This window comes from Oreochromis aureus, linkage group 13 (genome assembly GCF_013358895.1).
Source record: "Oreochromis aureus strain Israel breed Guangdong linkage group 13, ZZ_aureus, whole genome shotgun sequence".
NCBI classification, from domain to species: Eukaryota; Metazoa; Chordata; class Actinopteri; order Cichliformes; family Cichlidae; genus Oreochromis; species Oreochromis aureus.
Genome location: NC_052954.1, coordinates 33,412,259 through 33,484,347, shown reverse-complemented (window position 1 = coordinate 33,484,347; position 72,089 = coordinate 33,412,259). Strand labels below are relative to the sequence as shown.

At 42.7% G+C, this 72,089-nt stretch overlaps 1 protein-coding gene across 1 annotated transcript; it reads left to right on the top strand.

Annotated features, from left to right (window-relative positions):
- Positions 1-60,061: 60,061 nt before the first annotated feature.
- Positions 60,062-68,367, top strand: LOC116332596 (cytochrome P450 26B1). Its single transcript, XM_031755608.2, has 7 exons — positions 60,062-60,206; positions 60,959-61,320; positions 62,784-63,008; positions 63,156-63,431; positions 63,556-63,714; positions 64,414-64,821; positions 66,671-68,367. Exons 2-7 carry the CDS (start codon positions 61,114-61,116, stop codon positions 67,013-67,015), a joined length of 1,620 nt encoding a protein of 539 aa, XP_031611468.2. The 5' UTR covers positions 60,062-60,206; positions 60,959-61,113; the 3' UTR covers positions 67,016-68,367.
- The last annotated feature ends 3,722 nt before the right edge of the window (positions 68,368-72,089 follow it).

Below are 72,089 nucleotides of genomic sequence, written 5' to 3'. Positions count from 1 at the left end.
ATGGAGACAAAGACCTGTCAGGTGTGGCACAAGAAGAGAGATAAAGTAGATATGGTGACAACATCCGTCAGTTGAGTTTACGACTCCTACACAATCAACATTGTTTTATCTTTCCAGCCTGTCAATCATCCTAATGCATCACACAATAACTCGTTTCCAGGAAGTCCAACGCCTGGAAACACCAACACATAATCTGATCTCCAACTTCCTGTTCACCTATTCCACTTAATATCTTTCCATGTGACCGCCCGCTGACTTTACAGAGCAGGCTGCCGTTAATCCTCCGTACACGCTTCTCTTCACGCCGGCTTTTATCGTGGAAACAAGTTTTGCATGAGGCTCAGTCACGTCTGCGCTGGCTTCCCCGTTCCCCCCCCTGAGCCATACACCTCGGCGTCCTCCTACACAAACATTCGCAGCATTAATTAAAATCCTCTCTGTCAAAGTGTGACTGACATGTATTTGCTGAGCGTGACACAAAGCTGGGAGGAAGTCATGTAAAGGTTACATTTTCCATATATACCTGAGGCACTTTCAGCTGACGGGCTTATGTTAACAGCAGGATTATTTCTGTCTGTGATCACCACACAAAACAAATGAAGTCATTAGTTTCCTTCCTGTTTATTTTGGCAAACTAAAAACAGTTTGAAAACATCCACATTAAAAAAAAAAACACACAATCAGCTGATTTTCACTGTACACTAACCTTAGTAGGTTTAATGAAGCCATGCAAAATGTTACCTTCATACCACAAATATTTTCAGTTACATGCACTCGCAGCTGTCAGTCAAATGTGGTATTTAAAATGTAATCTGACTGAATCAACACTGCGTGTGAAACAAACACCTGTTTGATCAGGTAATGGACCAGAAACCGAATTTGTACACACGTGTACAAAAAAAGGAAAATTAAATTAAATCCCAAATCACAGCAACTGTTGCCTCAGGTGCTTTATATTGTAAAGGCAAAGACACGACAATAATACAGAGAAAAACCCAACAATCATGAGACCCCGTATGAGCAAACGCTTTGGCGACAGTGGGAAGGAAAAACTCCCTTTTAACAGGAAGAACCCTCCAGCAGAACCAGGCTCAGGGAGGGGCGGCCACCAAGGAGTGATGTGCACTAAGTTGCACATTTACCAATTTTTTCTTGTAAATTTGCCGCAGCCGCCGTACAGCAGTCACACACTCTTGTGTGAAGGACTTTTATTGTGAAAGGAAGAAACAGGCGATTGCACAGGAGAGTTTTAGAAGGGTTTCCAGTAGAGATCGGTTAACCATGTTGGATAGATTGTTAAAAAAAGATTATCTTGAATAAATCATTAAATTTAAATGTAATTTAAATGAATTCTTTTATAGAATAAAAATCCAGCCTGGAGAGGCGTCACGTTAACAGTCCCTGGACATCACAGCCATCGCGAATGCCAGAGCACGAGATTCACACCGTCGGAGTCTCGGGGGTGCCGACCTCCTGCCAAGACGCTTCAGGACGAAGATGAGGAGAATTGTTGGAACCAAACTGAGCCACCTGCAGCCACCATGCTGCAGGGCTCGACGTGTTCAGGTCTCGCACCCGAAGGTTTTAATGTTTAAAAGCTTCGGGGGTCGTCACCCTGAGCGCCCCACCTGCAGAAAGCCTCGAGCCTCCAACAGCGTCACAGACTAAAGCTCGAGCCGGTTTCCCATTAGGTCAGTGCTCGCCCCCAGAGGGCAATTGTCTTTAGCTTCCCTTTCCCTCCTTTCACACCAAATACCGCCGGGTCGAACGGAGGGAAAGCTGCTAGGCGCCGAGCTGCAATTAGACACTCCATTATATAAAGGCATATTCAGATAACAGGGGCACCAATGAGGTCAGTACGTGCCCTTTGTTGTGGGAGTAATGAGTTTTTTAATAAAACAAAAAAATGCCCACTTCTTTATTGTCATGACCTAATGAGTGTGCCGGTGGCGCCAGGCCATGTTGGTGGGAAAGTGCCGCGGTTGTACCCATCTCTCCGTCCTTTCCCTGCACCTGCATCCACCCCCTTCTCCCAGCGCCGGCCCGTGCTTTCCGGACCCCTCCTCCAGTGTTTGTATTCAAAGCTAGGAGCCAAACAAATGTTTAATTACCATAAAATGCTATCGGCATTTCGCCCTCTGACTCAATGAATGGCAACATAGAGCTCATTGAGGTTATCAACAAGGGGACCAGTGGTCAATTGGGTCATTGATTTGGATTGTTTGACAGACCCGGAGCCAAGGCCGCAGGAGAAAGCAAAGTTCAAAAATCCCCCTCAGTTGAATCGAGAAGTTTGTCACAGAATCTGTTGGAAGGGGCTGTCAGGAGCGATTAGGGGGCATGAAAGGGCTCAGCGATCAAACGGGGCCTGTTCCAACGCTGCGCATTTAATTAGAATTTGCATGCCTTTGTTCCTGACCCTTCAGCGGGCATGATCTGATTACAAGGGTGAACAGTTACCGCCGGGGGAACGGGGAGCTTGCAACGTGCGCCCGCGCTTTTTCGCCCGGCAAAACACGGCAGGTATTCTACGCAGGTGGAAACTGGTTGTGGGTGATGGCGACGCACGGCCGGACACAAACTCAGAGCAGCTGGAGGGATGGAGCTGTGTGGGGGGGCAGCTGGAAAATATCTGACCCCCAAATGCTTCTGCTTCATTTCTGCCTCCTGCTGAATTGTGGGAGTTTGGGGAGGGGAGGGGCCGACTGAGGCGCTCCGTGGCCCATTAATTGGGAGGCGCAGCGCCCTTTGACCCCTGTGATGATGCAGGGTGACAGGGCAAACGGCGAGAGGTGATTGGCTAGCAGCTACAGCAGTTGAATGTGCCACCAGTGGTGTTTGAGGGTGGAAAAGGGCAGCGTGGATCCAAACTTTGCCCCGCCCCCCAATTCTTTGTTCCTCCGTCCAGTTTTATTCTTTTTTTCTGGCAGATATTCTTCTCTGTCATTTTTGCAAAACTTTTCTATTAATTGATTAAATATAGATATTTTGCACTAATAGCATAGCACAAAACAATCATCCTTCAAGTCAAATTTGCATATTTATTTCCCTACTTTACTGTAACTCCTCGTAGCCTTTAATGACAATCATGATTCATATTCATGTCTCATTTTAATAATAATTAATAATACCTGAAATTCATTTGTGTTCCAGGCTGGTTGCTGTTGTGATTGTTTAAATAATCTGGAACTGTGATGTGAAATGCTGATATTTGTTATATCAGTAATAATAAAAGTACACATTCATAATTTATACATTTATATTGTTAAGTTACTAAATTATTCCTAAAAAACCTTAATAACTGCCTTTAAGAGCCAGTGATTATTATTATTAGTAGTAATATTAATGTATGTCCCTAAATTACAGTAACAAAGGAACTTGAATACTCAGAGTATTTATATAGATTACGTTGTGTTAAATATTACAGAAACAGCTTTTTATTTCATGCTGTGAATGTTTTCCCAGTTCATACATTTAAAGCATTTCTAGGTGTATAAAATTGATTGGTTGCGGTTTTTAATCTGCTGTACTTATGAAGTTATGGAGGTTAAAAAGTGTTGCAAAAAATATTTTAAAAGCATCAGATTCATGCACTGTAGACGCCTGTAACTGGGAAAATATTCCTACTATGAGGGTAAAAAGTTTGCATTTGTTGTTCTCCAAACACCCGTGCGTGCTCCTCTCGTCTCTGTCCCCCACACACATTTGGGAATTGAGACGTCCTCCGACATGCCGTACTCAGATTTCCGGGTCACACTCAGGAAGCACAAATTAGAGAAATGAGGAAAGCCAGTGGAGTCCAGGTGGAGTGACGGCTGTCAGCACAGACAGCAAAGTGCAGAGTGATGCTGTGCTCAGCAAAATGACTCCTGATCTTTTTATAGCTGTGTGTGTGTGTGTGTGTGTGTGTGTGTGTGTTCATTTTTAAGCAACTTTAATTCAATAAATTTTTCTTTTCGTATGTAAATCTGATAAAATAGTAAAACTTAAAACAGCTCATGTGTTCATTTAACCATTTATCAGATCTGATGTTTAGTTTAATATTCAGTGCTTTTTACTGGAAAACACTTTTATTTCAATAATAAAGCCAAAAATGTGTTTCAATAAAATTAAAACTCACTTGAAATTATTATTGCTTTGATTCACTTCACAAACCCACCACCTACTGACCAGTCAGACCTCTGGAAACACCACCATCCAGGAAGATCCTCCAGGCCCTCATGTGAGGACAGTAAGAGGGTTACGGTTACAAGCTCCGCCCCTTTTATCGATGAGCAGCTTCAGGTGACCTGAACCTGATTGCTGATAAGAAACGATATCGTGGAGCTGTAGGACCTGTGAAAAGATGATTTAATAATCTCTTTGATTCAAAGCATCAACAGTTATCGATAACACCACATTTTAGGACACGGCAGGATAAACAAGAACACATTCTTCACAGCTTTTGTTATTTTGTGAGTCTTAAATGCTTTGGTGCATTACTCTGGAATAAATATGTTATTGCTTTGATTTTGTTTGAAGCTTTTTCAGCTGTTTCCATGATTTTTGTTTTCATGATAATTTTTTCACACTGATGTTTGTGATTTTTTGTATCCCTGCCAGGACTGAAGGATGTGAGTAAATACAGCTGGAGCTCTTCTGTATCAGGGAAACGTGATGTGATGTGATCTGAAGGACTGGTGTGTTTTTGTGTGATGGAGGTCATGAGCGTGTTATGTTTCTTTGTTAAAGTGTCTCCAGTGTGTCTGGGAGGACGGCACGCACCCCATCCTCCTCCCACGTCTCTGCACCTCCACCCAGCTCTTTCTTGTTATTTATGGTATTCTTGTGTTTCTTTATGGAACAGCTGCGCTGAATGAGAAGACTGACAACATGACAATAAAAGCTCCTTATCCATTTTTCTCCTTAACAGATGTTTTGGTTGAAACATTTACTAAGGAAAAGATACTTTGTTGCACAAAAAGGCCGACAGGTTTTGGCCTGTGTGATGTGCAGATGTTGGTTCCTGCTGCAGATCACGCTACTGTGCCACACGGACCAGCAAAAAGCTGTTGCTTTAAATATTTGTTTTTCGTTCATTGTGTGCATTTTTGTCAGGACATCTGATGGAGCAGGGACTCAAACTTGTGACCAATCTGTTACTGGGTTGGAGACAGGTGAGCACAGGTGAGTCTGTCTCTTAAAGCCAGAGCTCAGAGATTCGCAGCAGCGATATGCGATACTGCAAAGCTTGGTATCCATCCAGTACCAAGTAAACACTGGGCCAGTACTGATACAGATACTGTGAACTTCTGTAGGATGGAGCAGTGTGTCAAACACATCTTTGAACTCGGGCACCGATGCAGTTGACGGCAGTGATTCGGGCGTGGCATCAGTATGGACAGTTACAGTTACAGGGCTGTGATGATGTCACAACCCATGCAGGGCGCCTGCCGCAGCCTAGAAACGACCCTGCTGCAACGTGAAACAGCAGGACTGTCAACCAGGAGACCGCAGATCACTGCGTCTGCACCGTGTCTCGCACTCAAAGCTGGTTTGATTCTGGTTATTGTCCTATATAAAAGCAATGATGCTGTGCGCTGTACATCACCAGGAGCTCTTTCTCTTTCAGACCTGGCTGGACTCGGAGTATTTAAAATGACTGTCTGTAATTCAAAGGCAACGACTTCACTGAACATGATCGGTGTAATTTTGGAAGAGCTGCAGCCTCCAGCTGCTGTTTGTCCCAGTGTGAGTGTAGCACAAGATTTAGGAAACATTGTGTTTTGTTGTCACATCTTGTTTAGATTACTGTCATTCTCTCATAAATCTCTCCATAAACTGCAGTTAGTTCAAAACACACCTGCTTGTAGTTTATCCAGAATTAGATCCACTGAACATACAACAGCTGTTCTTAAACAGCTCCACTGGTTCACCTCCGTGTCAATTTCAAGATCCTGCTTCTTATTTTCAAAGCGCTTCATAACCTCGCTCCTCCACATTTCCCTGATCTCCTCCTACGTACTCACCCCCTGGTACACTCCGCTCTTCTTCAGCTTCCCTTCTGTCTGTTCCACCTGCTCACCTGACTCCCACAGGACTCAGAGCCTGTAGTTGTTCTGCTCCGAGACTTTGGAATCCACTTCCACCAGATCTCCGGACCACAAACTCGCTCTACTTTTAAAGCACATCTTCAAACCATTTATTCAGAACTGCATCATCAAGACTCTGTCTTAGTCTAGTTTTACCTTGTTTAGCTTTTATACTTTCATACTTGTTTACCTTATGTTTTTATTTTGTTGCACTACTGTACTCTGACCTTGACGTTCTTTAAAGGCGCCTATAAATAAAATATATTATTATCATTATTGTTATTATTATCCACAACTTTAACCAGGACACTGAAAAAGGTGCTTAATGTTACTCAGTGTGTTAAACTGTGACACCCACAGGTCCAGATGTTACTGCTGAATTACAGCTGCAGTGTTGGAGCTGCTACTCACAAAAGTAATGCATTACAGTGGCCTGTCAGAAGTAATCCAGTACACTGCTCATTACTTTATTCCTTCGTTAGTCTTTAACATGGCCCAAGAAAAAATATAAAGCTGACATCCTTCATCCACGTGAGCTAAAAACGATGAAAATAATTACTTTTATAACTTTACAAACTTTTCTAAACTTGCCTTCTGTCAACAAAATCAAGAGGAAATGAATCTGTGGAAGGATCAGACCGACGTCGCCTGCTTCACAGACAAAATGTGCTGAATCCAAATATGACTATTAGAATAGCTGATTTCTGAATCTGTACGGTTTCCAGCACATTTCATGATTTTTTAATCATAACTTGTAAGTTTCTACATTCTAATGTGTTTATGTTCACTTCATATATGATAATATTTAACATTTAGTTACTGTGTAAACATAAAAAAAAGAAAAATGATATCAAAAAACATCACAGTTTTTTCCCCCCTCAGTTCACATTTAGAGCTCAGCCTGGCAGGTCAGGGTGGGAGGAGGATGATGATGATGATGATGGAGAAATGTGGATTTCAGTCAGAGACATGAATGTGTTTCTTTCATCACATTGTGTCTCAACAAAACAAAATGATTGATTTAACAGAGCAGCAGTACAGCACAGTACTGTCAACTGCTTATTGGGAAAGAAAATGAAAAATATGACCCATTACTGAATGTGCACGATTACTTTTTGATACTTGGATGGTCCGAGATCAGAGTAGATGTCAAAAGATCAAATAGAGATAACATAAAATGTACATTTTCCTTTTAAATGTAACAGTTGCAGTGGAAGGATCATTTAGGCAAAGTGAACAACTTCACAAAGAGACAAAGTTTGACTGCATTTGTTTCAGGTTGCTGCAGAGTCCTGGAGTCGTCTTTGGATCGCTCGGCTCACATTCAGCCGTCAGCTCTGACCGTCGCTGCCATGAGGAGAGTCAGGCTGGTTCTCAGTGCAAGACGAGGTTTACGGCTAAAATCATCCGCAGTCTGTTCATGTACACGTCTTTCTTCATTCGAATTATAAATAAAGAGAAGGAAAATCAACTTTTACAAAGATGCTTTAAACTACATTAAATGCATGACGTTCACAAAGTTCACGTGCAGTGAAGAGCCATCATGGCCTGCTCCATAATAAAATGAACGTAATGTTTCTGTCCTTAAACTTTCCTCCTCCCTGTACACGGACCAAAATCCGTCAGTAATGCTTCAATGAGAGCGTACAGAGCGTACAGCCAACGCGGCACACCTGCGTCACATCGCGCTCTGCGCTCGTGTTGTTCTGCTTCAGGTCAGCGTTCCTCTCTGGGGGAATCGTGGGGGAATCGTGGGGGGGATCATGGGATTTCACGTGATTTTCGTTAACTGTAACATGCTTATGTATTTACGTAAACACTGCACGCTTGCGTCTTTGAGAGGCCTTTCTTCGTCACTGCCCGCCATCTGTTGGAGCTGGCAGTACAACCTGCTGTTGTGCTCAAAAGGTCACGGTTCACTGTTCGGCTTTCGATTCCGCCGTGTGATTTATTGATGATTCGCCAGCGGGACAGACGGAGAGTCCTGGGAATCACTTTATCGCAGGTCATTTTCCAAATGACAAGGACTGACGTTGGAATGACGAAAGTTGAAATGATATGATTTTGGTTGGCGAGCTGGAAGCACCGAGGCGGAAAACGGGCTTCTTGTGCTTGGCCGCGGTTTCTGTACTCCCTGAACCCTGAAATAATGACCCTTCCTTGTTCATTAATGTCTACTTGGTCAATCATAACACATCAGAAATGAGTTTAGCATTCAGGCGCAGGACAATTGACCTTGTGTGTGCCCTTCCTCACCAGCGAGCTGTCACAGGACTTCATCCAAATTGAGGCAATTAGCTCCGATGTGTCTCCCCATTAAGCTGAGTATCTCCACTGTGTTCTAATGACAGCAGAAAAACATGGCCTAATCATGCCCGGCGTTTCCCCCAGAGTTCACATCCACTGCTAGCCCGAACACCCATGGTGAGCTGAGAGCCAGGGTTACGAGCCCGAAACCATCTGCAACGAGGAAAATGTTCAGGAACAGCAGCAGCAGGAGGGCGACGCTCGTGAGAGGACCACAAAACAGCTCTGCAGAAGCAGAAGCAGAAGCAGGCCAGTTCGTGGGAGCGAAATCGATGCATGATGTTCGGGAGGAAAGTTTTCCCTCGGGTGTTAGTACGAGAATCTGGAGCTGCAAGTCCCAAAAATCAAACACTGAGGCTTGACTGGGAGTTAAAAAACTGCCTAAATGATTTCAGCTCCAATAAACTGAGCAGTACATCAGGCTGTTCTTCCAGCTGTTACAGTAACATTTGATATCCTGATGTCCACGAAGAAGAAGATTTATGAGGGTTAGTGACGCTGGGCTAGCTTACAGTGGTGACCATCTACAGCACTATGATGAAGCTAATATGAAGACATCACAACCAGTGCTGGTTACTTGAAAATAGTAATTAGTTACTGATTACTTCACCAGTTACTTTACTGATTACTTATTTTCAAAAATAATTAGTTACTTTATTTCTTAGTTACTTTTAAAAAACATGATACACAACCTGAATACGTAATAAAGCCAAAGAGCTTTCGAGCCCAATTCTACTTTTTCTGCATCATATAAAACTGAATCAAATGAAAAGGTGTTTTTTTAAAACTTGTTTTATGAGTTTTAATCTTTGAACTTTAGGCACATTGCATCAAGCAAAAAATAAAGTATATGCAAGAAGAAATGTGTTTAACATTTAAACCTGTTCTGCATATTCCAGCTTATAAAATAAATCATGTTTTGTGTTTACACTCTTTCAAATAGATGCAAGTAAAACACAGCAGAAATAAATCGAAGACTCAGCAGCTCTTAAATCTATTGTCAGCTGTTTAGCAGGAGTGGGGCGGGTGGAGGTTTGCCCACAGCGGTCACGTCAGTGTGTGAACGTCACATTCCCGTGGCGGCGTGCTCGCTGCTCGCTCAGATTTGAAGTTTAATTTTTCGCTGTAGAAAGAAGTTTTCTCCCCACGCAGAGTGAACAGCGGACGCTGATGTTTGTGTCACTTTTTACAGAATCAAACTCAAAGTAATGTGATTACTTCCACACTTTAAACGCTGCACAGTCGTACTCTCTCCATCACTCCATATTATCTGTTGTTGATCTGCACACGTCTGTTGCTGCCGCGGACGTCACAGCACGTCACTGTCATGAGACACTCTCACAAACAAAATCACGGTTTAGTAACGCGGCGTGCTTACGAGACAGTAACAGTAATCTAATTACTTTTTTTGCAATAGTAATGCCTTACTTTACTCGTTAATTGAAAAAGGTAATCGAATTACAGTAACGCTCCCATCTCTGATCACAACAGGGTCACAGTCAAAGTCTGTGTGGAGGGTCTCAGACAAACGCCGTCGTAGGACAAGAAGAAAACAAACCGAAGCTCAGCTGAACGCGGGTGCTAACATGCTGCTGTGTGCTTTGGATTACACACTGGGAGCTTTCAGAGTCAAGGGTTCAAATTTCAACATGTGGATTAAAAAAAAAATCCATCTTTATTTTCTATTAAGTTTTGATTGATGACGCTAAAGTGTGTCAGTTTTTTAAATTATTGTGGTTTATTTGCAAAACTATACAGCATCGAGCTTTAAGACATGCTGAGTACATGACGCACATGAATGGCGCTGATAAAAAAACGTGAGAAGAAGAGAATGACAATAATAACAATAATAATAATAATGATAATAATTCACCAAATTATATAAAATGTGGTGACCCTGCAGAGCAAGTCTAACAATAATAGAGCAGTAAAGCTGCCCAGCGTTCTGGTTTCCCTCAAAGACAAACAGGAGGTTGAAGTCTGAACTGGACGCTCTCCAGCCATAACCCCGCTGCTGTAAGCTCACCATCCACCATCTGAGCGCCTAAATTGGATCTGCACTGATGAGATTCTTGTCCAGTTGACCTCCTCGTGTCCTCACCGTCCCATAATACACCTCGTTTTGTTCTCAAACTGTCTGAGGTGGTCGGGTTATGTAAGCTCTCTCTTTGGACTGTAGTTACACAGATTGTTGTTGTTGAGAGAGCAATCTTTGTTTTCTCCCGCTGGTTAAACTTGTGCATTGCTAGTTTGGGGTTTATTTCTGCAGCTTCAGTTCACAGATGTCCCGAAAAACTCATCACAGGCATTTGGATGGTGTTTATTGTCCCCATCAAAGTTCTGCAGAACCGCGATCTGTGGGTCTGCAGTCACAGTAGTGGTGGCGTCATGTAAAACCATTGATCCAGTAAAATTAGAATCTGTTTAACCTGCTAGTATTTCTGATGTGGGCTGGAAACAGCAGCAAACAGCTGTAACAGGCGACTCCCTCACTCACCACAGTCAGAGCTCCTCGTCTGCATTAAGTAAACTTACACTTCATTGGTTACTCTTTAATGTAGTTACAATCAACCATTCGCTCTCACATTCACACCTGTGGGCAATTTAGGAGATGGTACCTAACCCACCTCATAAATTTAGGTGGTTCTCAGGAGGGACTAGAGAGAGCTCAGACTCCCCTCAGAGGAGCTCAGTTCACAGCTTGTGTGCTCGATCTCCTTCCTTTGGTTGTATGAAGCTCTTTGAGTGCTCAAAGAGAGCAGAAAAGCAGTATACATGTGAAGGTACTGCAGAAAAATATTTAATGCAGGTACTTACAGTGATGAAGTCTTGATTTGTTGCCGAGTGGAAATCCTATCCCAGGACTCTTCTTCTATTCTACAAATCAGGTGAAGATGAAAACCTCCATTAAACTTTAGCATAAAAATAAACACAATAAAAAATCCAGTCAGACCTCAAACAAACAAAAAGGTGTGTGTGTGAGGTTTTGTGTGGGGAAGGAGAAGAAGCAGCTGTTTCATAAGAAACAGTAATTCACAACTACAGATGAAGTTTAAAAGGTACGATCAGTAAGATCAGCTGCTCTGACCACAGTTGAGATCAAATACAAGCAAATTCTGGCACCAAAATACACCTGGACAGGTGATCAGGCAACTAAAAACCACAGGGTGGTTGAAGTGAACCACAAGTTAATCAGAGGTTTAAGCTAACACTGGCTACCGAAGCTAAGTTAATGCTAAATGAGTAATGTAAGCAGCGCCTTGTTCAGCAAATCAATCTACCTGCCAGGCCTGCGTACACGCTGCAGGATCCTCAGCCACCTCCAACTTTCCCTTCCAGGTCACAGAGACCCCCTCTTAGACAATGCCATCAAAGCTATCACCTAAAAGCTGGACATGGAGACCTCCTGGCAGGGCCTCCTCACAGCTAGCCTCATGCTAATTACCTGTCTGTCTGCAGGAAACACCTGGAAAAAAAGCAAAAGAAGCAAAACACGACCCAAACATTAAGAGCTGCACTCCAGAAGTAACACTAGCATTATTACAAATAATTTTTAATAACTTGTGTAAAAGTTGAGCATTTCTGCTTTTCGGGAGACAGAAATGACCTCATTTGGATAAGGGGGCGGGGCTAGAAAGTGGTACTTAAAGCCTGATTGGATATGAGAAGTGACCCTTCTTTGAGACCTAAGATCTACTCAGTTTTTTTTTTAAAGGAGCACAAACTAATTGTGCTTTTCTTTATTTCCTGTCTTATACTTCCTGTTCCACTGTTTCATATACATATTAAACAGCACCTCTAGCTCAGGTGACTCACCTGCTGAAAGGCTCATGCAGGTGCTGTCGTTTCCTTGGTCCTGCCAGCCTTGATCTCTTCTTTCTGTGGTCTTTTCATTATAAAAGCTAAAAACTCATCAAAGAACATGACCAAAGGTTTTAAATAATGAAGTTGGTGCACGTGTGACACTGGCTAAGACTATTTTGAGTTTTTTCTGCATCAGTTTGTGTTGAAATGTCTGATTAAATTAATTAAAAAAGAAAAATCGGACGCCAGGTAAAAGTTCAGCAAGTTCTGAATGTTTAAATAAATAATCTTTAACATTTCCGGATGTCAGTCGGAGAGTTGCTTATGACGTCGAAAGAGAATCGGACTGATTCTCTTTTGCTTGTTGTAACAACCTGATTTAATGTGCACATCTGACTCTGGTGACAAATTTAAAGCCAAACTGGTTTGTACTATTTAGATAAAATCTGACTGAAAGGGTTTTACAGACGCAAAGAAAGAAGAAACTGCAAAAGACTGCACGTGTGATTTTATGGGTTTAATCACTAAATTAAAATCTACATCTCTGTGTAGAAGTGACCCCTTCACTCAGAAGCCCCACCCACCTGCTTACGAGGGGCAGCCAATCAGGAGAACCTTGGCTTAAAGTAAGAGGTTGTAAATTGACTTGTTTCCAAGTCCCAACCTGAAAAGTAAGCTGAAAGCTGCAGTTCCTCAAATGTCCACTTGAGGTAGGATCGCTGAGCTGCACCTCTGGACCAATGGGAGTGAAGAACTGAATGACAATTTCGAACAAATTCTTATTTTTGTAGCATCCCCGTCACACACATCCAACAGGTCAGACATGTTGCCCAGCTGGTCATGGTTTAAATACGTTGGAGGATTAAAAATCTACTTTTCATATGGGGGTGTATTGGAAGCAGCACCTAGTGGCCGTCGGTGGTACTGCACATTGGTTTAACTTTTCATGTTGATCTTTTTATACACTCTATGTTCTTACTAGACAAAACCCAGGATAAGAGCTGATTATTATCGTACCATGATCCTTTGGTGTAACTCTGTTTCTGTCTTAGTAAATACAAAGGTTCAGCAGTCAGGGTAAAAAACAGGAAGAGGGAAAGATAAAAGTCAGTGTAATCTGAGTAAAAACAGCACAAAAGAAAGGGCCGAGTTAGCTTGTCGGAGTACAGCTTGTGCCTGCCTGGTTTATTTGTGTGTCTCTTTCTGTGAATGAAATAAAAGCTTGTCCTGTTTAGCGGGCCGCTAACAGTGAAAAAAGGCTAATAGGGCTGACCTGCCGTTCACCCCGCAGCAGCAAAAACAGAATGAGGAAGAAAAACAGAGGGAAGAGGAGCCGGTATTCTTCTTGTGCACGAACGAGAAGAGCGAACGAGGGACGGGACCAGCGCCGGGTGGCGGATTAGTGAAGGTTATGCCCCTCTGAAGAATGGAGAGAGGAGGAAGAGGAGGAGGCGAGATGAAGGGAGGCTACTGTAGATAATAGAGCTGCTGCTGATGAGAACAGAGAGGAACAAAGTGCAGGGACAGAGGAGATGTCTGCACGTGTTTCACTTTGATGACGAGAAGAAAGGGTCTAACGAAGTTGCACAATTATTTTCCCATATACCATACTGTACTGTGCAAAAGTCTTGAGCCGCAGCCACGTACTTAGTATATGTTGTTCAAGGAGGCAGACGTCCTTGGTTTGAAAGTGGTGTGAAGGAATCGTTCCCCAGGCTTCTCACCCACTTTCAGCGAAGCCCCTTTTCAGAGGAATGCTGGTTTTTTGTTAAACTACTTAACACTGACCCATGACTCATTCAAGGCCCCGAACTCAAACCTTTCGCTGTGTCAACACATAAAAGACAGTTAATCAGTTAGTTATTGTCTTGTTTTTAGTCGGAATAGAAAGGTTGTTGATGAAAATGATTGGTCAGTAAAATCAGCACTGGCCATAAAAGTGACACATCGTTGTTAGTGGCATGTTGGGCCCACCTTTTCCTTCAGAGCTGCTTTAATTCTTCATTGCACAGATTCAACAAGGTGATGGAAACATTCCTCAGACATTTTGGTCCCTGTTGACACGACAACATCGCACAGCTACGGTAGATTTGCATCCATGATGGGAATCTCCCGTTCCACCACACCCGAAAAGGTGCTCATTTCAGATGAACCCTGAACTCTGTGTCATGTTCAAGAAACCAGTTTGAGATGGTCCTGTGGCCTGGTGTGTTTTCCTGCTGGAAGCAGCCGTCAAAAGATGATGCACTGTGGTTATAAAGTCGTGGACAATTGTCTCCTGTTTGCAGAGGACACTTTAAGTGAACTGCTTCTCTTCAATCGATAGAAACATATCAAGTGAAAGTATCTGTAGGAGCAGAGGGAGTCAGAGAAGTGAGGGATTGTGTAAGAGAAGCTCCAAATCCAGACGGGTCTGAGAAGACTTCCTGCCGCCGCCGTTGTGTATTTGTTGTTCCAAACTTGTCAACCTAAAGCAGCCCACCTCTTCCTCCTCCTCTTCCTCCTCCATAGCTTCAGTTGCTGCAGGGATGCCAAACCAGGAAGTGACACCTTATAATAATCTCTGACATGTTGTTGTGGAAACAAGCTGTAGCACTTAATGACGGCTTCTCCTCGCCCGCTGCCACCGCTGCAGTCACGCCAACCGCCTCGCCGCTTTCATCAGCTTCAAGTTGGGAAGAGAGAGGGGCTGCCAGCGACTGACAGAGCAGAGACAGCCGGGCCTGTGTGTGTGTGTGTGTGTGTGTGTGTTTAGGCTTTTACTCAGGTTAGTATGGTTTGTGTGTGTGTGTGGTCAGTGGACAGAGCTGATCACAGAGCTGCTGTGTGATTTACTCACTCAGATACCTAAGGACACACACACACACACACACACACACACACACACACACACACGGAAACAGGCAGCAGCACTTTAAGTGTTGATGTTTTAACAAGATGAACACACAGATTGCTGATCAGGCTGAAAGCGTCTCTGCTGTGACAGGAAAACACGCCGGAGCCTTTCATTAGACGACAGCGTTCACGTCTCAGAGGCATCAGAGGAAATGCAGGCGCAAACCTCAGCGTTTAAAACACTGCAAACGATTCAGATCAAAACATTAGCATGTATGACGGAACATTAGGGACACTAGAGGTACAAATAAATAATGAAAAGGGGGCTGGCAGAATTCACAAAAACAAAAAACCCTACTCTTCCACACTGACGTCATAAAGTTTGGAGAAAAAGTGTCAGGTGGACTCAGTTTATTGAATGTAAGAGTTTGTTGTCTGCTTTAAGATTCGTAGGATTTTTACTACAAGCCACATTCACCTATTCACATAGTGCTTTATTCCTTTTCTAAAGGAGCAGGGATCAAACCACTGACCACAAACCGCTTCACCTCCTGAGCCACCCGCATGAGTCTCCCACTCTCACACTGATGCAACTGTCACTAAAAGATGGCGAGCCGAAGTGTGCATTACAAACTTCAGTGAGGATGTCCACCACTTTGAGCCTCCTGCATCAATGACTCACAGGCCGATATATTTAAATAGATGGAGCAGAATGTGTGGCATTAATATGTTAGCTGCACCGTGAACAGTAGTAGCAGCAACAACGAGTAACCAGGCCTCACAGGAGGAGTGAAATTAATGTGGTAAGAAAATAGATCCATGGCGAGCGGAGAGATTCAAGGAATGACTGCTTTCACCACGAGCCACTGCTAACAGCTAAAGTGTAGCTTTTAATTATTGTCACACCCAACAACCTGATAAAACCCTGTTTCAATATCTATAATCAAACAAAATGAAATATATGCATAATATGTGTATGCATTATATAATTATATATAATTTATATATAAAATGCCAGGGCTGATTTTTTGTCTCCAGCGACCCTGGAAGTAGTGCCAGTAAGGCTAAAGTGGACGTGCAGAAAGATCCAGTAAAGAGTCGACTTACAAGAAAAAGTCAGAGCAGCTGCAGTGAAAGAGCAGAAACCCAACAACATTAGACTCAATCAGATCGGATTTTTTACTGTGAACATGCAGTAACACACACACACACACACACACACACACACACACACACACACACACACACACACACACACACACACACACACACACACACACACACACACACACACACACACACACACAGCTCTGTGGTTAGCTGCTACCAGGCAGGCTTACTGGTGCGGAACAGAAGACCAGTAAGGAGGTCTGAGATGCTAACTGACAGGCCCAGTGTCTGACAGGGGTGGTGGTCTTATTAGGCAGCGCTGCGTGGGCTTTGACCTCTCACACACTTCATGAGTTCACTTAATGAAGCCCCGAGCCTCAGCACCTCGCTGCCTCCCCCCACGCACACACACACACACACACACACACACACACACGCAAACACACACACACACACACACACACACGCAAACACACACACGCACACACGCAAACACACACACACGCACACACGCACACACGCAAACACGCAAACACACACACACACACACACACACACACGCAAACACACACACACGTAAACACGCAAACACACACACACACACACACGCAAACACGCAAACACACACACACACACACACGCAAACACGCAAACACACACACGCAAACACACACACACACACACACACACACACACAGCCTCACAAGTACAACAAAGGCCTGAGTTTTAAGAACATTTCAAGGTCAAAATCAACCCTGTGTTTCTTTTTGCTGACAGAATGAACGATGAGGAAACTTGTATCAAGGTTCAGCATGACGTGTGTTCAGAGACGCACGATCTGATATCGTCATGTTGGTGTTGTTCCCAGATCAACATAGTAAATGTTGTTCAGGATCAACATTGAAAGTGACCAATCAGAATGTTGTGACGTCATACTTTTGCGACTTCGGGAAAAACCGCGGTAAAACAAAAAACTGTACTTAAGCTGCGAGAAACCGCCTCTGTCCGCCGATCAACGGACCCTGACCCTTTAATAAACGCTAAGCAGAACTGATATCGTCCTTGCAACAGTGGAATTTCATAAATGCACAAATGGCTTGGCGCGCCAAAGAATAACGTCACAACATTCTGATTGGTCACTTCCAATGTTGATCTGGGAACAACACCAACACGACGATATCAGGTCATCCGTTCAGAGACGCTCTTCTGCGGACGCTCTTCTGCAGACGCTCTTCTGCAGACGCTCTTCTGCAGACCTTGGTCGGTCATTTGAGTTGCTGTTGGTTTCCTTTCAGCTCGATGCAGTCTGGTCGTTCTCCTCTGACGTCCACAGGGCGACGAACTCCCAGAAAACTGCTGCTCACTGCATTTTTGATCTTTTTCACAAAACTCTTGGTAAACAGCTGATCAGCAGGTTCTGGAACACGCAGAGCAACAACCATGCCAAAATCACCTGTCTTCATGGTTCTGACGGTTAGTTTGAGCTTCAGCAGGTCGTCTTCACCATGTGTGCATGCATTAATTACATATTTGTGTTAATGAGCAGTAAATCTAATACCCCAAACCTACCTCGTACCTCACTAAGTGGCTGATGAGTGTTTCTGCTCATTAAGTCACTGCTGTAAAGTTGCACATTTTAACATGTGAGTCTATGGTGGCTGCCTCGCTGCTGAGGACGGCCTCAAGTGGATGTTAGAGGAACTGCAGTTTCTGGCTTAGCGTTTCAGCCCTGGAGGTCACCCCTCCGTCTGAGCACATCCTAAGTCATTAAGCAAAGCTTTGACTTCTCTGTATCTCAACTTATGACACCTTAGGCATTTTTGCTGTATATTAAATAGGACTTAGCAGCATGCCATGTCCTTCAGCCCATAGTTCCATGGACACCAGCCCCCACCCTGCTGCTGGGAGAGATGCAGCTTTACGGACACCCAGCAACTCACTGGCAGACTGAAGTCCTCCACATTACATTATACATGAGGTGAAGGACTGTTACCTGGGGATATAAAGGAATTTAATAACTGCTTCTTTTCTGCAGGTTGGACCTCAGCGTCAGCCTCACAACCAGCTGATTTAGTGTCTCTACAATAACTTTTAGCACATTTAATAAAGCCGTGCAATTTTAACCAGCCCTCATTAAATATAGTCAAGTATGCAAAGCAAGTGTCAATAAGCTTATGAACTTTACATCAAGTCAGTTTAAATTTCAACATCAGCAAATAAGGAACAAATTAAAATTTCTGCTGACACCATCATCCCTTCGCTCTCTAACACGGGGGTACGATTAAAGCTCTGCTCTGTTCATCGGGGTACAAGCTGCACCCTCACAGGTTCTACTTAAAGAATCAACTATTTATTGTTTTATTTTACTACATTCATAAAAACCAAAAAGCTTCTGACTGTTATTTAAACAGTTTGTATTGATCTGATCAGACCAAAGGGTTAAGCAGTGAAGCGCAGAGTGTCACGACATGACAGGAATGTTCATGAGAGCCAAACTCTGCTTTCATTTGCCTCAGGGCAACTCCAGCAGATTACTGATAATAATAATAAGAAAAAGTATACGTCTCTGTCAGCTATGTGTTGCACAATAACTGGATGATAACACGAATGAGTGATGGAGGGATGGAATATTTAACAATAACTTTAATGGCAACAGTGAACGATGATTGATTTATACAACTTATAAGGAAGGAGATTTTAGAAATGTCGATTAATAAAAAGAGCAATTAATCATTTAAATTACTGTAAAAACTCAGTTTTTTAGGGCTGTCAACATTAACGTCATCACGATTAAAGCGATTACATTTTTAAAAGCATTTAACCCATCTGGAGCGCAGAATGGACAAACTGCCCGAAATGCGTTGACAGAGACATTTCAGGGATTTTGAGTCAGTCTGCGCTGCAGATGGGTTAAATGCGTTAAAGATTTTAATTGCGTTAATCGTGATGATGGATTAATCCACATTAACGCATTAAGGTTGAGAGCCCCAGTGTTATTGGTTTTATTCTTTGAAGTTTTAAATGACATAAATTCAACATTCAGAGGACACCAACCTCACCTGAAACACGTCACTGTGAGGTGATGCAAAAGTTCACACCGCAACCTCAGGCCATCAAAAATAAGCCATGGTGGAAGTGCCACTGGAGACCGGCTCCAGCAGTGAGTCAGTCCCCATAGACTTCTATGTTAAAATGCAGGAACACAGAGATAAACGCGTGCACATCCTGGGGGCGTGGCCTCTTTGACAGGTGGCTGTAGCTGCTAGAGGTCTGCTGGGCAGATGAGCTGCACTCATTGGTGCAGACCGACTCGGCTTTATTCCAACATACTCTGCAGTCTGTCCGTTTTTGTAAATGTGACCGCAGTTAATTACAAACCTTTGCCGATCTGTGCGAGGGTGACTGCAGTCAGTCCGAGTTGGTCTGTGATTGCTTGCAGACAGGTCGTCATCCAACCTGTGCAAGCAAATGTAAGCAACAACCCTCAACCTCTCAGCTGACTGCTCCAGGTCTGATTTCTACTGTGTTGTTACTGAGCTGCAACGTGCCTGCAGGTTTCAGAGAGGCTGATGAACTTTGCGTGCACCCCAACATTTACGACGATTAAATTACAGCTTTCATGTTTGTGTGAAGCTGGCACAGACAGATCCTCTGTGTGTAAACATCGTGCTTTTATCTGCTTTTAATCCATTTTGGTTGCATTGGAACGCACGTTTGTGCTGCGCACTGATACGTCCTCGGCTACAACGCGTCTCATTGTTTTCCCTGTTGAGCGTTTTGTTGCACTTTTGCGTGTTGACAGTCGCTGTTATCGGCTCGTGGCAGCAGATGTGAACTGCCGTTGCCCTGGTGTTGTGTAATACCGTCATAGGGAAAAAAGGGAAGAGGGAGTGTGCGTGTCAAATGAATGTGTGGCTCAGGTGGTAAAGTCACTTATTCTGAGAATAGTTGATTCATTCTTATGCTGAAAGACACCTTTATCACCATGTGAAGGTTTTTGAAACACGAGAAAAGCCGCTGACAAAAAAAGAGGATAAACTCAAGACCAGGGAAGACGCTTCCATTTGTACCAGAGCAGGTGAAGCAGATTCACGGCAGTTTCGGCTTCCTGACTGGACAGAGTGATATCGCTGAAGTTTAGCTTGATTCCTGCAGCTGTAGCTTTACAGTTTCAGAACTATAACAACTCATTTCTGTTTGATTCAGATTCCTGCTGATGTGTCTCTGGCTCATCCAGTCCACAGGATGTTAGAGGAAACTGAGTCAGGACACTGAACTTTGAATGCACCCAGGTGTTTATCGCTTTTAAATTACAGGTTTGCACGTTTGCGTGGAAGCTGGCAGGGCCGGGTGGAAAAGTCATGTTTTTATCTGCTTTTATTGCATTTTCATTTCATCTGTAATCTGGAAGCATGTCATGTGCTGACATTAACAGCCTTTAAGACGGCCTCTCTGGTGCCAATCTTCCCTTTAGCGCCTCGCCAACCGTCGGTCAGTAACGAGAGACAACCCACCGAATCTGTGCTAAAAATATAAGAATAAGATAAAACCTTGTGGGAAATTTGTCTTGGACCAATAGTGTTAGGCAAAACTGCATACACATTAAAAACAAAACAACAAAATAAATATGTTTCTCATAAAACTCATAATAAACATTATGTGCGGATCCAGACATTTCACTTGCTCTACGTCTCCCTGGGGGTAATTCATTCAAAAAAGGATACGGGATGCATGAATACCAACTGTATAAGCCCGATGAACAACTAAAAACTACACTAGAATTTACACTAAACTAACTGCAAAGTTGCAATTAAAGGAGCAAAATAGTCTGTTAGTGTAGATACAGGCCTGTGGCTGTTGAATCATTTTGTAGCTTTATTTTTTCTCAGCTTGAATTTGATTATATTTGCTTTTTTCTTCTTTTCCTTTGCTGTGAAACACTTTGAATTAACTCTATTGTGATTATATGAAGAGGAGAGTTGATTATTGCACATGTGTGGTTATTAATATGCTGATTTGAGCTGATATTTAACATGACCTGTGTCTGTTTGCAGAGACTGTTGCTTCCCAGTTCATCTGTCGGTACCTGTTGCACGGTACGATTGTTTTGATGCATGATTTTTGGACAAAGACTCAAAGTTGCGCACATTCAGTCTCGCTGTGGTTCTGAGCATGTCTATCACTGTAAACCACAGTCAGCATCAATTAGCACCAGACCGGGTCCCGGCTCTTGTATTTGTCGTTGACTTGGTGTAGAAACCTGCACGTTTGTGTTTGTGCTTACCTCACTCAGTGTGTGCGCCTGAAGCCTGTTTTGTGTTCCCAGATTAGACCTGTGTATGTGTGTTTGTGTTGGCTGAGATCTGTCAGCAGCCAGGTTCGGACCCTGGAGTCCAGGGGGGATTTGGTCCCCAGGTTTGTTGATTGACCAGCAGGTCTCAGGCTTAAATCCCGCCTTGACCTTTGGCCCCGACACTAATTGCATATAGCCCGAGTGCTGATGGCTATAATGCACCCCGGGGTGAGCAGAGAGCCTCAGAGGTTTGTACAAAAGACACGGAAGCTGCAAAGTCGCCTTGAACCTTTAAGCTGGGGCTAAAACCCGGGACTGTGAGGCGAAATGGTGATCACTGGAGGGTCGGAGGCGTTTCCCACAGCTTTACAGAGACCTTTGTTCCGCTTTAATCCCACAGACAAATAATATCATGCCAGTGAAGAGCCGGAGTTAGGAAAGGGGATCATGATTATGGAGCTGCTGCTGAAGCCTCAGCTCCAAAATGTAAAGACAAATCTAGCATGAGATGAAATAAATCAGCGACTTTATACTAACAGAAGATTGGAACAGCAATATTGTCTCCATTATTTTAATGTCTTACCTTACAATAAAGAGCGCTTTCAGGTTGTTGTGAATTGAATAGTTTTCCATATATGGACTCGTGGCTGTAAGAATTAAAACACATGCCATACAAGTTTACTTTAAGTGGATCTGAACTCTTTCCCCATAAAGACAACATCTAAAAACAATTCTAAGAATCTTCCTTCTTACTATAATAACATAGTCTATATATCTGTATCTGTCTCCTCCTTGATAGGTGGGCCAGTTCCAACAAAAGTTAGCATAAACATTTTCACACATGTAACGATTATTAATGTATTTAATTTTTTAAAAAGTCATTACTTATAAATACTATTTTTTTCATGTCATCATCCCTGTGTGATTTTACATGATGTTGTTTGTGTTTGTTTCGTATGTCACTTTCAACATACGTCACGCTTACGTAACGGACTGAAAAGGTTTGACAAAAGCTGCCTGTAGGCGGGTTTTTTATCACTAATGTAAAAAAACAAACTCGAGATCAGGACAAAAAAATAAATACAAAAAAGGTTACAAAATTTGAAAACATGGAATTTAGTCATGATTAATGTTAATTAGGGTTAAATATAAAAGTAGCTTACTGTATGATGATCAGGTGTTTTTGATATGGTTATTTATGCTTCTTATTTTGTTTAGTCCTTCATTTGATGAAATCTGATTAGCAGCGTTTAGTGATTTTAAAAATCCGGAATGACTGAATATAAAACTGTAATCATTTACATATTGGAGTCAAAGGAAAAAGGAGCAGCACTCGTGGTATAAACACACGACATCAGTAAGTTGTGTGTTCTGTCTGGATGCACAGCTCGACACAAGTATACAAAAAGAACAATTAGAGGATAATTTAAGATATTTTCTGCATGAACATAAAATTAATGCCTGTATATTACAGCAGCCCTAAACATGAAATTTAATAGCTGTGTTCATCTGGGCTCAAAACCCAAAACTCTGAGCTAAACACCATCAGAAAGCCGAGTGTCCTCAGGCTGCAGGCGGACCCTCAAAAACTCATCGGGAGGCTTTTCTAAAGCTCTTCGATCACTTTGGATGTAAATGAAAACGAAATATTAGCAACACTTGGAGAGTGAGTGAAGTCGGACTAGTGCGAGCTGAGGGATAGGCTAATATAAACACATTGGCACAGACAAGATTGAGGATGAAGAGCAAGGAAGAAACCATGAGGCCAGTCATTAATGCTGCTGCATGGTTTGAATTACCTACTGTGAGAAAGTCCTAATGCTCATGGACTGTAAAGCTTAAAGACGTGTTGCACACGAACAGTTCTGATAGCCAGCTGGAGACGCAGAGAACGACCTGTTCAGCAAAAACATGAGATAAAGAACTGCAGCATGTTAACAAAATGAGAACCTTGGTCAGATTCCTGTAGCTGAAACACGTTAAAGTTTACTTAATATATAGTGGAAGGAGATTTTTCCACATTTCCATTTTCAGTTTGGACATTTGAAACTTGTGTCGAGATATTGCATTCAAAACACAAGTTTAAACTCAACACATGACAAAGAGCAGGAAAATCACAAACATAAGCAGTCTAAAACATGGAAGTGCCTGAAACCGTTGTTCTTTTAATGACCACCAGGGGGCGATACTTGTGGTTGCAAGAAGACTTCCAGTCCTTTAAAAGTCTTGAAGAAAACGGCCTTTGATCGTTAAATTCATGCACAGTCACTAGTTTTTCACGCTAAATAAAGCCTTAAGCTCGGTGTGTTGTAAATTTTGGTCAGTATTAGAGTCAAAAGGAGGATTATCCAGAATATACTTACTGGCCAACAACACTGGAGGAAGCTGGATAGAAACAAAGTTATTGGATTACATTTTCTGTCTTCTAATTGTATAAAACCTTTGTTGCAGATCTATGAAACAAACTTCGTTAAACTCTTAGATCAAGGTTAAAAAAAGTGGCCTACATTCACTGACAACAGTCAACTCTCAAACACTTTATGCTTGCAGTTCTTTTCATAGTAACAGTGTTCTCAGTTTATACTATTACCATTTATTTATAGTTTTTTGACATTTTGTCTGCATGTTTGCTACATTAATGCCAGGCGCAGAGCAGATTTATTGCATGTAAATGACCTCATTTCATAGCTTGCATTTGTCCAGAATTCGCGCCTTGAAGGGTGTAACACACAAGTTGTGACAATAGCTCATTAGGAAACAATCCCAGGTGTAAGAGCCTGTGGTTTGGCGATTGTATCGCTCGGAGAGAATTAAAGCTCGGCTCCAAAATAAACAGGCGGCTCGATGAGATAGGACGACTGCTGTAAGATAACGAGGATGAAGGTGAGGGCGTACGAAAGTGGATCTCGCTCTGTTTTCTGTGCTCGATGACAGACGGCGTGCAACGGCGAGGTAAAGATATGGGAGTGGTTGGCTGCCTGCAATAAGGAGGTCATGACCTCACCGCAATCCAACCGCACTATTTACGTCCTAACCTGCTGAATGTGTGAGTCAGTTTTCAAGTGTTTGCTGGCTCAAACCTGCATATTTCACCACGCAGAAATGTATGATTGAGCCTCTGTGTGGGTGAGCAGCCCTGCCCAGGAATGAATGTCTGCAATTTCCCCCACAGGTAGTTCTGCATTATGTAAAAACAGCCACATTTATACTGCTCTGAGTGTCAGGAGGTTCCACATATGTATGCTTAGAGCTAACAAAAGAACTAATGATAAAAAACAAACCCAAACTCAGTGAATTCCACTGATTGAGACGGTGCGACATGGTTGAGAGCTCCTGAAAAAGCACCTTAAAAAGACTGTAAATAAAGGATTAGGAATATTTTGTCATCTGCTGTTTCCAGAGTCATTTCATCTTTATGAAGAGGGAGAGAACTCGTGTTTCAACACATAGTCAAACTGGGAACTACAGCACCGTATGATGGTACTTTTTAATATCCAGTTTCATCACGTTTTTGAAGGACGAGCTACACACCACGCTGAGATGTGCCCAGGTTTCAGCTAACAGCTCAACTTGTTAGCGCCAAAATACTAAGTGTGCTTTTATAACAGGCTGCTGGTAACAAAGTGACCAAAGATACAATTTAAAATTGGTTCTTTCCACATGGGTTCATCTGTTGAGTTAGGAGCCTTTGTGCTTGATAGAGTCATATGTCAGTGTTTAAGTGGGCTAACAAACAAAAAGCATTCCTCTGAAAATGGTCAAGTTTAAAGCCTGGAAATGAGTGAAAGAGCAGCCAGTGTGCAGCCAAAATGACAAGAAGGTCTGACTTTTTGGAAGCAGAAGATAAAAAGATAACTCGGTTCAGCGCTGCAGTGCCACCAACAACCGAGACTCAGTGTTAGTTTAAAAATGGCGTCCACCAACCTCACCAAATAGTTTCTGTATCAGGCAGTAAACATGTTTATTTCTGGTGTGCAGATGAACATTTTAACATCAGGGACTCACCGCTGGAGCCTCATGGAGACATCAGAAGAACTGCAGGTTTAGGACTCATCTGCTCAAACTAACAGGAAATTACAGCCTTGATGATTTGACAGAGAATGTTATATTATACAACACGGGAGTGACACAGCTGCTGATACATCCTCACCTGTTTTTATTCAGATAAAATGTATGAATTCATGCGAAAAGTCACATCAACCCTGTAAGTGTGCAGCATCCCTGTTTGTGAAACACACCTCCCAGAGCAGGTATGTGTCCTCTGCAGCAGCAAACAGGTAAGAACAGCGTCCAGAGGAGATGCGTTACATCTGTGGAAGTATCCTCCACATTCTTTCTTTTGTTGTGACTGAGACTAAAAAAATAGACTTTAAATCACTGCTGAGCTGCCACAGATGGAGCTGGAAGCGGTTTCGCCTTTTGTTTGGCCACAAATATTCCACAAGCGCTCTGATATTAAGATAAGTGCATAATAGTTTTATTCATTTTCATTTGTAGCGTGGTGATTGAGTCACAGGTATGAAGACAACACATTAAATCTGACCCTGTTAAATACCAGACAGATTGATGTAGGTTGTGACATTGTGTCTCACATTTTTTCTTTTTTATAAACGCAAACAATATATGAACGCAGCTCAGCAGGGCGCTGGAGGGCCACAGCCTCGGCTCCTGAATCCTGGCCAGCAGGTAGAATAACCTGAGCACCACCTGGACTGACTCAGTGCCCACACATGGATACCGATAACACTGATCCAGAAGTCTGTTGAAGACTGTGGAAGACAACAATGGAAGCCCAAGGCAATCACACAAGTCACCATCAAGCATCAGCTACACCAAGCTGTCCCCACTGCTGCTCTGTATACGCCTCAAACCCCTAAGACCCCATCACTGACACCAGATACAGATATAGATTCAGAGCTGCGTGACCATCAGCCATCTCCTGTGCATGGATGACATTAAGCTGTTTCAATCCACTTCATCAGGATCTACAACACGGGCATTGGGAAGTCATTCCGGCTGGACAAGTGTGGCCGAATGGTAGCAAAGAGAAGGAAGGTGATCACTCCAGACGTGGATCTACCAGAAGAACAGCAGATATACAGGACAGACACAAGTACCTGGGTATCCCACAGGCCAACAAAAAGCATGATGAAGATGCACAAGGATCAGCCACAGCTAATTACCGTCAGAAGGTAAGACAGGTGCTGAGAAGCTGGCTCAATGGCATGAATACGATCCAGGCTATCAGTACATATGCTCTACCGGTCATCAGGTACTTAGATGGAATAGTAAGCTGGGCACAGGAGGACACAGATGCCACTGGTGTCAAGAAATGAAAACTCACAATGGACGGCGGTCTTCACGTGAACATTGTCACCACCCGGTCCAATTCCAAAGCCGGCACCACAAACGGGCTGTTTCAGTGTGATGTCAGACATCACTTTAACTCTTAAATCCTGATTTCTTTCATCTCTTCAGCATAAATGGTGAATCTGCAGGAGAGAGAGTCTGAATCCGATCTGCTGTTATCTGGAGTTCAGGACGGAGCGTAAACACGGACAGCAGGTGATCGTCAGCGCTATCAGCTCATAGACTCCACCCCCCGATAACGCGCAAACACACACCTGAAGCCTCTTATTGGTGAAGAAGATCTTCACAGACCTCTGGATAACTATTTTTTGTTATTCGAGCTGGAGGATAACCTGCTATGTTAGGGGTGGGCAGATGTAAATAAGAGGAGGCCATTTGATGGCGAAGACCATAAATTAGACTAGTAACCTGCGAGTAACTGGTCAGAGTCCCTGTTCAGATGCTGACATTGCCTGTCTCAGAGTCAGTTTTTGTAAATCTATACTGACAAAAAATAAGCTTAAAAAATGTGACCAAACTAATATTTAAAAGATTTCTTTTCATATCCACAGAAAACCCTAAATTTCTCCACCAGAGCATTATAATCCATCAGAGCATGCAGAGGCAGATTCAATCAAAAGCCTCAGAACAAACCTGTCTGCAAAATACACATACTGACATGATAAATGCCCTTACAGCAGATGCATCAAATTTATGTGAAGGCAAAGGAAAAACAGATATTAGCTTACTTTAATGTTGTTGACCATGGATATTTAACAATTAGTGCTGTCAGCGTTAATCTCGTTAAAATGATGTTAATGCCATAACCGCATTAACGCCGCAAATCTCCGTTAGCGAGTTAGCGTGGATCGCCCCGTACGTGGGGCTGGACGGCGCTAATGCGTTAACGAGCTAACCATGCTAATGCGTTGACGCCGTGCAGCCCCACGCACGGGCGATCAGTGCTAAGTTTCAGCAGAGTTATTTTCTTAGGTCAAAAGACAAAAAAGGTGGATTCCCTGCTGCAGGTTGCTGACTGTCGTCAAAGCCGTCACAACTTGTCTGCAAACGGTTGGCAACTACTTACTGAGCAGTAATGAAACCATGAAGATGAAGATGAAGCTTGGGGTTTGCATTGGTCTGTGGGAGTGGGGCATAAGGATGTTTTTTTCACCTTTATTTCACAGAAACAGGTTTAGAGACAGACGGCAGCAAAGGAGCGTAGCAGCTCTGTGGCCATGACTAAGTGAGGCGTGCTCTAACCACAACTATTAAAAGAGGCAAAAGCAGCCAGTGTAAATACTGAAGCGCTTTCATGGACAGGATAATGTAAACAGAAAGAAATCAGAGAAACAGACAAGCATAAAAGATGCTGTCATCATCACTAAATGCAATCATTAGCTCAGTTTTACAGACTAGGTTTGTTTTTCACCACCTCCACATTCATCCACACTGACGCGACCAAACATTAACTGAAGTTACAGGATGAGCTGATTTGCATTTTGGGCTAAACTGAATGTGAAACGTGTTGAAGCAGATAAGAGTGTTTACACGTCTGCGGGGAGTTAAAACTGCCGCTAACGCCACACAAACACGCACACTGTAATTAGCCTTCTGTAATTCGTGTCTCACAGTGAAGTGTGAAGTGCTTACAAACCCATTCATTTATTTATTACACTTTTAGAAGAGGATCCATTTATTTATAATCAGGACGTCTGGCAGTTTGTGTAAACTGTGTGTGCGTATTTTTAGTTATAGCTACATTATGCTATAATTTTATGGATTATTTATATGCTCTTATTTACATAGTTTCAAGATTGCCGCACACTGTAAACTAACACTGTTATATACACGCGGCGTAGCTAGCATCAGTATTGGAGAGTTAGAATCTGTGCCGTCTGACATTACACAGGACCTAACATATGGAAAGGTCTTACTTAAAGTACATTTAAATAACCTTTCCCTGTAAGCCAGTTTTGAAAGAAGTCAAAAATATGGACAACAAGGTTTAAAAAATTTTCCTCATTTCTCTCAAGTACAAGTCTGAAAACTGTGGGATGGCCATTTAAGTCAAAGTACACAGACTCAGTGTGAGGCCTTCAGCAGAGGTTGGAATCTACATGCTTAAACAGCTGGAGGGCAGCAGCACAAGATATGTCGAGTAATTGCTTGTAATTAGCATCATTAGTGTGTGTATGAGTGTGTATGTAAGTGTGTGTTTAGGGGTTATTCAAAGGTAAGAAGAAATACAGACGAGGGTGATAAACTTTTAAACTTAACGACATTTTTTAACCTTTCAAAAATTCACGTTCTTACTTTCCAAACATTTGTCACCGTAGGAACGGAAAGCAAGCTTTGCATAACTTTAGGAAATATCTGCACTGCCTCAAAATGTCCACATTTCCCATAAATGCCTCGACTCTCACTAAAACAAACCAAAAAAATGCATTAAAAAAACTCTTGAATTAAAAAAAAATGTTTTGGTTATATTCCAGAAATGTTCGGATTTAAAGAAAGACTCATCTTAATTATTAATTATTATAAAAGTGGACCATAAGTTTCTTTTTTTTTAGAAATGGTCTAATTTTCAAAATAAATGTTGAAATTTTCCAAGAATGTCCCAACTTTCCCAAAAATGCTCCATCTTTCCGAGATTTTTTTTACCCAACTCTCAACAAAAATGTTGACATAGTCATAACTTTTTCCTCTTTTTTATCCTTGCTTTTCCAACTATTCCATATTTGTAAAAAATACAGTTTCAAGAAAGTTACCAAAGAAATATCGTCTACTTCCAAGATTATTTTAGAAATTAAGACATTTAGCTTTTTAGCAGATCTTACATCCTCTTCTGTCACACCAACCCTCAGCAAGCCTTCAATCTTTGCCTTCAGCCAACAGCAGCAGTCACTAACCTGGCTCTCTGCCGATCTTGTATAGAAACCTCATTCTTGATGGTCTGTATATTTGATGCCTTTCCTGATGCAACCCTCCCTGTTTGGGACCATCACTAGGAGCATGCTGGCTGGTGCACCCCACCCCCGATGAACGGGTGATGGTGCTTTCTAAACAACTTCTACTTTCCCAGGCAGCCCTCCACCCCTTGAAACCCTTACAAAAACATAGCCACTTGCTTGCCTCATTTTTGAACTTTTTGAAAATGTATGTTGAAAATGTTTTGAACTTTTTGACTTTGAACCTTCCTGGTTTCTCAAATATACTTTGTGGCTTTACCAAAATGTTCCAGCTTTTTAAATTGTTCTAGCTTTACTTTGAAAAGTGTCCAGATTTTCTAAAATGTGTCTGCACTTTCTAAACTTTTCTAGAAACCTCCCCCAAATCTTCTCCCCAACACTACTAATTCACTTTTTAAGCAGTGCTCATCTTCTTGAAGCATACCAAGTATTCAGGGAACTGCCTTCCATTAATGTTTCGTCGTTCCTTTAGACCAGTGGTTTTTAACCTGGGTTCGATCGAACCCTAGGGGTTCGGTGAGTCGGTCTCAGGGGTTCGGCAGAGCCTCCGCCGTGACATGCACGGCTCATTTTGTGCACCAGTAAAAAACATATCTATGTCTTGAATTTGAAAAAAATCATATTTTATTTTTCACTAAAGAGGGTTCAGTGAATGCGCATATGAAACTGGAGAGGTTCGGTACCTCCAACAAGGTTAAGAACCACTGCTTTAGACGGCCTTTTTAGACAAAAGTCTTCTTTTCTCTTTCACAACCTTGAACTCTGTTCCTAATTCTTTTATGAACATATTTTACAATCAGTTTCTTCTGAAACTCAACAGAAGTTTGGCGTGTCACTCTGAAAAAACCCTGTAATTGTCTTGTTTCACTGAAGCTGCAGCCATACAGTATAAAACTGCAGGCCTCCCTCAGTCTGTTTCTCTCATGTAGACCCTGGAGGTGCTCACTGACCCCAGCGGTTGACCAGCCGGCAGTCTGGGGCGGCTTCCAGCCGTACGGTTGACTGGAGGCCTGAACCCGCCACACTGCTGGGCTCTAATCCTGTTAAGGAGGAAAGAGACAATTACTCTGCTTTGGTATGGTTCACCGATCAGATCCGCTCCCGCAGAGCGCACAGAGCAAAAACAGTCACCTCCACCGCGTCAAGTCCACCGACCAAACGTGCTCGCTGTTCACCTCGACATGTGCCGTCCACGAATCGCCGATACATTAACATCAGCTGGTTTTAACTGTACATGATCTGTAAACATGGCTAACTGACTTTCATGTGGATGACTGTTCTTTTGGAAAAGACTCACCAAAGTATTCTGACAATGTTGGAAATCCCCCAAATAAGGTTCCTCTTTTAATGATCTTGAAAAGGTTTTTTAGTGGTTCGTAGTGTTTTAGCTGCTCTTTGGAAGGGTTATATATAGGTTTAGAAATCAACAGAAGACCAAGATATGTGCAAAATGCTTTTATTCTCACTGTGTGGTCAAGTTCAACCTACAAAACTCCAGCAACTTTAGCATGCAAGCCTTTACCAAGGAGTAAAAGAAGGACAGGCTCTTTTTGTAGTTTTCAACATGCAAACTTTCATCTGATGTTCACTATCTGGACCTCCACAATAAGAATCAATACTTATACAAGGCTTGAGAAGTGACACCGGTGCCATTTGAAGTGTTAGCAGACAAAGGAGACTTAACCAAATTGAAACTTCTGGGATTTTTATATTATAGGTAACTTAATATCCTGGCTTATACGAGGACACCTTTTTCCGCTTGGTTCTAAACATTACCTTTTAAGAAGTATTCCCCAACATTTCCAAATTTTCCAAAAATACAATTCTACAAACTGGCATCTCCCCAATACTGTTCCCCCAATACCAGCACTCTAAACTTGACCCTTAACTTGACCCAACCGCCTTACAATATTCTCTCCGGTGTTTGCCTTACCCTTCTAGAAATGTTTCAAAGCACTGTACATGGCAGTCTTCCAAGAATATGCTTTATTTTGAACATGTTACAAATCTCTATAAATCCTCGTTTTTTTCAAGATTCCCTGACTTTGAAACTCGTCCAAATTTCAAAAACTCTTTTTTTGTCCTGGCTTTAACAAAATGTTCTGATGTTCTATGAACTACCTTTTCAGAAAAGAAGAAAAATGTTTGTGTGCGTCAATATTTTCAAACTCATCAGAAACTTTAAACAAATCTTCCAATGTTGCCTCTATTAAAAAAACCTAATAGTTGCAGAAATGCTTCATACCAATTTTTTAAAAATTCTCCAACCTCGTTTTGATAGTTGGACTTTATAAAGACGTTACCCATCATCTGTTGGGTAACTGTTGGGTTATGCTTCTTACAATGACTCTCTCCACCTGAGGTGAAGCTGGAATATTGCACAAAGTAATGTATGAATCTTAAAACACGATCAACACCACGAATTGACGGACTGGGATGAGGACAGGCTAGCAAACCGAACGGCACCAACACTACAAGCACCAATGCTACGCTACAGCCTCAGACTCACACTGCCATACGGTGGGTATAAAAACTGAACTATCCAAAAAGATCAGAGCTGTTTTTGTAGAAGGCTGTGAACATGCTTATTCTTGGAGCTTTCAACCTGAGAGAGCGTGGAAAGTTTGGAGCTTTGAGCCACCCTCAGGAAACCGGTCACCAGGACTCATCTCACAACACACATATGCACTCATTAAACAAACATGCCCTTACAGTCACAGACGTTAACTACGCAGATCACAAACATGCTTTAAACGGAAAAAAGGGTGGGTGCATGCTTTTTTTGGAGACAGACCCAGGGTGGAGCTTAGAGACACAAATGCTGCTAATCACCACTTGTCACAACTCTGACTTTGGTTTCAAAAGTTGCGTGTCGCTGCATCTGTCTCCGTGATCCCGGGTGATCGCCTCGTCTCGGCTTCAAAGCGCCGCTTCCCTCTCTTGGCCTGTCTGGGGGCGTGTTTGAGGCCACGCTGTCTTGGCTGCGTCATCCAGGCGTGCAGGGCGTTCACTTGTTCTACTTGTGATTGTCTTGTTCAGAAAAGCAGCTGAGGGGCTGTTTGCGTGTTCAGTAGCACAGGAGCGTAGTAATGGGTGGGTTTGTGTTTCATGCTTAATGCTACTTGACCTGCTTTTTTTAAATCCCGGAAACATTGCTTCTGTTGTCGGCTTAACAGTTTATAGTTTCATCTATAATAATTAGGTTTTTCAGTATCTTCTGAATAACAAACCCAGTCTTCTAAAAGTGTTCCCAGTTAGGCGCTGGCTCGATAACATGAAGAGGGTGGATGTGGTTGGGGTGAACAGCGGACATGTGAATGATCTTTAAGGAACAAAGACTTATGGTTTTTATTAAATGAATTAATATACATTAAACACCTCGTCTCTCAGTCATTATTTCCTCTTTTAAACACGTCCACTGTCCTTCTTTCTGTGGTGGACTGGTAGAGGAAGGAAAACAGTCATATATTTAGGTGTAGATCTACTAAAATAAGTCATATAAGTATAATAAAAACTGCTGTAATGCATATTTCAGGATTTGTAGCTTGAACATGCTGCGTCATCCAATAAACTATGGAGTACTACAGATTATTAAAGTTTCACTGTGTGTTTACAGTCATGGATCCATCTGGTGAAAGCATCACTTTGTTTTTAGCTGTAAAGATGAACTCAGTCATTTTATTCTTCAATGATTAAGACTCAGCTCATCTGGGCTAAATTATATTTAGCAAACCAAAGTGGTGTTCAAATGAAGAAGGAGCGAAGAAGCCAGGATGAGAAAACCTCCAGGATCAGAGTGTTTTGATGGGTGAGTAGTTTGTGCTTTGGTTAAGGACTGAAACATTGTTACCACCTGCATTATGAAGCTGTATAAACTCAAGCTGTAGTATTTGTGTCGCTGGTCCAGTGGAAACTGTTACGGTTACTTTAGCACCGCTGGATCTGTTTGGGCTTGTGGTAGTCTGCTTTAAGAGGATCATGAGCATTTATAGCATAAGCTTGGATAATGTGACGTGTCCATTCCTTTGACCTCTGACCCTGGTTGTTGTCCATGGTGCTGATCAAAAGCTTTAGTTCTTTGTTTTGTTGTTTTAAGGTGAAGAATTAGGTAGTAGGGGCAAACCCCCCAAATTTTCCAGAATTCTGGAAGAACATGGATGTTTGAAATGCTCAGGGCCACTGTTGAAGATGTGGTGCGAGCTTTGCTGATTGGCTGGGAGAAATCCCTGTCATCCTACAGCCTCACAGAGGGGCATGGGGAGGTTAATTTTGATGTCCACTGAAGTTAGCGTATACAGTTCCTCGCTAACTTGAAACCTTCACAGAGGAGGGAACATGCACTGTTGAACTCTGAATCTCTCTTGACCATACACACACACACACACACACACACACACACACACACACACACACACACACACACACACACACACACACACACACACACACACACACACACACACACACACAATTACTCTGGTGTCATTTTCACATAATTACTGTGATTTAAAGAGGCAGCCGGTGATGCTGCAGGTTTGTCCGAGTGTGAGAGTGTGTGGTTTATGAGCCGGCTGAAGAATCTCAGAGTGAGAAAGAGACAGCAGTAGGTGAACGGCACCCTGGTGCACATTGTGCGAGTGATTGACAGCTGTAGGAACCCAACTGGAAATAAATCACTAACCGTGGGGTACCGCCCTCCTCCCCGTTCCTGTCTGGACCGCTTTTGACTGACAGCCTGTCAATCAAACCTTGGTTGTGTTGCAGTCTCGGGCTAAAGCATCGTCCTTTAGGCTTTTTTTAAACGGATGCACGTGGTTGCACACATACAAGCACACACACATACAGCTGCCTCTCCAAGTAGCTCAATGCTAAACAAATTAGCAGATAGTAGTCATATTTCTCATTCAGAACGCGCTGGTTGTCCCCGAGCGGCCCATTAATCATACTGAATGACAGGGTGGCCCATGATGAAAGCTACCTGTCACACACACACACACACACACACACACACACACACACACACACACACACACACACACACACACACACACACACACACACACACACACACACACACACACACACACATCCATTCACTCTAACTTCTGTCCACCCTCTTTCTTCTCTCCTCTCTTTCTTTCTGTCTTCTCCTCTTTCTCCGCTCTCTTTCTTCCAGGGTTTTTGTTTTCTCAAGCCCCTCCACCCTCCTCACCCCTCCGCCTCCCATAAGAAGAAAAGAAACGAGAGAAAGACAGAAGCTCGGGGGGAAGGAAGGAATGCATTGACCGAGCGTATGATTGACCCCTTCGGTGGATCCCTGCATGTGTCAGCAGAGCTGATGCGAAAAGAAACCAACTGAGAGAATCTGAAGAAGCTGCGGTGCTGCTTGTTTTTCTTTCTCTTACCTGAACTGAAAGTTGACCCGGTCGTCTGTCTGTTGAGTGAGATTCGTGACCCGATCAGACCCGTTAAAACCCCCACGAAGCCCCTCGGTGAGAAAGTGCACTTTGTACTTTGCGCTTTGGGGAGCTTGGGTTCTCTCTTTCTTCTTATGGCGCTCTCTTGGGGATCTTTTAGTTTTATTGTTGATAGAAATCCTTTGTGCCAATAAAGTTGCCGGGCTTTCCTGGAGTCTGAATATTTGTAGATGCTCTGGAAAAACTAGCTTCAAAGGGAAACTTGGTGACTGCGGTGAATAAACTGAACAGGAAAATAGGCAATAACTAGATTTTCCAGGGAAAAAGATTCTGTATATGCACTAAAATAAAGTCATATTTGCACCACAAACTCGAGCAGCAAAGTCTCACAGCAGTTCATGAACCTCGACTTTAACAAGTTGTGTTTACAGTTTCTGCACATTCCTTAAGATAAATTTCTCTGGTTTCTTCATGTGTGGCCAAACAATTTTTCCATCTGGTCTGGTGTGATCTAAGCTGTGTCTCTGTGCAACAAATTCATATTTTCAGTTTTTAAAAGAAGGAAAATTTGGACTTTGGATCCACACATCACAGATTTTTACACTTCGTGTTATTTTGCTTAGTTCTGTGTTACTAATTATAAACACCTTAATGTAATAATTTCAGGTAAATGTTATTAAAAACAATTTCTGAGTATTAAGTATGAAAAAATATGATTTGGACTAAAGTCCAAAGTCACAAGAAAACATTGAACAATCGATGGTTTTATGTGCGTATTAAAAATGTCTTTAATGAAAACAGGCTGTAAATTATGAACATTTTTATACGTTTTCAAATGTAAGTGTAAATTAATGCAACTATTACATGTTTGCATTTTTTAAAGTGATGACCTGAGGCAATAAAAAAACCCAAGATTTTCCCGAAGACAAGTTTATGTGCATTAAAATAATATTTAAAGTTGTTTTTGTAAAGACTTTTATACCAACAGCAATAAACGGCCACTCGTCCAGCAGTCTCAGTTCACCCTCTGACATCATCATCATCATTATTATTATTATTATTATTATGACTGTCTGTCTGGTCTCAGGTGTACTGAGTCATGTCCACATACAAGAAACTCATATTTCTCACTTGTAAGTAAAGGAGACTACATTGGGAAGTAGTGTCATTTTTTAAAATACATTATTACTCAAAAACACATCTGTTGTTTAGATTTAGGCTTTAAAGCTCCCAGGTTTAAATTATAAATTGGTATAAATTGCATCAAAATATATTTCCTGCAGAAATTCATACTCGTGCTCTCTGTTAGAGAAAACATGGAAAATTGTGCCAATGAACATGAGCAATACATAAATCCTGCATCAGACTAAACACATGCTGCAAACATGAAATATACTCACTATTTAAATAGTCAAACAAACAAAACAAATTATGACAGTTCATGTCCGTGAACGTGAACAAGCAGACTGCTTTTTTGCGACTATTTCATGTTCTGCTATAAGACCTGTGAGCGGCGCCATGCTAGGTCAATGTCAGCCATAGCAGACATGTCCATGCACTCTTAGGTTTTCCATTTCACCCTGTGGATTTTACAATCTGTAGCTGGGAGGCTCAGGATTCTTTAGAAGTTCAGGGTATAAAACAGACGACTTTTAAACATCCCAGTGGTTGGAGGGTTTCAGAGGTCCTCCGGTCTCGGGAAAAAGAAGAGCTTCAGCGGAGGGTAGGTGTCAGTGGATCGGAGCATGGATGCAGCAAGACGGATTTAAGGATTCGTGCAGGCGGGAGAGACGGATTTAAGAGGATGACGGCTGATGCTGATCGGGCTGGAAGGAAGACACAAGTTGTGTCTGATGGCAGCAGAATCCATTGAGCAGAAGGTCAGGAGGAGTTTTCTTTTGGCTTCACCTCTGACCTCTCCCTCCTCAGACAGCTGACCCCACACCGAAGGTCTGGACAAACAAAAATGGCCGCTCAGCACTGTAGCTGTTTGGAAACGTGAGGTCTGCAAGTGTGAAAGAACTCGATGAACGCTGCTTTTCATTGTTTGGCTTTTTGTAGATTTTTGATCTTTTACTCTCATTTTTTCTGTCTGTTTAACTTCTTTTGTTCCTTTAGTTCTTTGCTGCAGTTTAATTCTCCTGCAGCTTGCTCCCTCTCCGTGTGGCTGATTTCCCACCACTAAACCTAATGTCTTTTTTAACTTTGCCTGACAGACGATTCATCAACCCGATTCTTAATCACGTTACAGCAGAGTGGAGCCAGAGGTGAGCAGAGCAGAGTGGAGACTCCTGCCAAATATTTGATTTAATGGAGGCTTTTATCCCGACACCTTACAGTCCCATGAGTGCATGCATACCAACTACGGTGGCCCCGGTGGGACATTAACCCTTTAATTCTTATGTTACTCTTCTGTTTTACCCACTGTTTAACCCCATTACTCTGAAACCGACACGTCTGTGCTTCGGTTTCATTTTCGGGAGTTGGAATTGAAGTTTCCATAAATTGGGATAACAGAGAGTATAACGCTGCCATGGAGCGAGTCAGGTGAGGCATCCACCCAGTTTGTTCTGCTCTCCAAAGTCACGCACCAGTTCTTCTTCAAAGCAGTGTTTTTCTAGCTTTTCCTGGTGGCTCCCAAAAGGCTCTCCCGTACAGCCCGGCTCAAGTTCCTCTCTACTGCAAGGGGAGGCACCCAGGAGACCTGAACCACCTCAGAGGTGGTTTTTGACCTAAAGGTGCAGTGACAGCTGATTCCCTAAACGCCAGTTCTTCTGCGCTGTTTATGGAACGTCTGTTTTCGCTGATGTAACGTCTGTAATGTAATGTTTGCACCTTTGGATGGTGATCCAGAGAGAGAGAGAGAGAGACTGCTCATGATGCTGGTGGAGGTATCTGTCAGCCACAAACACATCTCTCTGCCATCCATCACCCACAACATGTTTTCCAGTAAATTAGGAGTCTCTAAGGGTTCTTACTTTCTCATTAAATCAGCTTTTCTTGAGCTGGCCAAACTTCCTTCCTCCTCTCCTTTCATAGTGATGCCAACCCTCCCTCACCTAGCAGGGGAGAGCGCGCACAGACACACGCATTCAAACACACACTCACGGCCTCCTTCTCCAATACAATTACCATGGAGGGGATTAAGGCGGGGCAGCTCCCCGTGTGTTTTGCTCTCTTGTTGTTCTCGCCGTTTCCCTGCGGCTCATCTCATCTGTTTGTGTCAGTCTGAGCAGGGCTGGTGCTCCGTCCTACCTGACACCAGTTCATACAGTTAATCCAACTATCCAATTCATGTATTGATGGGACATCAGTCTGCTCCTGATGGAGGCTGTTTGATGATTAAATCTCCCATAGAGGCAGGAGGAGGCTCACTAAAAGTACACCTTTAACTTTAACTGCATGCATTCCCAGATTTTGGGGTGGCTGTAGCTCAGGAGGTAGAGCAGGTCATCTGCTAATCTCCGGTCTGCATACCAGTTCTATCAAACCATGTTAGACAGAAAGCACTTCTATAGAAAAAGCCTAGAAAATAAAGAGTTTGGGTGAATGAGGCGCTTTGAGTGCTCAGGTAGAGTAGAAGTCCATTTGTAGAGTGAATCATAATGTTTCAGCTTTTATTCCACAGAAATTCTCGAGACAAGTCTGACTTTGACATTAACATCAAACCAAATGTTCCTGTAGCGTCTTTCCTGATCATTTCCTGAAAAAGGTGCAGAAACAGTAACAACATGCAGTCATTTTGATGACATCACTGCACATTTGTAAGCAAGAACATTCCCCTAACCCCGGGATCGTCCCGGATGTGGCTATGATTCGGTCCGATTGCAGCCACTAGACAGCACCCGTGATTCCACCGGGCATGCCGCATCTTGTTCCAGAAGTTGCTCAAACTGGCGCAGCGTCATTTTCGATGAAAGCTGTTGTCATCTGTCGATCTGTACCGAAATCGCTGCTAATATGAGAAACTTTTCACGATTCCCATCCCTGTTACCTGTTACAGCCACCTGGCACCTCTAATTTATGATCCCATCGACATCATTTGAACTAGATATTATTAAAAAACATTCAATTTCAAATAGCTGCAGACACAAACTGGTCGAGTGTAGGACCCTCAAATATACGGGTCGTCTGGTTTGAGGCAACCGGTCTCCAAATACTCAGACTGCAATCGCTCGAAGACTGCCGAAGGTGTGAAAATAACCGTTAAATGCTCACAGAGCACTTTTCTCTGAGTCAGTCTGCGCTGATGAGACTCATCTGCAGCTCATCAGTGATGCGACTCTGTGCAGTAGGTGACTCACCTGAGCAGCTTGTGTTCTGGTTACATTCATACATGAAAGCAAGGTTTCAGTTTCTTTGAAGTTGTGGCTTGATTCTGAAAGTAAGTAGCTAACTGAACTATTTCAAAGGTGACAGGGTTGTAAGTTCATCGCATACGGTTGGAGTCATTTATTCATGCTGTCACCTCCAATAACTGTTTTTTTCCCACAGTGAGTGTAGCACTTTAATAAATACAGAAAACAAAAAAGAAATTTTTATTATAAAAAATTTCCTCCATTCAAAGATTTTATTTAAATCCAAGAATGAAACTAATGATTTTATTCAGTTTGTCAGCACAGCAATCACAGCGTCCATGTTGGGAGATTTTATTGTGAAAGGTCAGAACAGGAAAAAAAAAACATTTTTCACATTAGTAGCAAAATTCTGTTTCTGCTTGTTGGTGGGTGGACGGCGTTTTTTAAAAGTGTCGGTGTTAAACTGAAGCTCGTGACTCCTGCTTCTGAGGCTGACGTGTCTCCAAAATATGTCCAAAGTATGCGGGCCGATGACGTGCCACTCACCGAAGAGGTGTTTGAATACCTGTAGGTTTTAACTTACAGGTGTGTGTCACAGAGCGACACTGTGTTTAACCAGAAGACAGGCAGGAGCAGATAGGGTGGAGCTGACAGACGGTGTAATTACAGCTCTCAGATTTTACGTCCGCAGCAGAGGGACAGGATGGGACAGACACCTGAACACACACTGAGGCAAAAATACATTTATACAGCTTCCAGAAAACAAACACTTAAAACCGGACGGTACGGGTCACACTGAGGGCCAAATAAGGAGGTTTGGATGTTGCCTCTTTTAAACTGTTGAAACCTAAAAACATAAAAACATGCATAAAAAATGTTTTTAAAAAGTATTTTTTTAAAATAAAATGCCTTAAAGGCAGAAAAATGCCACATGTAAATGAGGGAAGATTGGATTGTGCAGCGAAGCAATTTGCCGCTTATTCCAGAGACTCAATAAACTCTTACAGTCAGTTTGTAATACTCTTTTACTACGTTATGAATTTAAAGTATGTTATTCGGTTAGGTTAACTGTATCTGAGCATCGGATTTGATCTGACGAACAATGACACGACAAACGAGGCATTATAAAAAATTTTAAATCAGGTTTAAAAACTTAAAACATCCAAACGTGTGAAAACAACATTCTCATCAAGTTCACTTGAGGCCTGGATAACACGTAGGAGATGTTTAAAGGTCATTTTTCCAACAAATACTTGTATTTACAAGTATCTTATTAGCATTTATTGGCTACAATTATGGCTAGGTTGAAGCTGCAGTTCCACTAATGTCCACTGGAGGCTCCAGTAGCCTCATACAAATACTCTTTTGGCCTGTTTTTCTATTCTCACGAGTGTGGTTTTTTTTAAAGGTGTGCTGTAACTCAGCGGTCCCCAACCTTTTTTGCGCCACGGACCGGTTTGTGCCCGACAATATTTTCACGGACCGGCCTTTAAGGTGTCGCGGATAAACACAACAAAACAAAACTAGTACCGGTACCGAAAAAAAGAAGATTTATTCACAACACACGTGAAAAGACCCAGGAAAACCGAGTTAACGATAAAAACGATAACAAAATAACGCTGAAAACCGATAAAAACCCTGAAAACAATACATTTCACACCTGAGCCTCAACTCTCGCGGTACCGGTCCGAGGCCCGGGGGGTTGGGGACCGCTGCTGTAACTGACACTCAGATTCAAACACCAGTGGACGAGCTATCTGCGGGTATGGTATGCATTAATAAAGAGCTGCTGGGTCATTGCCAAGGTGATTCTTGTAGAACAGTTTTATAGCAGGAAACACACACAGCTGTAGGGCAGGTAGCACGTTAGCTGATAGATGGAGGTCAGAGGTCAGCGGGGCAGGAATGAACAGTGTAGAGGTCTAGTCAGGTGTGTGTAGGTGTGGAGTTCAGATGTTTATTCAGTTTACACACACACACACCTGAACATTCAGGTTGCTCATTGTACTGTATTCATTTTGGAAGTAAAATTTATGAATGAGACAGAGACAGAGTGTTACGACAGGTCGTCACAGATCTGTGACGTGAGCAGAGAGGTTTCTTGAAGGACTAAAGCGACCACGTGTCACATTTGAAGCAGTTTGTCTGCATTCAGTTCAGTTTGAATCCACTCTGATTCTCTTTTCTATGTCACACCGTGCAACAGCTGAAGCAATGTTAGCTTAGTTTGTTAACAGAAGAGCATCAAGCGTGAAGTCGATGTGAAGAACTGCAGTTCCCCTGTTTTCTTCCACTTCGTGCATGTAGAGTCTACGACACAGTGTCTGTGAGAGGCCAACGCTGTCCTGTTGCTCTGCAGTTTCACTGCCAAAGCGAGTTGGAGTTTCTAAAGCTGAACTGCGGAAAGTTGTTTTGCAAATACAGGCGTAGCCCCCTGGTGGTGGGTTTAAGGTAACGTAGCCTTCTTATCGTCTATGGTCCACGCAGTGGAAAATATTTCAGCTTTTGTGAAAGATTTGCTCATGGCTGTGGCAAGCCATCCGACAGATTGTGTCGAGTTGTAGTTCAGTCGGGGTGGAGGGACTGAGTGCGTGCTCGTGAGCTCGTGTGTGTCGGGGGTGGAGCAGAGATAAGTCACCGGTGGCAGGTTGCTTCCTACAGTAAATGATAAATGGATTAGGGAGGAGGACACTGCTGAGAGAGAGAGAGGCAGTTAATTATGGTGAAGCGGTGAGTGGCAGGAAAATTTAGGTGACGACTTTAAATCGCAGTTTAAATGATTACATAAACATAACAGGTTTTACGTTAACCTTTACGATTGCAGACTGGTTTCAGTGCAGCAGCACTGATACTCAAAATGAGGATTTTATGGCTGCACAGTTCTTCTTCTTGCTGATTTGTCCCAAAGTAATTTGGAGGCATAACAATAAAACCACGGAAAGCAGCGACGCACTACAAGCTAAAATCCGAAAAGGTCTGGACGCTGTGTAAAATGTAAATAAAAACAGAATGCAATAATATGTAAATGTAATAAATTAATGTTTTATTCACAATCAAACACAGAAGCTCGATCAAATGTTTAAAGGTCATATTAAAACTGTTGAAGTTTTCATGTGTGGGTATTTATGAAAAAGAGGATTTATGAGGTTCAGCTAATTTAGCAGAACGTTGGCTAGCTCCCATCTAAAGCTGATAAAGAAAAAAACTGCACCGCACTGATATGATGTCCACGTAAACAAATATGGAAAACTAAATACCAGGAATGTTTGGAGGGTCAGTGAAGGTGGACCAGCTGACACATAATGACCAAAGACACAAACTAAAGGCGGTTTGAAATAATCACCACCTTTGGTTTACTGATTCATTATTAGTGGATTTAATTTAGTTTTTTCAGGTTTTTGGACTCAAATGTAAAGTTTTCTGTCTGAACCTGAATTTTCATATCCAGAAAGAAAATTGTCTTCTCTCCGCTCTCTGGTTTGTGACCATGTACATGTAAGTAGTACTGTGCACTTGGTGGTACCAGTAAATTCAATGCTCTCTGCACAGATCCAAGTTCAAGTCATCCTGTGATGGACTGTGCAGTAAAGTCGGGCACAGGTTAAAGTCCAAAAAAAACTTGTTTAATTTATACAAATATCAAAATCTCTGGCCCATAAAAGAGATCAAAGTAACAGAACTCAAAAGCTGGCAACAATGTTACTAACTCAAACAAACTGACCTAAATGAGACACAGATGAAACTTAAATAGTGGCTGATCAGCCCACAAAGACACATAAAGGGATAAAACACAAAAAAACCTAACTGAAACTAACTAACAAATTCCATTCCCCCCCCATGGTCCAGAGTTGTGGTATGACCCAATTTGAAGGTCTCCATATAGGCTTGCTCCGCCCTTTTTCCACCTCCAGTGTAAACTAAAATGTGCGCACTTATTTTATTATGTGATTGTATAAGTAAATTAATTCTAAACCAAAACCAATTCTGTATTACTCTGTAAATTAAATCCTGTATTTAAAGAAAGAAAAACACAAGTGTAATTCAATTCAATTAAATTTAATTCAATTTTATTTCTATAGCGCCAAATCACAACAAAAGTCGCTTCAAGGCGCTTCATAGGTACAGAGAAAAACCCAACAATCATATGACCCCCTATGAGCAAACACTTTGGCGACAGTGGGAAGGAAAAACTCCCTTTTAACAGGAAGAAACCTCCGGCAGAACCAGGCTCAGGGAGGGGCGGGGCCATCTGCTGCGACCGGTTGGGGTGAAAGAAGGAAAACAGTAGTGTTGTGTAAGTCTATTGTCGCACTGTGATGTTTGGTAGATAATTACAATATGTGCGGCTGTTACTGCAGCCATCACACATACACATGACAAATGTTTACACTTCATTTGCACTGTTGTTATATTTTAGAAAAAGATCACAGTTTGGGTTGTTTCGTGGGTGGTCGCTGCTACAAACACTGACTGGGGCTGGTTTAATATCAACACATGGAGGACGATGGCAATCTGCAAAGAAACTGGTGCGCGTTCCCAGTCAAAGCTCTTTTTTACCACAAGCCTCATTCACCCAATCACACACATATTTATACAAGCACTTTTCTCTATACCCAAACACATTGTGACAATCTCTCATCGGCGTTCAGTCCAGCCCAAGGATACTTCGACATGCAGACTGAAGTGGGCAGAGTTTGAACCACCAACCTTCCGATTGGTGGTTCAGACCATTCCACATGCAGAGCCTGACCAGTTGTCAACAAGAAGTAATGCTGAGTGCTTAAGATGGGCCGAGATAAACGCCATCGTGAGGCAGGAAGAAGAAGATGAAGACGGAGCAAACTTGAACTGAGATGATCTGCTGTGACACTGTGAACATGGGCTGCAGTTCAAACAGAAAAGTGTCTCTGAACACAGCTGCGTGCATTTGCATCACCACACCAGTGCAGCACTACAATCATCTGGAAACTCAAGTGTTTTCTAACTTTATGAACTGTTAATATTGTCGTGTGAGACGTGTTTGACTTTGAGCTTTGAACTCAGGAGGAATTTAACAGATCCTCCTGAGTCTGTGCCACATTTAACACACCTGTGTGTCTTTCTTTACACACACACACACACACACACACACGTTCCCACCCAAACTCAAACCACAGGGTAAATACTTACCTTGTGGTTCACTGCGAACGTCATCTCAGCTCGTAAACTTAACTCACACACCTTAGCTGATCCAGCTCAGCACTGATTGGAGTCATTGTAGCCCGAGGACACGTCTTTGCCCTCAAAAGAGTGTGTGTGTGTGTGTGTGTGTGTGTGTGTGTGTGTGTGTAACAGGTGGTCCTACTGTGTGCCGTGTGTGACTGCAGGGCTCGATGGACACTCTTCCCTCACAATAAAGGACACTTCCTCCTTCCTCTGTTTACTCCCTCATCAGAGTAAACAAAGAAAGCTGCCTCTAAACGCTCGCAGACATAAGTAAGTGGAGTGGTCATTTCCCGCTGTCAGGTATGTCAGCCCCGAGGCTACGGCGGAGGTTCGGTGACACGGCGAGTTTGGTGGCAGAGATGTCCCCTGAGAGCCTTCGTCACAGCTCTGCTTGAGAGAGGACGGAGAGGCCAGACCACACAAGGAGCACGGCTAGGACACGCTCGGGATTTTTAACATTTCACCTGAAGCCCTTTTCAAATCTTTCTGTGGACAGACTTTGTTAATCCGACACTGGGGAAATGCACAAGTAACAGCAGCACAAGCGTCAGGAGGGAACAGCGCATCAGAGGTTTTATAAAAAATAGAAAGACAAACAGATAAATACAAAAACAATGTGTACAGATAAGATCAAGAGGCTAAAAAACTTTACGAGTGTTATTTATATGCACAGAAAGTTGATATCAGGACGTGTCTGATCACCTTTTGTTGGTAAAAACACAAAATGACAGACAAAACAGCTTGTATGTATTCTAGTTTTTGCTTGTGTCACTTTTACTTTATTTACCTTTGGTGTAGAAATTTGTAGTTAATAAACTCAAATTTCTTTAACTTTGGAACTGCAGACACACCATACACAATAATAATTGATATAAAAGTTGTGCATATTAGCTTCAAGGTCAGCACCATGATGTTTTGCTTTCAGAGGTTGAGTTTAACAGATTTAGATCTGAGGGTGGATAATTTATCAGCTAATGCTAGCATTGTTAGACATCACCCACAGGTTAGTGTAGCCCCGGGGGAAGCTTTGAAGTTAGTTTTAGTCATCTTGCAACGAGTACAAACATCAGCAGCGTGTCTGCAGCACATCCTGCTTTATTAGCATTTTGCACGCTATTAACGGACCACAGTTTACGAGATGAGCCCCGAGTTGTTTTCAATGTGACTTGAGATTAAGACCCTAAACTAACCACAGGTTACTGACATCAGAGATCAAAGGAGAAATATGGCAGTTTTTTCATAAACTTACATAAATTCTTTGTGCAACCAGAGAAGTCGCCCCCTGGTGGCCATTGGGGATTATTGCTTTTCTTTATTTTAATTTTATTACTCAATAAAATCCCTGAATTTATGTCATCAGTACTGGAAGACATACATTTATTCTTTGTTGGTACAGTTAGCTGCACATCAAGGCTCACTGTTTGTCTTCAAGGATGGACTGACTAATTTTTGGAGCCAGTCTCAAGTGGACGTTAAAGGAACTGCAGTTTGTGGATTTGCTGTTTAATGAACATCCATTAGTGACTTGAAACTAGCTCAAACTGCTGTAAGCAGAAGGAAAAAGATCGGACATGCTGCAGTGTGTGATGCTGATATTTTAATACTAATGAAAACCAAACATGCCCAAACGAGAGGAATGGAAACAAGGTGGGAGAAACAGAGACGAGGTGTACCTTTGGGAGGATTTTCCAAACTTCTTCTGCAGCTTCATCAACAGGAAACTAATGCCTGTTTCTAGTTTAGTTATTTCATTTTGACAATAAAGTTTTACTCAAACATGCAAAAAACCTGACAAAAGGTTCAGAGTTCTTAGAAACTTCTTGGAGTCTGATGTGCTAATGTTCAGGAGGTGAACCTTCTGGCTTCATCCTTATTACATAAAGACTTTCGCTGTGTGTGTGTGTGTGTGTGTGTGTGTGTGTGTGTGTGTGTGTAAAACATCCGACCAACCGCCTCCCCTCTCTGAAAACAGGCGTCTCTTTTATAAGCTCGAGTGGAGCAGAACAGTAGCCCTCGCTCCCGGCAGAGGTCACGACCTCTCGCCCTGGCCCGAACCCGATACCCCCGGCCTACCGGCTCGGCGGGGCGCTCCGCCTGAAAGATAAGGAAGTGGACCACCGGTAGTCCTGGTGGAGCCCCTCACCCCTGGGCTGCCCCGAGGGTCAAACCCAGTGCGCCTCACCTTACTCACCTTCCTCTCTCCCGTAGTCAGGGTTTCCACATTTCTCTATCGCAGATTCAATCTGTCCATTTTGCTGTATTTAACACCTTATTTTGGATAATTGTTTCAAAGCTGTTAAAGCGATTACATTTCCAAATCACCTCTCTTTGATACAAAACCTTTAAATGTCATCATGAGACGTGAGAGCACGATCAGGTGGAAACAACAAGCGCCACATATTTCTGAGTTCATCCTGAGCGATGGCTGCTCAGTCAGTTACACATCAGCCAGATGTTTCCAAGCACTATGTGAAGTATAAACCATCATCATCATGTAAAACTGAGAATATTTAAAAGCTGCAAAGCAAATGTAGGTCTTTGTGTTTGACTTTGGACTGACTTTGTCATTACTGCACCGCAAGATGCAATTACAAACCTGCACAGGTGTGTAGTTTAGATCAAAGTGATGGTCATTTCTCAAAATGTTTGTGTTCTGACGCTTTGAGTGCAAGTAAAGGACACCAGGAGCACAGTGTCTACACTCCCAAAACAGCATTACTGTTCATGTAATCTATGCAATGTTGGGTTTTTTTTGGAGCCAGAAACATGATGTGTGCACGAAAGCATGGAGTGCTGAGTTACATTAACAGTCACTAGCTTGGTTAGCAAGACCTTATGTGTTCAGCTGTACAAAGATACCTGCTAATTTGGATCCAACCTGCTGACTAATGTCCAAGTATAAAATTTTACTCACCAAAAGTCATATAGACAGACAGATAAATGCTTCAGGAAGCTCCGACAGCACAGAGGTCCAGTTCAGGTACTGCAGTGAGCTACAGAGCTGCTCAACTACACCTCCATCTTTAAGCTTTAATAAACCCGTTTAATAAAATCACGTGCTTAATATTTTCTGCTACTTTACTTACTAAACTCATTTTAATGTTTTTTTCTGGGGCTAAAATGACACAACACTCAAATTTCAAAGATTCAGATGCTCTCGGTGAAGTAGGAAGATGCAAGATGGCAAACAGGTTCACAACATTGATTCTCCACCACACACACCAACAGCTTCCCTGGAGAGAGCCGCTGACGACAGGAGGGGAGAACGGACACGGATTCGTCTCCTGCTGGAATCAAACCGGGCGCTTCGCTTGTCTGCTTTAAATAATGCGACAGCATCCATGTGACCGATTCCAGACACAGAATATTTTTGCAGATCACAGCCCGATGTTGTGGCAAAATGTAAAATGATCTTGAAAAAGATTTCTTTGTGTTGCTCAGCCCCTCGTACATCCAAATTCAGACTGTTTAGTCTGTTTAGTCCTTTAAAACTCGAAAATTGTGTCCAGATAAACTGACTGAACTGCTGTGAGACTCGTGTTGGTGGACACGAACAATATGTTGTTCTTCTCGCACTGCGATTTAGAAGATCCAGGTTTTTCATGACCAGACCACTTTGATTTTCAGATATGTTATTTATCATTAAATAAATATTTTCTTTGTATTTACTAGATGAAACCTTCCATCTCTATGATCCATCTTCCTCAGACATCCATGTCTCTGGTGGTGTTTCTCTACAAGCTGCTTTCAGTTGGAATATTTGAGTTAAGATCTGCATGCTTCATAATCTTCATGACTTTGGCCCTACACTTTGAAAATAAATCTACATGATGACATACGGGCGAACTCAAACACTGAGCGTCTGTAGACGACCTCGTTATCACCCCGTCATGAACTTTTCCCCTTCTTCCCTCATTCATCTTCTCTCCACTCCAGGGAACGAGCGAAAACTTTCCCTCTCCTCCCTCCTGCTGTTCGGCTGCTCGTTGCAGTGTTGGGTTTCCAGGAAAGACGGTGTAAAATATCCCACCACAGCTTCCGCTGTAAACCGACAGCTGCTCCGCTGACTGGCAGCTCTTTAACAGGACAGGAAGTCAGCGTCCACCAGGCTCCTGGTCCAGGTCATGGACTAAAAAGGCTTTTGAGACGAGGAGCTCTTTCACGCCAAAAGATTCTTCATTTTTGCTGACTGGTGATCATCTGCAAACAGGAGAGAACTCTCATAACTCCAGTTTTTGGTTGACTTATTCTTCCTCCAGCATTGTGATGTGGTGGTGCTGCTGGTGGTGAGAACCTAGAAAACATCCAACCTGAAGACCAGGGGAAAGTTAACCTGCAGTTCCTCTTATGTCCACTAGGAGCTAGAAAAGTGCACCAACCCTCTCATGTTAAATTGTCCAATTAGCAGCACAAATAAAACCCTGATTTCTGTTTCCATAGCGCTTTGACCGACAGTCGGAGGCTGACACAGGCGGCTGTAGCTGCTACACTTCACCTCATCAAACTGGACTCACGGAGCCTTGTGAGCGCTGCTTGTGCTGTTTGCTTCTTAATGCAGATTTCTAACACATAAACCTGCCATGAATCTTATGTTTTGATGAGTAAACTCTCTAATTTTACTCATGTATTCATTAGATTTTGCTTCCCGAGTGAACTCTTCATCGTAGTCTGCTCGTTTTGTTTAGTCATGTATGAATTTTGCATTTCATGTTATTCAAAAACAGCAGCAGGAGTTGAAATGTTTATTCGGGTTCCAGCTCGCCACGTCATACTTTTACTCACACCAAGCATTAAGAAACGTTGAAACAACACCGTACGATGATGAATGATTTACCGCGTGAGTTAACAGAAGTGGGCAGACATCCGCCAAACAGCTAAAACAGTATTAAGTGCTGAGATTTGCTGTCATTTGAGGCCAGACAAACAAGCGTGTCTACAAATGCCGTCAGATTAAGCTCCAGTTTAAAAATCAGCACAAGAGTCCGAAATATCCTCCTTTTGTTTTCTGTGCTTTGATGATGACGATGGAGCCGCAGAGCTGTTCAAAGTTCAAAGCGAGCAGGCGCGCGGGCGTGCTGTGACGCGTCTGTCTTGCAAGTGTCGGTTACATGTGGAGAATCGACATGAAACTATAGAGAGGCAGATTAGTTTTATTCTGAATACCTTAATAATGATGTTGATAGGAATCGATAGCTCGTGTCTGATTTAGCTGGAGAGCATCGCCAGTTACTTTGACCATCGCTGATCTCTGATATCTATATGCAGGACTTCAGTTCATCCTCAGCTGACCTGATTCTGAGTGGCTGGCCCTCGAAACAAGCAGTTTGAACAGCAGGTGTGGGACACTGTATTTCTGTAGTGACCATAGAGCAGGGGTGGACCTCTCCAGGTGTCAAGGGCCGGTGTCCTGTAGGTTTTAGACGTCACCCTGGGTCAACACACCTGATTCACGTGATTAGTTCATTACCAGGCCTCAGGAGAACTTCAGGACATGTTGAGGAGGTGATTTAGCCATTTAAATCAGCTGTGTTGGATCAAGGACACATCTAAAACCTGCAGGACACCGGCCCTCGAGGCCTGGAGTTCCCCACACCTGCCATACAGGGAGTGCAGAATTATTAGGCAAGTTGTATTTTTGAGGAATAATTTTATTATTGAACAACAACCATGTTCTCAATGAACCCAAAAAACTCATTAATATCAAAGCTGAATGTTTTTGGAAGTAGTTTTTAGTTTGTTTTAGTTTTAGCTATTTTAGGGGATATCTGTGTGTGCAGGTGACTATTACTGTGCATAATTATTAGGCAACTTAACAAAAACAAATATATACCCATTTCAATTATTTATTTTTACCAGTGAAACCAATCTAACATCTCCACATTCACAAATATACATTTCTGACATTCAAAAACAAAACAAAAACAAATCAGCGACCAATATAGCCACCTTTCTTTGCAAGGACACTCAAAAGCCTGCCATCCATGGATTCTGTCAGTGTTTTGATCTGTTCACCATCAACATTGCGTGCAGCAGCAACCACAGCCTCCCAGACACTGTTCAGAGAGGTGTACTGTTTTCCCTCCTTGTAAATCTCACATTTGATGATGGACCACAGGTTCTCAATGGGGTTCAGATCAGGTGAACAAGGAGGCCATGTCATTAGTTTTTCTTCTTTTATACCCTTTCTTGCCAGCCACGCTGTGGAGTACTTGGACGCGTGTGATGGAGCATTGTCCTGCATGAAAATCATGTTTTTCTTGAAGGATGCAGACTTCTTCCTGTACCACTGCTTGAAGAAGGTGTCTTCCAGAAACTGGCAGTAGGACTGGGAGTTGAGCTTGACTCCATCCTCAACCCGAAAAGGCCCCACAAGCTCATCTTTGATGATACCAGCCCAAACCAGTACTCCACCTCCACCTTGCTGGCGTCTGAGTGGGACTGGAGCTCTCTGCCCTTTACCAATCCAGCCACGGGCCCATCCATCTGGCCCATCAAGACTCACTCTCATTTCATCAGTCCATAAAACCTTAGAAAAATCAGTCTTGAGATATTTCTTGGCCCAGTCTTGACGTTTCAGCTTGTGTGTCTTGTTCAGTGGTGGTCGTCTTTCAGCCTTTCTTACCTTGGCCATGTCTCTGAGTATTGCACACCTTGTGCTTTTGGGCACTCCAGTGATGTTGCAGCTCTGAAATATGGCCAAACTGGTGGCAAGTGGCATCTTGGCAGCTGCACGCTTGACTTTTCTCAGTTCATGGGCAGTTATTTTGCGCCTTGGTTTTCCACACGCTTCTTGCGACCCTGTTGACTATTTTGAATGAAACGCTTGATTGTTCGATGAGCACGCTTCAGAAGCTTTGCAATGTTAAGACTGCTGCATCCCTCTGCAAGATATCTCACTATTTTTGACTTTTCTGAGCCTGTCAAGTCCTTCTTTTGACCCATTTTGCCAAAGGAAAGGAAGTTGCCTAATAATTATGCACACCTGATATAGGGTGTTGATGTCATTAGACCACACCCCTTCTCATTACAGAGATGCACATCACCTAATATGCTTAATTGGTAGTAGGCTTTCGAGCCTATACAGCTTGGAGTAAGACAACATGCATGAAGAGGATGATGTGGACAAAATACTCATTTGCCTAATAATTCTGCACTCCCTGTAGAGGGATATATGCTCTTTGTGACATCACATACATCTGAGAGTGATGTTTAACACAAGCATCCACCTCTGGAACAGGAGATAGGTGGCAGAAAACAAGAAACCACCACAACACATCTGATTAAAAATGCGTTAATGTAACACAGTGTCCTTAAACGCAGCGTGGAAGTTAATCCTATCGGTCCACTGAGGACAGCCTCACAAGGAAAGCTGGTTTGAGCAGTTTCAGCCCATATTAAGGTTTTCCTTTTCTGAAAGCAATGCAGATGTTGGGTTTCATATTAATAATCTATGAGCTCTGCCGTCTGTGTAACCTCTTACATACTGTCTGATTTCATCCCATAAATTAAACATGACATGTTATTTTTTCCAAACGAGATTGGAGGTCGCAGAGACGACAGCGAGCCTGACTGAACACGTTTTAATATACGATGCTGTGCGTACTGTATAAATATGTGTGAGCAGGTCCTTATACAGAGTATGTGGTCCAACTGCAGATCAAAGACCTGTGAGGTAATGAGTGTAACAGGTATTAACCATCACAGTAACGCAGACGCAAACAACCACACGATGACATCAGCAGTTTCAGCTTTCACTCCTAATTACAACTTCTGATTATTTTGGCACAACCAGACGCGACATATTAAACGTCTCCTTCTGTTTCATCTAATGAAATACTGGAACATAATTATCGTTGCAAAGGGATCGTTTATAGTTGTCATTTTCACTTGATTTACATTCACGAACAAATTTAAGGTTAAAAAAATAAACCTTTTTATTTTAAGACAAAGGCTAAATCGGGTTTATCGACTGTGGTTTAGGATTAGCGTAGCACAAATACACAAAGAGTAAAAATGTCAGTTTATTAATAAAAGCAATAAATATTAATACTGACATTAGAAACATATTTAAGTGTTATCAATGTTTAATACTGATAACACTTAAATACCGATGTGTGCATAATGTGTTTTTGCTCTTCAGCCTTCGTTAAACCTTCTTTTGCTTCCAATGACAAACCTACCACCCATATGGAAAAGATATATAGAAATCTTATAAAGTTTGTATCTGTCTTGTGTGAAACTTGTATGAAAAGCATACAAGAGTGAAAACAGATATAAGACCCCTTGAAAAATTATATAAATGAAACTTGTATGTTTTGGATATTTATTAAAACAATATATGAAAGTTTCCACTTTCATGAGTAAATCATATAAGCCTGATATGATTCACTATATGAGGTAGGCCACATCTTCTGCAAGTTTTTTATAAGTTTTTTCTATTTCTTTTCCATATGGGCAAACTGTGTTGTAGTGTATGAAGCTATGAACGTTACCTACGTTATGGTAAAAATATCAGGAAATCTGCAGCTCCAGCTGTTCGGAGCTCAGCATCCACTTCCTGATCTTTGAAGGACTCCGGTTCTGGAAGTGAAGTATATCTTCATTTTCTCTGATGATGTTTCAGAAAATCCTGCAAAGAGTTTTAAAGCCTCGAGTCAAACTGACCAGCTATGAGGTGAATCGTGAAAAGATCGGTGGAGGAAGTGCTCTTCCCATGATGCACTGCAAATCCACAGCGAGCCTCCAGTTTATTAAAACATGTTGCTTCTTTGTAGTGTTGTATAACAGAAGTTATATGTGTTGTGATAAAACTTTGGTTATATTTTGCAGTGTGTGTGTGTGTGTGTGTGTGTGTGTGTGTGTGTACAGGCTCGTAGCTCATACTCAGTCTGCTCTGGATGATTGAAGCGCTGTGGCTCGTAATCAGAACAGGAATGGGATTTATAAATCTGAAACCGCACTGTTGAGCTCTGTTGGCCAATGCTAAGACACACATGGAGCGTTCTCACTTGAATGCTTAAACATGTGTGTGTGTGTGTGTGTGTGTGTGTGTCTGTCTCAGCCTCAGGTAGCACAAGGTGAGGCTGAAGCACATTTTAGCACCTGTCAGACTGCGTCGGCATCAAACCCGGGGAGACACTGCTGACCCTGAGAGGCATGCAACTACGCCAATCTCTCACACACGTGTGCATGTGCACACCCACACCCACACACACACCCACCCACCCACACCCACACCCCCCCACACACACACACACACACACACACACACACACGTTTGTTTGTATTCAGCTGGACTCGGATCAAAGTTGAAGCCTTCAGGCCGTCAGTGCAGCGCTGCTGAGAGCAGCCACAGATCATCATGTGTTTACATTACAACACTTTCTACTCTTTGCACACACACACATACACACACACACACACACACACACACACACACACACACACACACACACACACACACACACACGCACACACACACTTTACCTGCTGATCCTCACCCTGATAAGATGGCTGACATCTATGTTCACCTGAATTATCTGCTGTGAGCAGCGTGCAGCAGTCGGGACACTTTTAAAGAACAACGTTGGGATTTCTCATCAAGCAGTTTTTTCAGTTACAAATGTGATTTTGTCAGTGAATAAAAATAAACTATGAGGACTCAAGAGGTTAAAAGGTCAGAGGTAATAAGATGCACAAATCTGATAGCTGCACAGGATAAAAGTGGGCGGAAAGTTGTTCAGATTTCATTTCCAGGTGATGTAAGGGTGTGCTCGTCTACCTCTACGCTTTGAAATATGCACGTCTGAAACATTGAATGCACGTGTTTCTGGGTTTCCTTGTCCGTGTCTGTGTGTTTAGCACGCTCCTACATGCCTCCCTCTGTCTCTGCTTTAGTATTCTCTGCCAGGTAAAACATCTGGAAAGTTCTCTGTTAGATTCATGCATCTGATGTGTCCTCACTACTGGAAATGCTCCTCCAGGTTTAGGCGACAGGTGGCACCTGGGTGCTCTCCGTGGATTCACTGAAAGCTTAGCTGGACACGATGCAGATCCAGCTGATCTGGACTTTTGGACCAGTCTAATGTCTAGAGCTGCAAATCTGCTATGCTACTGTGGGACATCCGAGTCCCTGCCAAATCTGTGTGAGTCGTTTGAAGACTTTGGACAACTCGGCATGTGTTCCTCGTGTGTTTTCACAGGTGAGAAAAATCCCAAAGTTACTTTGTCCTCCTAACGCGCACATTTATCCAGACAGCATCCATCATTGTGGTTCTTGTGATTCAGAGAGTCTCGACTTGGCCTAAACATCTGGGCCAACACTGGAGGATCAGGTGTGAGCATCATGCTGTGACTTAAACTCAGGCTTAACTTATCAGCTCATCAGTCCTCAGCCCTGCACAAACACACACTTCTATCCTCAGGATCTGTTCAGCTTCTCTGTCAGTCACATTTAACCATTTACAGCACGTCAGTAACAAACTTTACAACAATGACTCTCACTGAGAGGAACCGCCTCTCAAACGAACCCCATCTGTTGTATTTTGGTTTGGGTTGCCTCGGGTTGAAACCAGACCTGTGATCTGGACTATTGTGGATTAAAGAAGCCCGAGGCGCCGCCGGAGAAAAGGTCTCTGTTACAAAAGCTTTTAAAAGCTCAGGATTGGGATTAGTGGAATGGGCCTTTAATGGGATGAGACAACAGGGCAGGAAATGCATCTGAGAAAGTGTGTTTGTGTCTCCGGAGAGAGCAACAGTTGTGTCTCTTTTTGCTGTTTGTTTTAATCCCACTGAGAAACACAGACTCCCAAAGATGTTCAAATGGGGAACAGCTCTTATAAAAGGTGCTTTATTGATTTATTTTTTTACTGAACTGGTTTGTGACAGCCCTCTCTCACATATCAGACGGCTTTGACGTGAAAACGGAATCATTTGTTTCCTCCCGACGCCGCGGAGCTGTTGGTGTGTTTGGACGGTGGAAACGCCTCGACGCGGAACAAAAATAAAGAAATCAATAAAACTTTTTAAAAAATTCATTTGACTTGGCAAAGACAAAAATACACAAATATACACATTTATGTAGGAACTACTTTGTTCCTACTTTCTTGATCTACCACTCATTTGTTTTTAAGTAACTGTGCCGTGATTTGCAGAAACAAAACAAATTTTAATATTGATTTATTTTTTCATTCATTCATTCATTCATTCATTCATTTGTTTCCATTATATATAAAATGAGGTAGACAGCTTACTGTAAACCAATCAAGAATAAGGCGAAATATGTTCACTGGACTCTTTATTAGGTACGCCTTGATAAAACCAGGTTGGATCTCATTTTCCCTTCAGAGCTGCTTTAATCATTTGTGGCACAGATTCAACAAGTCACTGGAAAAATTCCTCAGATATTTTCCTCCTTGTTGACATCGCCGCAGATTTGTCGGCTGCTTCCACGACGGGAATCTGTAATCCAGATGGAGTGACATCTGGTGACAGCGAACTCATCATCGTGTTGAAGAAACCGATGATGATGATCTGATCTTTGTGACATCAGAAGATCGTGGAGTGTGTTCACAAAGGGATGGACACGGTCAGCAACAACTGCTCCTGTGCTCAGAGATGCTCTTCTGCATACTTTGGTTGGAACAAGTGGTTATTTAAATTATTGTTGCAGTCTGTCCGTTCTCTTTGACCTGTGTATATTTGACCTTCCTCCGTAAACCTTTGAGATTTTCGTGTTGGAAAATCCCAGATTGACTTCCACTGTCACCAAAGCGCTGGCTCACAGGGAGGTCACACGATTGCTGGTGTTTTCGGTATTCTTTGTGTAAATGTTGGGTCTTTACTTTGAGGCACCGGTTGTTGTGATTTGTCTATACAAATAAAACTCGTTTGAATCGTCAGTTTCTGAAATATTCAGAGTCTGAGACAAATAACCGAGCCATGTCCAACACCACTTACATCACCTTCTCCCTTTATTCTGATGCTCAGCTCAACTTCAGGAAGTCATCGTCACCACTGAGTTGGTGTCGTGTGATTGGCTGATCAGATATTAGATTTAGGGAGCTGTTGAACGGGTGCACCTAATAATGTGGCTGTGACTGTATTTAGATTTGATTTGGAGAGAAAATGTCCCTTTAAGTTTCTGCAAAAACAAAGAAACAGGTGGTGGACGGCGGGCAGTAAAACTGTAAGGTTGTGGGGATTTTGTATGTTGGTCACATGATTCACAGGAACTTGTGATTTTGAACTCGAGCCCTCACAAGCTTGATCAGTTTGGTTTCCACTGACTGTTGCAGGTTAGTTTGTTCACAACTATTTGGAGAATGTATGTAGTAAAGATTATTCTATCAATTCTTTTTTGCAGTGTATTTAAATTCAATCATATTTCAGGATCTCTTAATATTGTGTGAGAGTTTTTATTTTTTTCCAGCTCTAATTTGGTCCCATCTTTGTGACGATATGAAAGAAAGATTCATTTCGATGTGAAACGTGAGCGTTGTGGGTTTGGGGGATTCCCCGACAGTCGTAGATGTCTGAGATGTGTCTGGAGATTATGGCGCTTTGGATAACATGAAGCTTTTTAATTAACAAGTTCACACATGAAGGCAGAAAATGAAGCTCCGGTCTCCTTTCAGACAGGTTGTAAAGGTATTCTGGGGTTTTCGTTGTGTATCGATTGGTTGATACTGGCTGTGATCAGCTGCTGGGTTTGGGGCTTCCTGCTCTATCATGGCTGCATATGGGCCTTTATTCTGTTTAAGTATCATCCAGAAGAACTTTCATGTCAGTGATTAGCAGGAGATGAGCCCTGCGTGTACATTATATCCAGTCACAGCCTGAAGAGTTGCTTTATGTGCCCCAAAATAAGATTTTAAAGCTTTTTCCCTCCTTGTGACCTTTGAATAATATGAAATCACGATTTAAATTTATTTTAAAAGTCTCTCGTCTTCCTCTGCTATCCTCTGAGAGCAAAGTTATCACACACTACAGGTTTCTGTTTCCTCCTTTGGAAGCATGGCTTCACACGCTGAGTTGCAAACTGCACAGAGATGGTTTGCTTGTATTCGTGGAGCTCTCTGAAGTGTCATATTTGGAATTTCCTGCAACTTAAAGAAAATATAAAGAAGAGCTGTTACTCACTGGACTTCAGTACAATATGAACCCGAATGCCCAAAGCACGAGCAAAGCACAACAAACTGACGTTCTATTACACTGCTTCACTGAATGAATGGGATAAATGCAGAGAGGAATTTCCCCATGGGGATCAATAAAGTATACATTATTATTATTATTGTTATTATTATTATTGTTATTATTATTATTGTTATTATTATTATTATTATCTTTAATATTTTGATTTTCTGGAATATTTTCTTTCTTTTTCAATTAATTAAACATTTTATTTTTGGTAATTTGAACTATTTTACAGGAGAAGCACCAAGATGAATCTTTTCACAGTGCTCATTTTCTGCTTCTTCAGTAGAAACTAAAGAAAATGTGAGCTTGGCATAGTCGTGATGATGGCTGATGGGAGAGCTGTGAGCGCTAAAGCTAAAATATTTTGCACGTTTTGTGGTCGTTTAGTGTTTGTTTGCTCAGTTTCATTTACCTTTGTGTCTGTGACACCGTCAGTGAACCGAGTTCAGTGTGAAAATAAAGATCTGCAAAGGGAACTTCAAGGTGTCTGCATTTTTAATGAGGAAGAAGAAGATTTTCCACCGCAGCAGAACTTGAAAAAAAGAGGCGTTTGGAGTGTGGGCGGGGCTGTGAGGTGGGGTTACTTCCTGATCTTGTTGAGTGAGCATCTCCATGGCATCCACTGGAATCAAAACATAAACTCAGATCTTGTCGTTCATCTGTCCAGCCCACTTTAGCCCAGTGCACGACAAAAAACACAATCCTGCGTGGAAAGATTCTGCTGCATGGCTGAGAGTGGAAAAACACTCCACGGGACACCTCTCAAATTTACAAAACATTGCATAATAATCTGCAGAAACTTTACTGGAACATGAGATGGTTTGAAACGATTATGATTTGTGTTTGTTTTATTTTTCTTTGATTTTTGTTCGATTTTAGAAATAAAAGTCCAATAATTTTTATTCCACACCAAAAATTCATTTCGGAGCTCTCCGGGGTTTCCTCCCTCCCTGAGCCCAAATGCGACCAGGCGAGCGCTGATGGAATTCACACAGAACCGTCCTGTTAATTGTAGGTGTGAAAACCAGCAGCGAGGCCGTGTTTCCATCAGTCTGCCGGGGCGGAGCTCATCCACCTCTCCGCCTCAGTTTGGATAAAAGACACCAGCTAACAAACTCTCCAATCAGCACCAGTCAAATGTAAACGCAGCGCAGCGCGAGGACACGCCAACAACAGCTGGAGATGATGGGCCCAGTTTTACAAATGCAGCTTTAATGAGATAATCTGAGCTTTACCCCCCCAACAAAAATTACAATAATAAATAAAATGAATTTTAAATAATGAGGAAATGTTTATGTGTGTTAACGACAGCAGACTGGAGGTTTGGTGGATTGGCCCCGCCGTGACCCCACGAGGGTTTTTGCATTAAAAAGTGCAGATTTTGGGCCGTTTTGCGCGCAAATATTGCGATCAAATCTATCGTAAATCTAGACCGCATTTTCCAAAGTTTTCCAAAAATCGTGTTACCGGTTTTATTTATTTTTTTAAGAAATTCCCCGTTAAAATCACACAGATCCCGTTAACAGAGGCTGGCGTTGATGTGGTCAGATATTCGTCTCAGTCCTTTTATAAGGAATCTGCCCGGGAAACTAAAACTGTGCTGCTGGAGTGTCGAGGTGGGATTTGGAGTTCCCTGCTGAGGCCAAATTCAAAAACGAGGAAATATCCTGTTAACGAGGCTGTTGCTGTATTTCTGGCTCATAGATTTCGGGTGAGAGCTTCTGTTCCCCCTCTTTCTGCAGGAACAAGGATCAAAATGTATCGCTGAAATTTAAAGAAATTAATTCAAAAATAGGGGGAAAAACTTTGGATCTTGCGGATTTAATGCGCGGATTTCTTTGTTATTTGTTGATTTGTTGGAAAACTTAAAGTCGAATGCAGTCGGGAATTTTTGCCTCCGATCCATTTTCTTCGTTCTGAATTTAAACGGAGCTCCTGTCTGAAACCTCTGCACAACTAATTGGATATACCTGCAGATTTCCTCCACTCGCTGCCACACACACACACACACACACACACACACACACACACACACACACACACACACACACACACACACACACACACACACACTGAGGGCGCACTGCTGCGTCTCTCCAAACGTTTTCCTCTTTCTTGTTTCCCTCTCTCTCTGCAGCGCTGTGAATGAAACACCGAGCCCTTTTAACATATTCAAACCAACGTCACAATTGAAGGTGGATCATGCTGCTTTTTCTATAAAACCCCCTGCAGCCCGCTCACTGTGGAGGAGCAGGCATCGGTCTCTCTCAGAGGAGCCGAGAAAGAAACTTTCCCCCAAACCCTGAACGGATTTCTGTCACCGTGCGCTCAGAGGAAGCTGCTTGGAGGTAAGTTTGAATCTGAAAAGGACTGAGCTCTCTAACGTCTCACTTCATTTACTGGGAAAATCAGAGCTAGAGAGCAATTTGCTGAACTTTTGGCGCTTTTAGTTAACTCCCCCTCGCTCCGTACTGTAGTCTACTGTATTCAAATCGCTCTTTTATTCCTTCTGCCTCTTTTTAAAACCTGATTTATTGCCACTGCTCTATAAACTCCGGGCCGCCCGGGGGGTTAGGGTGGCTGAGCCCCCTGAACTGTACCTATAAAGGCGCATAACCTAATAGACAAGCCGGCGCACGCAAACCTCTAAAACTATTTGGAATACTTGACAGCTACTCCTCATTTTGAAGGAGCAGCGACAGCGGAATGAAGGGGAGTTTCCTCGCAGGAGAGGAGCACGTTTGTCATGTAGCTCGCCCAGAGTCAGAGTGTGAGTGTGTGCAGGCGCATCCATCCGCAATGATCGGCTTTTTATTTCTTTCAAAGGTGCGTCTGCCTGCGCAAACTCTGTAACATGCACGCAGCTTTAAAAATAATGTCAGGCTATAAGAGACGCACTCTACAGTTTGTTTTAATTGGAAAAAATGATCGCAGAAATGTGCACCATCTCTGCATATTTCTGCGTGATGGTCGTCATTGTTTTGGTCTAACTGGCTGTAATAACAGTTTATATTGGCTCTCTCCGGCGATGAGCTGAATGAGTAATTTCTGGGGCAGCGGAGGGTAAACACAACCGGACCTTACATTTTTATCTGGGCAGCTTTTACAGGAGACCAGGAAAAAAAAGAAGGAACCAAGGAGGAAAAGAAAAAGAATTCCGGACAGACGGACGGGGAGAAGCTTTTTACGCACAGCCCAGACAATTTCAGCGCGCAGACGCAGGTGGATGCTGGGAAGCGGACCAGCACGGAGGAGATGTTGCCCCTGCCTCAGTTTGGAGTGCTGTCGGCCTTGGCCACCGCGCTCACTTCGCTTCTCTCCGCGGTCCTGCTGCTGGCACTGACCCGGCAGCTGTGGAGCCTCCGCTGGAGTCTGACACGGGACAAAGAGAGCCGCCTGCCGCTCCCGAGAGGCTCCATGGGCTGGCCACTGGTCGGAGAGACTTTCCACTGGTTGTTCCAGGTGAGTGAACTCGAGTTGTCGTTTTTATTTATTTGTTTATTTATTTTTAAGTCCTAAAATGCAGGTGTGTGTTTCCTTAGCTATGTTCATCTGTTATTGGCTTCTAATCCACGCGGGACTGCAGGAAGTTTGAATAATCACGGTGTTGATACTTTGTCAAGAAACGCGGGAAGTTTCGAGAAGCAGATTGTTGTCCGGGCTCAGTTCAGATGTTGATGCGACATGTGCGGACTTGATGCTCGCGCGTAATTCCTCGCTCCATCTCTATCTTCCCTACAGAAAAGAATTCACCTCTCATCCATCCTCTCACATCCTTACAGCGCACGCGGATTTCCCCCATCTCCAAATTTTCGCCTTCACACACACACACACACACACGCACACACACACACACACTGAATGAACCAGTACATGGAAGTCGTTAACATCTTCATTTTTTCAGCTTAATGCACTGCATCACTTGGTGAACTGATGCAAGCATGACTGAAAATGAGTCAAATGTATAAAGCTTTTGGAATTTTAAAAAATATCTGTTTGCTGTTTGAATCGTGGAGCAAGATAAGGAATTTACTTCCAAAAAGTCTACATATGAAGGTTTGAGTAGATCCACTGTCATCCGTCAGGCACATGTAATAGCACATACTGTTGAAAATGTTTTATAAAAGTATCTTAAGCTTTGTGCAAATGGACGGTCCATTAAATGTTCTTAGATCATTTATATTTAAAGAAATGTAGGTTATTATATTATGGAGCTGTTTTAATAGTCTGACCCACTTGAAGTCATATCGGACTGTATGTTGTTTATAATTAACCACAAACTATGTTGCCTAATGTAAGTTTATCATGTTAAAAAGATTGTCAGAAACAGCCTGTTTTTATGTAAAAAAAAATGACAGATTAAACAAGTAAAAGTGGCAGGTTTGATCAAAATGGTGCAAAAAAAAGGGTTTCCTCTGAAAAATGTTGCAGTATTCTTGTCCTAAGAAATAAAGATATTACTGAGGAAAGCAAAGCAAAGCAAAAAGAAACCAAAACTGATTTCACACAGCTGAGTGTACTACTCCCTGCACCAAACTGTGCAAACTGGCTCTAACCAGAAAAGACAAAAACAGAGAGACTCCAAGTGCACAAATGAGCAAGAGGAAAAATAGGCAACATCTGCAGAGGCGTCACAGGTCCTCATTAAATAATACCTGTAAGAGGCAGAGTGCACTAGATTATGAAGGGAGTCGTACATGTGGTTGCATGAAAAGTTTCCAGTCCTTAAAAATCACAAATGATTTATAATATTTTTAATCTTCCAATAAGATTTAACCCGTAAGGATCACATTGCGCTGGGCAGTAGAGGAACCAGTGCACATGTTTGTATAAAACGTTGTTGCAGTTTTATCTGGCCTAAAACTGTTAATGAGTCGTTGCTTTGTTCCCTCATGACAAAGTTTAAATCTCTTTCTACCCTCCAGGGTTCAAACTTCCACATCTCGAGGCGAGAACGTCACGGAAATGTGTTTAAGACCCACCTCCTGGGGAAGCCGGTCATCAGGGTGACGGGTGCAGAAAACATCCGCAAAATCCTGCTGGGGGAACACAGCCTGGTGTGCACCCAGTGGCCTCAGAGCACCCGCATCATCCTGGGACCCAACACCCTGGTCAACTCCATCGGAGACCTCCACAAGAGGAAGCGAAAAGTAAGAAGGTGTAGCAGGAGGTTGGACTGACGCTTGGATTCACAAACTGTCTGTTCGCTCCGGGTTTCACTAAAAGGTGTTGTCTGCTGTGCACAAGCTGTGCACTTTTCATGACCCCTTTCTCTCCATTTCTTTATCTCTTTCAAGATTCTGGCCAAAGTGTTTAGCAGGAGTGCTCTGGAGTCCTACCTGCCCCGGCTTCAGGACGTCATCAAATCTGAAATCGCCAAGTGGTGCTCAGAGCCGGGCGCCATCGACGTGTACAGTGCAGCCAAGTCCCTGACGTTCCGCATTGCGGTCAGGGTCCTGTTGGGTCTGAAGCTGGAGGAGGAACGGATCGTTTACCTGGCTAAGATCTTTGAGCAGCTGATGAACAACCTCTTCTCTCTGCCAATAGATGCCCCGCTCAGTGGATTACGCAAGGTGGGGGAGTTTAAAGACATTATGTGTAATCTACATGGATAATGTGGTATTAAAAGCAGATTAATGTCCATTCATGTTGGCTTTTATGTAAATTCTTTGTAATTTGTCAATCCTTTTCTGTCAGGGGATAAAAGCCAGAGAAATCCTGCACGCCCACATGGAGAAAATCATTGAAGAGAAGAGGGAGCGGCAGCACATGGACGAGGAATATAACGACGCCTTTGATTACATGTTGTCCAGCGCTAAGGAGCACGGCCAGCAGCTCAGCATGCAGGAGCTCAAGGTACCAGAGTTAAAGCCCACAGTGCAGGGAAGGATGTGCCAGCCTCACTTTCTGAAAGTCATGATAGGACAAGACAACACTGAGATGCAGACGTGCAGAGTGTGCACACACTGAGTGTTTTTGTGACCCACTCAGTCATATTTTAACCACCACTTAGGCACAGTTTGTCAATGAGCAGGGCGCTCTGAGACTGGCTGGAGTCTAAAATACTGCTCCTGCACAGCTCAGCAGCTGCTGCAGTCTCAGGAAGTTTTTGTGATTTATGCTAACACTAAGCGATGCACGAACACCACTGTGGACATTAAAAATGATGCTAATGGTGTCCCCACTGCACTAAGGTGGGAAATCAAAGGATTTTTATGATTTTTGAAGCAATTACCAAAAGTAAAACATAAATCTGAGGCTATAAACAAACTAAAACCCAGTTTTGTGACGAGCCTTCTGCGTTCAGCATGATGCCGTTGAACCGTTAGTCTCATTAAGCCGCTCGTTGGAAAATGCCTTTTATGGGACATTTAAAAAGCTTCAGAATTTACCTTTAGGGGCAGTTACTGATTAATTTTTAATTTAATTAATTTATTTGTAAGCAAGCTATTTTGCTCTCAGCTGATGTTCAGGGACCTCACGTGTCTGACTGTGAACCTGAGAGCAGTATGTTCAGGTGACATCGACCCAACCCATCCACCTCCCTTCTTGCAGGAAACAGCAGTGGAGCTGATCTTTGCTGCTCACTCCACCACAGCCAGCGCCTCCACGTCGCTGGTTCTGCAGCTTCTTCGCCACCCAGCAGTGGTGGACAAGGCCAGAGTTGAACTGGAGGCGGAAGACCTCGGCTATGAATCTCACAACAGTTGCATTCAATCTGGTGTCACCATGGAAGCACAGGAGGACGCCGCTGATGCAGAAACAACCTGCCTGCTAAACAGAGGGTGTCGGAATCAGAGAGACGAAGACGGTTTCCCGCGGTCGCAGTCTCATGTACCCTGCCTGAGCCTGGAAAAGCTCAGCCAGCTCCGCTACATCGACTGTGTCGTCAAAGAGGTCCTCCGCTTCCTGCCGCCAGTCTCTGGTGGTTACCGAACAGCTCTGCAGACGTTTGAACTAGATGTAAGTTTGAGTCTCTGGTATGAAGATTTTACTAATTTGTATAGTTTTACAAACAACTCAATATATTTTTATCAGCTACAAAGGGATCATTTCCAAATCTCTGCTCCTGGAATTGACAAAGGCCGTGCGGGAAATTTATGAATGCTCAATTAAAAATAAGCCATCGAGCGATTGGCTCGATTAATCAATGATACATGATATAGGATTGTCAAATTTCCAATTAAAATACATTTAGATAACAGTCTATAACATTCATTCTAACCAGTGGTGTATGTAACAGGCTTGGGCTACAGTCAGCAACTGGTGCTCGCTGATATATCTGCCCCAGTAAATGTCATCAGCAACTCTCTATACTAGCATGACACAACAGCAACTGAAGGAAGCTAATTATTTACATAGTTAACATGTCAAGGAGGCAGACTGTTAAATAAGCAAACAAAACCCCAAAACAATCAGATGCACAAAAAAACCCCAAAAAACTATTGATAGACCGATAGCCATTGAGGTAGCCATTGACCTGCTAACCACAGTATCCTTAGACAATAGTTTATGGAACTGTATTTAAGCAGTACAGATGAACATACAGTTTTATCCAGTAGGTTTGGGCCAAATTTTAAATGTTCTAACCAGCTACCTTCCGCTGACGGCCCCATAAAATGTGTCTCTACATTTTCTCCACTTTAGCTTGAAACAACGAAAGGAACATTTGTGTTTTACGAGTTCACAGTTCAGTCCTGAGGCAGACCATTAAACTAACAAAATAAAATAGCAAAACCCACCAAAAACACAAACTGGATGGATTCGGAAATTCGTCAATAGCACAAAGCCCATTAGCCAAAACGTAATAAATAATAACAGCTGGTTCAAATTCTTGGACACTTTTCATACTTCTGTTGGATTAATACAATAACACAATGACCTTTTTGTTGTTTACCAATCTTCTCTGTCTAACACCAGCTGCCTGTAGCCTTTATCTTCTTTACCGTAGAGGGAAAGCTAAAGTCTGACATGTGTAGAACGCCTCCTTGTGGACACTCAGGGTGATTTAGTCCATCGCAGAATCAAATTGCTCTCAGAGAACTTCATGCTGGAGGCAGACCGAACCTTGCTTCTATTAAATTTTGATTTTGGCTCTTTGTTCGGAGGCATGGCTGTCTACGCTTTGACGGCCCGTCCTGGGAAACTGCTCTGATACGGCCTCTTCCCTAGTCTCTTAAAACCCCCTCCCTGCCCTCAGTGTGCCCCCAATTTGCTGCCTTTATTGAAAAAGGACAAGTTAAGTTTAAAGCGATTGCAAAGGAATTTCCACCGTACTATTATAGAGCGTGTGATGCTAATTATTTCTCACGGTATTAACTTGTATAGGCACGACGTAATTGTGCTCCTGCAAATGTCTTCATGCCTGTTCGGTCGAGTGAGTGTTTCTGGAACCTAAACAAGGAAATCCTAACTCTGCAGAAATAACTGGGATTAGTTTAAAGAGAAGTCTGGATTAGCAGGATAATGAGTGATTGACTGAATGAATGAAGCTGAAAACCAAATGAATGAAGAAGTTTTCAACACGCTAAAGCCTCCAGCTTTCTATGTCAGGCCAAAACTAAAAGGTCAACATCATAAGACTCTTGAATTAATTTGTATTTTTCACTTGTGAGTCTTTGATTTTGAGAATTATAATAATAATTAAAAATCATCCAAACAATAAAATGTAGACGTTTTCAATTTCAACATTTTCTCTGCATTATTTTGTAAACCTTTGCCGACAGTGGCTATATTTTTTTTTTGTTTTGGAACCCTGAGTCAGAGTTTATATCACTTCTCTTGAAAATGAAATGCCCTTCTTATTCTGCAGGGCTACCAGATCCCAAAAGGTTGGAGTGTAATGTACAGTATCCGGGACACCCATGAGACCGCAGCAGTCTTCCAGAGCCCGGAGCTGTTTGACCCGGAACGATTCAGCCCAGATCGGGACGAGTGCCGGTCGGCCCGGTTCAGCTACGTGCCGTTCGGTGGCGGAGTGCGGAGCTGCGTAGGGAAAGAACTGGCTCAGATCATCCTAAAGACTCTCGCTGTGGAGCTGATTGGGACTTGCAAATGGACCCTTGCTACGGAGAACTTCCCCAAGATGCAAACAGTGCCAATAGTGCACCCGGTAAACGGGCTGCACGTGCATTTTTCCTACAACTACCAGCTTTAGAGAAAAAAACAGACAAATAGACACTGAGAAACTCAACCAGGGAGGCAGTTTGACCTTTCCGGCTTCTAGGAACTCTCTAACAAAGAGAAAATGACCTCGCCAGTCCTGATGGTGCAGTTCAGGCCCCCTTTCATCTGCATGGACATGGGTGGGTGGGGGGTTACTTCATTTCTTCAGTGGTCTGACCCAAACCTAAGAAACTACTTTCTGTTGTAGCACAAGCACATTTTAACCATGTTACATGTTTCCCAGCATTTACTTACCTTTACACACATTTTAAGTTATTAAAATATGAAAATTTGCAGCATTTTTCCTGCTAGTTTTCAAACAGGAGATTAAGTTTTGCTGTCATGAGTGGACCGCATGTGACTAGCAATAGTTTCTATCCAGAGGACAAGCAGTTATTCAGGGACTCTTAAACCCTCCCCTCACACAACTTTACTAATCTTTTTCCAGTATATTTTCTATAAATCCAGTTTCAGGGATGTTTCTTTCCACTCAAACCCAGTGAAACAAACACGTGGCGTCACGATTTTCTGCTGCCTGTCTTTCCTGTTGCACTCTGCCTGGGCATCTTCGCCTTTCTGCACTTCTTCCTGCTAAAATAAGCTTTTTACATCATCACTATGGACATATCCAAGTGCTACGTACTGTATATCTGCTAGCTTATATTTAGAGCTTTGCCTTTGTTCACTTCTTAGGACTTCATGTTGCCTCTGAAGTGCCTCTGAGCATGGCACTGGCTGTGAGGCAGCTCCACGTGGAGAAACAAGCTATGAAATGTGACAGTTTGATTAAGGCTGAAATGTGATTTTCTGTAATAGAACCATATCTGAATGCTCATAATGGACACTGGAGAGACCGGATGTGTGACGCTGAACCGACAACCAGGAACTACCCGAACATAAAGTTCATTTTATACGAATGTTATCTATCCTTAACAGTGCTATTATATGTGTATCAAATGAAGTAGCATTATGAATAAGCTGTATTTAAAATGCAGATGTATCATATCTGTTGTACTTTTACTTTATCTGTAACAATTTATAGATTGAGACACTAACTAGTAAAGCCCATAACACCTTTATCACAGCTAGAACATAGAAATATTTTATTGTTTAGAGTGGCATATACTGAAAGTAAAGTTATAAATTTTATTATTGTTTTTACTGGTCTAATTCTAGGACTGTCTAATAGATGCGCTGTGAAATCTGACGTGTGGATGGATTTGTGGAAGGAGATAGCACTTTCTTTGCTTTAAGGAGTCTTTGTAAATTTGTCCTGTTTGTGCATTCATTGAGTGTATCACATGTAGCTGCTGTACAGTTGATGTAAAGAGTAAATTAGAAGATGCTAAACTAAATTTGTCACAGTTTGTCACATCCTGTGTCTGAGAAGAGGCCAAGAAAGCAGAAAACTAAAACTAGCAGAGAAGGTAAACTAAAAGTAAATGCAATTTTTGGAAGAAAAAAATAAAAGCAAGCAAACCCACTCTGGAGACAGCCTCCAGCCAACGTAGAGCTCCCAGATACTGCAGTTCCTCTAATGGCCACTTGAGGCTCACTTAAAAAAGTGAGTCCATCCCATTAAAGGCCATTTTACACCCAGTGGGCAGTGCCTTGTGATCGGCAGCATACGACACAGCTGTTGCTAGTCGGCTTCTGCTGGTCGTCCAACTCTTGATTAATGTAACCTGGTGTGTGATGCAGCTGTAAACAGTGATGTATCACTACACAAGGTCAGAGATTCACAGATTATATAGAAGGAGATGTTGCAACAGTTGAAAAAAACAGGACAGTTATAACTTCTCCTGTATCTAAATTGATGTGGCGGTTTTGCCTGAGTGGCGACACCTATCGTCCAGGAGAATACTGCAGAATACCTGCGCTGTAACATTAGCATAAATGGATCTGTGTGATGTTAGTGGTAGTGCATGAAGCGACCAACGTGGCGAGCATACCAGGCCCTTAAAAGCAGGCTGTAGCTTCCAGGTCTGAAAAGTGGTCAATGCAAATGTCCCTGAGATCTGCAGTGTTTTTAATGGCCACCAGGGGGCGACATCTGTGGTTGCAAGAAGACCTTCGGCCCTATAGAAGTTTATGGGTAAATGATGCTCTGCCTAAAGTTGTGCATTATTAGTAATGCTTCTTGTTTCAGTGACTGAATGATTCATCACAGTCAGACTGCTATACAAACACAGCTGTTTATTTCAATCAGAGAAGTCGCCCCCTGGTGGTAATTACAGGGAGCGTCGACTGAACCATACCGGCTTCACATGTCTTACCTGGAAACTATGTCCATCTGTTAAAAACGTGAGGCAGTGAAAACTCGGCTAAAGTCCAGAATTCTGATTTTCCCATTTTTATGTTGGCTGAAATTTTAAAAGTTGTAGATTAAGTTTTGTTTTCACTTCTGTTCAAACTGTTAGACTTTATTTGCGTTTCCACAAAATCATTCATGAAACCGTGAACTCATCATCATACTCCTAAACCCGGATAAAGTCATGTAACCCAAACAGTTGCTGCACACCATTCCACTTGCGTGAGTTGTATAATGCTTGACAGTCAGGTTGTGTTGCATTGTCTTGTGTTTTGCTGCATCCCCACTCTGGTTCCCATGCACCCTCCCATCAGTTGACCGGTCACTGACCTGTGCAGTCGGTGGCACTGGCGTGAACCCTGGTTCAAAACGTCGCCAAGTTCACGGTGACCGAGCGTCTATCAGATAACGACCTTGGCAGGGCTACGGGGCCCCGCAGCGGACACAAATAGGCCAGGCTGTTTGTGTCCCATTAATTTTCTGCCACATAGCTTCACTCTGTTCTCGGCCTGTCAGCGAGGGTGGTCAGGTGGTTGCTGGAAATGCCTGATGAGCACCGCAAAGTGACCTCAGGGGTGATTCTCATTTTCATGTTTTAGTGCATGAGATGAAGATATGAAGTGGAAAATATTGAACTACCAAGTGTTTCTACAGTTTAAGTAGCTGAAGGGTGAGAGGGAATTTCAAATCACCCGACAAAGCAATTCTGAGGTGGGAGAGTCGCAGTTATGAAACAAAATTACAGAATTTAATGTCTCTATATAAAGACTTACATGGCGACATAACCCAACTAGTTCTGAATATATTCTATATAGGGATGGGTATCGAAAACCGGTTCTTGTTGAGAACCGGTTCCCACTGTTTCAATTCCTTGGAATCGTTTGCCATTTTTGCAAACGATTCCCTTATCGATTCAGTCGCCCGAATAGCGTCACCACGTTGCGGAGCGTCGGAGCGTACCTGGCAGGAAACACGGCGCCTAAGCGGCTCAAACGCTTAAAAGTTTGTTTATACTTTATGACAACGGATTGTCATCCGTTCAGGGCAACTTGCAATACTTGCAAAGTAGATATTTCATTAAGGGAGGAAACACTACGAATATGCAAAAGCATTTGCTCACAATACACGCGATGAACTTAAATGAATGGCTTTAATTCCGCTCCGGACTCGTGAATCTCAACCAGCGGTAACGTTTGCACGTCATCTCCCGTTAATGCGGCAGGTAAATAATCAACTAACAGTGCATATTATGTTAGCGCGATCTGCTTTATTACAAAACCTGCCATTACTGTGCATTTAGGTGACCATGATGAGACAGACAGAGTCTGGCTGGCGCTCGCTGGCAGTTGTCGCTGCAGTCCACCGGTAGCGTCTCTTTTCAGGCCCGAATGTCACCGAGCAGTGACTAAGTTTGTGGTCAAAACCTTGCAGCCATTTGCCACAGCAGATGGTAAGTGAATGTGTTTAATTGTAGGCAGGGACATTACTGGATATTCTTGTGTAATTGCTACAGAATAATTTATGTTATACTTTGTTATTGCTACAGAAGAATATTTATTTTATTATTTTACGTTTACAATTTTCCCCGGGGACCCTGTGACACCCCATTGAAGAGCCGTAGGCTGGATCTCTTAAGATCTCACTGTTGGGTTTGTAAGGCCATGTTACTCCTAAATTTCTATCTTGTTGAAAGAGAAGATATAAAACAGTTCTAAGCTAATCGACCTTAGTGCTCTCCTTTTTAAAAACAAGAATCGATAAAGAATCGAATCGTTAAACAGAATCGAAAATGGAATTGGAATCGTTAAAATCTTATCAATACCCTTCCCTAATTCTATAGGAAGTTTTATATTTTTGGTCAAAGCCTTTATATTATTCACTAGTTTGGGGGATTTTAAGTTCTTGAATTTTCCACAACACTGGTATCCAATTTGTCTTCTTGGAGTAACCAAACTGGAGCTGCAGATACTCTTTTTTTTTCCTCACCGTCCAATCTGTTGAACTGGTCCAGTTCTTTCTTCAGACATACAAAGAGACTGGAAACCTGTGCTCACTGGGGATAAATACATATCAGCCAACTAGTTGGCGAGTGGTAGCTGGAGGTTGCTGGGAGCAATCGCAAAGACGATGCTGCACCAAAGACCTTTTGGTGATTGCTTTCGCCATTAGCAGATTGTTGGACGCAGAGTTCTCTTCAAACACTGGCTCACTAACGACCAAGAAGTAGTGAAAGAACTTTTTCCTCCAAAATAAAAGTTGTGCCTTACTGCTGAAACCACTGCCATAGAGAGAGTGTTTGGAGACAAGTGTCAATTTCAATTTTTCAATTCAATTTTATTTACATAGCGCCAAATCACAACAACAGTCGCCTCAAGCGACTTTATATTGTAAGGTAGACCCTACAATAATACATACAGAGAAAAACCCAACAATCATATGCCCCCGTATGAGCAAGCACTTTGGCGACAGTGGGAAGGAAAAACTCCCTTTTAACAGGAAGAAACCTCCGGCAGAACCAGGCTCAGGGAGGGGCGGGGCCATCTGCTGCGACCGGTTGAGGTGAGAGAAGGAAGACAAGTTTGTCTTCCAATCTGCTACTAACCAAAGCAATCACTAGGAGGTTTCCTCTGTAGCATCATATAACTCTTTGAGACCAGTTTCACTCAGCAACTGGCAGCAAACTCTCACCAACCAGTGCAATATGGATTTTTGTCTAGGACACTGATTACCACGGGGTCTCTACGCCTGTGTGACT

Coding starts and splice junctions, on each gene's coding strand:
- LOC116332596 (XM_031755608.2), top strand. CDS start 61,114: ATGTTGCCCCTGCCTCAGTTTGGAGTGCTGTCGGCCTTGGCCACCGCG. Junction 61,321..62,783: donor CTTTCCACTGGTTGTTCCAG/GTGAGTGAACTC, acceptor TCTACCCTCCAG/GGTTCAAACTTCCACATCTC. Junction 63,715..64,413: donor TCAGCATGCAGGAGCTCAAG/GTACCAGAGTTA, acceptor CCCTTCTTGCAG/GAAACAGCAGTGGAGCTGAT.